The 60,672-nt window shown below is 35.7% G+C and overlaps 3 protein-coding genes and 1 long non-coding RNA gene across 5 annotated transcripts; 1 reads left to right on the plus strand and 3 right to left on the minus strand.

The window, feature by feature from the left end:
- Positions 1–18,811: 18,811 nt before the first annotated feature.
- Positions 18,812–19,231, plus strand: LOC139197906 (uncharacterized). Its single transcript, XR_011583288.1, has 3 exons — positions 18,812–18,936; positions 19,004–19,079; positions 19,163–19,231. It is a non-coding gene; the product is annotated as an uncharacterized lncRNA (long non-coding RNA).
- A 16,030-nt stretch (positions 19,232–35,261) lies between these two features.
- On the minus strand, positions 35,262–35,966 carry LOC139198118 (uncharacterized). Its single transcript, XM_070826382.1, has one exon. The coding sequence runs from the start codon at positions 35,964–35,966 to the stop codon at positions 35,262–35,264; it is 705 nt and encodes a 234-aa protein (XP_070682483.1).
- Positions 35,967–35,982: 16 nt separating this feature from the next.
- On the minus strand, positions 35,983–37,626 carry LOC139198119 (uncharacterized). Its single transcript, XM_070826383.1, has one exon. It carries the CDS (start codon positions 37,624–37,626, stop codon positions 35,983–35,985), a length of 1,644 nt encoding a protein of 547 aa, XP_070682484.1.
- Positions 37,627–41,436: 3,810 nt separating this feature from the next.
- On the minus strand, positions 41,437–44,769 carry LOC103441659 (uncharacterized). Of its 2 annotated transcripts, none has more exons than XM_008380351.4 (6): positions 44,296–44,769; positions 43,522–43,612; positions 43,291–43,454; positions 42,205–42,232; positions 41,935–42,043; positions 41,437–41,728 (listed from the first exon to the last, which is right to left on the minus strand). In XM_008380351.4, the coding sequence occupies exons 1-6, from the start codon at positions 44,590–44,592 to the stop codon at positions 41,647–41,649; spliced, it is 771 nt and encodes a 256-aa protein (XP_008378573.1). In that variant the 5' UTR covers positions 44,593–44,769; the 3' UTR covers positions 41,437–41,646. The 2 variants fall into 2 exon arrangements, with proteins under 2 accessions (XP_008378573.1, XP_008378574.1); XM_008380352.4 differs by having other exon boundaries at positions 43,291–43,451; positions 44,296–44,754.
- Between the last annotated feature and the right edge of the window lie 15,903 nt (positions 44,770–60,672).

A 60,672-nucleotide genomic window follows, 5' to 3' on the forward strand; every position in this document is an offset into this window, starting at 1 on the left:
ACAAACCATGAGTGACACCTAGCAGTATGTCATGGTTACCCAAGCTAAGTAGAATTGGTTGGAGAACCTATCCAGTTACAACTACAATGCAATACGGTCCTTTTCTAATACAATACTCTTAATCACATTGTTTGAATGATAGTTTGTTTCATGTCTACTATCCAATGTGATACTTTTCTATATGATTCCCTTGAATATGATTTGGAACAAACTTCCTAAGTCATATTCATTTGCTTTGGCCAAAGACTTTAGAATCATATCTTAGAGTATTCTCCTTCCACCATGGAAGGTTAGAGATCCCTTGTTGTGCATTCATATGCCTACATGACTAGATAGCTTGACCCCAACAATACCGTGGACACTCCGATGGAATGCCGTTGACATGATCAAAGATCAAGGACCTAACCATTAGACATCTATGATGCCTCAGGTCAAAGGACTACTTTGCATATTGCAACTTTAGAGTTCATACATGACATGTATGTTCGAACTCTCTTTTGATCGTTGTTCAGTGTACTCGATTACTCTTTCGAGCACCTATGTGTTTGTCTTAGTGTCCAACACCAAATGACTTGAGACTAGTCATACTCAAGCTTGAGTTGACATAACACATACTAACCTTAACGGATTGTCAATACCCAATTGGCAATCCTATGGCTAGGAACGTTTTAGGAATGAACATAAGAGAATGGTCTCGATAATCTAACTTACTTAGATCACTTGTCTTTTAGATCAAATACATCCCTTGGATTCCCTTATTGCTTAAACACATGATACAATAAATAGTGATTAACAATAAGCTTTGCCCTTCATTAAACATATAAAAGTTTAATACATAAAGTATTCCAAAAGCTATTACATCAAATGAGTGGCTTTGTGGGCATACTTCCAACAGCCACCGTGGTGGTTCCCATGGTAGAAACTCGTGGTGGTGGTGCTGCTCCACTTATTGTCGCATTTAGCCTCACGGATCTTCGCAATCCCATTTCTTGAACATTAGAATTTTCACTTGTGGAATTTTCTAAATTTCTAACCATTATATTTTGCTTATACATTTTATCAAATAACCTTTACAAGTAAAAAATTCTAATAATAAGAACGTATGAAAAATATTCAAATTGACTAGAAAATAAAGAAAAAACCTTTTTGTGTGAGAGTCTTCTACGAGTATGGATTTCAACTCTCAATGAAAGCACCAATTTGTGGATGCAAATTTCCGCCTTCTTTTTCTTGGACAAAATTGCACCTACAAAACAATTAACACCTTAGGTCAAGGCCAAGAGCCTCATGCGCCTACAATGAATGGGGGGGGCTTTGACCGAAGAACCTCCGATGCCAAAGTTAGAATTTAGAGAGAAAGAGTGTTTAGAGAATTTTGGGATTTTTGCCAAAGTGTTGGAATTGGCTTTTTTGGTGAGAATGAGAGTATATTTATAGGGATAGGAGGTGGCTAGGGTTTTTTGGGTTTAATTTAGGTTTAATTAGGAGTTACAAAATTGATTATTTGTATAAATGGGGTAATAAAATGGAGAAAAGTGAAAAAGGTTAGGAAAAGGGAGGTGGCCGCCCTCTTAGTAGTTTTAGGTGTGAATGGGTGTTTTAATTGATAATTAATGGATTGATTAGGTAATTAATCCCTTAATTAATCAATTTTTAGGGAATATGAAAGGAAAATATCATTTAGCTAATTGATTAGCTAAATAATGGAATACAAAATATATAGAATAAATTAGGTTTTAGGAATTACCTTATAGAAAGGATTTGATGAAATAGGCTTTAAATTGTTACCTATTTTGGGCACTTTTGACTTGGTTTAGGGATGATTGCCCGCTGCTCGCGCGTAGGAATCCCAATATGCCTCAAGGGTATTTTTGTCCTCTTTTACCCAAGAATCCACGTGTCGCCTTGTGATTATTTTTGGCTCCACAGTCCCAATATCACCAGCTTGTTTGTCATTGACTCATTGCACGACTTCCTCTGTGGAGATCATGACCAGTGCAAAATCCACTGGGACTAATGCTAACGCTTTTCAAGCTATGTTCAAAAAACCGAAAACCGAAAAAAACTGAAAACCAAACCGAACCGAAACCAAAAAAATCGAACCGAACGAAAAAACCAAACCGAATTGAAAAAACCAAACCGAACCGAACCGAATTCTTTTGGTTCAGTTTGGTTTTAGTGATCTAGAAACTGAACCAAACCGAACCGAACCGAATTAATTAAATTAATTTTTTTATTTAATTGTTTGTTTTGGGTTTTATTTTCTAAACCCAATTTGTAAGTTAAAATGTGCTAAACCCAATATGTTGCCAAACTTTAAGCTCAAAATATTACAAAAAAGGCCTATAAAAACTCTAAACCCTAACCTATTATTTATCCCCCATATAAGGTTCCGGAACCAAACCTCCTCCTGAAGTAGCTACATCTATCTCCATAACACTGTCTACTTCTGCCCCAGCTTTCTTTTCCAAATCTACTCTCATATAACATGTAACAGAATCCATAAACATTTATTTCGGGTAGATTACTTGGGTAATTTGTGATGGAAAAGAATCCAACACACACTAAATAAATCCACCCACGCATTACTTTTACTAATCAAGTTGTCAACATGCAATTACAAGCAAACAACCTTGATCTTTGAACAACATCATACAATTTAACTTTTCTAAGTCATTTGTACGATTTTTGTGTTGTGAGGTCGTTAGTTTGGACTTTGGAAGACTTGATTGATGATTTTAGTTCAACTTTAAATGTTTATTTTCATTGTCTTTGATTCTAGTTAGAATGCTTATGTTATGATTCTGTTGGATATGTTAAAATTTAAAATTTCAATGTTTTTCATTTTTTGAAAAAAAAAAAAAACAAAAACCAAAACCGAAACCGAACCGAAAAAAAAATGAATCGAACCGAAATTTCGGTTTGGTTTCGATTTTGGCAAAAAACCGAACTGATTTAAACCGAACCCACCCCTACCTTTGATGTTTTGGGGAATCCATCTTTGTCTAATCACAGGGGCAAGTCACCTAGCTACTCCTTTGCTATCATGCAACTCTTTGCACTGCAATAATGGCCCAGCAGTTGAGGTTTTGCCAACCTAGGACTGACGGGACACGTAAGGTGGTTACTCCACCAATCTCTATTGCCGTCGAAGGGGCAAAGGAGTGGGAAAATTGTCTAGTTGGCTATTTTCTAATCATATAATTAAGCTACGAACAAGGGCCGAGGACTGCAATAACACGTGCGTGCATGCATGCAAGCTCTCTTTTTTCTATATGTTGAAGGGATTGCAGGGTAATGCTAGGGAGACTCAATTTGTAAACTAAATTATGTGACATCAATACAAATGAGCATGTCTATCAATGCTTAAGTAATAAACCAATAATCAACTTCAATCTCCTTTAATTTTCAAAAATTAGTCTCCAAATTGAGTCTCCCTAGCATTACTCGTTGTTGAAACTTATGTCCATTTTTAAGTGTGTTCAATGTGCATGGTCAAATGGTTGGGAGAACAGCTGCAGGGGCCTTACTACTATTCATAAAAATTACGAGCATAATAGTAAATTAAAGAGCATAAATCTCCGATTAATCTAATAGAGTAAGGGATATATACTCCGGGTGTTTTCGTTTGATTTTTATTTAAAAGTTCAAAAATTAATATTTAACAATAAAAATCTCTGGTATATTCTATCCTTCGAAACATCGTAAACTTTTTAAATTCTATTTTGAAAGGAAAATGACACATTTGCTCATGCACATTTAGTTTTAGTTTTTACGGCAAACTGACAGAAATAAATTTACTATGAAAAGAAATAATGATCAGAATGCCCATTGCTACACATGCTTCAGAAACTTTTAATTAAATCACCTATAAACATTTGTTAATTTGTCTAATAATTAGGAACAAAGTTCATGGAGATAATTAAGTTTGCAAATCACATACCAACAGTTGGATTGATTTAATAGACTTTTTCCTTGGATGTAAGGATATTATTTGCATGGGGTCCAATATCTTAATGAATAAAGTGTTAGATTTATATTCATGTCTCTTGAGTTTGAGACTCCTTCCTCTCCTAAATTATTACAATAATTTCAAATCCTCTCACTCTCCTTTAAAATAATAAATTTAAAATAAAAAGTAAGGATATTTTTCTTTCGGCTAAGGGCACTTCCAGCGTTGGCTGGAGCTCGGGGGACAGGCCAGCAAATAAGGCCCGAGAGCTCGGCCTATTGACTCCAGCGTGTGGGAGCCCGAGGGACAGGGCAGGCCCGAGCACCAGGCCTGTCACGAATTGCCAGTCTGCGAGCCCGAAGGCTATCCGACGCAAGGCTGACGTTAGCCCTTTTTTTTATGTTTTTCTGTCAGGCACGTGCACTGCACCCGTTCGTGGGGCCGCGTCACCCGACATGTTTTCAGCGAATGGGGCCTGTGGTGCAGTTTCAAATTGTTACCGTTGGGAAGCCACATGACTTCCCACGGTCCGTTGGATCTCAACGACAAGAAAATGTGGACCGTCAGATTTGCAACGGTAAAAAAAATAAAAAAATAAAATTTAATATCAATGGTTGATATTATTCTCCTTTATAAATAAAAAAAAATAGTTTTAAAATTCGGAAATGTTATTTGGAGTGTTGGAATCCAAATTTTCTTAAATCCAACGGCATATATTAATCAGTTGAATAAACAATTTTTAAAAATTGTAAAAAATGAATAAAAATCCGAAAAAAAATTTGAAATTTTTTAAAAAAAATTGTTTTTACTTTTCTATAAATACATTCTCATTACCATCTACCTTACACCACAATTTCATATTTTCTCAACTACTTTCAATCACAATCCTATTTTTCTCTCGAAGTTTCAATTTAATTTTTTTTCAACAAAATGACTACTGATGTAGGTACGAATTGGATGCTTCTTGAAGTTGTTGCGTTGTGTACTAGCTAGGTTAAAGTTACTCATAGTTCGCTTACGGGTAATGAGATGCCGTTGCGAGAAATGTGGAGTCTTATTCATACCAATTATCTTGAGAAAATGGGTGGTAAAAGAACCAAAGAATCAATGTCCAGTCGTTGGAAATTACTTAGCCAATTGTTTAGTACGTGGAGAGGCGCCTTGGCACAAGCTAGTACTAATCTTCGAAGTGGGGAAAATTACGCGGATCAGGTAACAATATATTATTTATTTGTTTGTACTATACCCAAATTTACATTATAATTATTTGTTTGTATCATTTATTTGTTACCTACTTTCATTATAATTATTTGTTTGTATTATTTATTTGTTACCTACTTTCATTATAATTATTTGTTTGTATTATTTATTTGTTACCTACTTTCATTATAATTATTTCTTATCCCGCATTGTGTAGCAACTTCAAGCACAAGCTTGGTATGGTGACAAAACCAAAAGCAAAAATAAATCATTCAACCAGTGGGAATGTTGGAATATTGTCAAAGATTGTCCTAAATTCAAAGTTGTGCCTGTTGGTCCAGAAGTTTTCATGAACATCACCCCTCTACACTCTACATCCGATCATGCCTCGCATGTTCATAAAGATGAAGCAAAAGAAGTGCCCGAAACACTCGCGCCCTTATACGTCAGACCGACATAACCGCTGCCACTTTCTCCGGACTTGAGTTTGGAGGCTGAAAGCACGTGGGTTTTCCAGGAAGTTTCGGGGGGAGGAAGACATGGACAGGGCGGAGAAGGCGGCGGAGTGAGACCCAGGTGGGAGTGTGCATAGTTAGGTTTAGGTGGAGTTGGGGGTGGAGAAAGAGGGTCTGGGCGAAGTGGGTAAGCAGCGAGAGAGCTGAGTGTTTGGTTTCAAAGAGGAGACCATGGTAACTGAGTGAGAGTGACTAGCTGGGTTTATGCCGAAAGCGACGGAGATCACAAAGAGAGAGTGGCAGGAATAAAACGCGAGCTGAAGCAATGGCTAGGGTTGTTGGTTCGTAAATTTACCTCTCATCCAAAAAACAAAAAAGGCTTTTTTGATATGGCTTTAATTATCTTTTTGCCCTTGCAACTATTTTGGAATTGGATTTTGTCCAATACATAAGCCATATTTTTAATAAACTTAACAAGGGAAAAGAAATGCCACTAAGTACTACGGTCTGACAGTATTCCTCTTTATTTATAAGTGAGAGATTTTAGGTTCAAATTAGTTTACCTATTGCGTGGTTTAGCCAAACTTCCTCTTTTTTTAATGTAAAATATATTATTGTACTAAAAAAAAAAGGAAAGGGATTCACCCAAAGTACAAGATTCCCACGATACCTAGTGACTTGGACGACCTTGATTACATTCGGGATTATGGCTTTGCCTCCATTCACCAACATAGGACCATCCACTTCTACAAAATCATGGTACAAAAGTATATTACAATAAGGCCTCATTTGGTGGACCGTATAAGAGACCGGATAAGACTAATAATGCGAATCTGGTCATTTGGTGTTCTCTTGTATTAAATAGTCGTCGGATTATTTTAGGGGTGTATTCAATTGGGATTTTGAGGGAATTTAATTCTTTTAATGAATCTAGGGGTATTTAATTAGGATTTTAAGTGATTATCTGAAATTCAATGTGTATCCAATCAAGATTTTAAGATAGTTTATTAGAATATTTAGAAATCTGGATGTATCCAATTAGGATTTTAAAGATGTTTATAACATTCAGGTGTATTCAATTAGAATTTAATTTTAAAGAATTTCAAAAATTGAGGAATTAGAGGAAATTTGAGAGATTTTGTAGTGTATTTTAAGCATCTACAAATCTCACTTCTCCCCAAGAGATTTCGAGGGAATTGAATCAAAATTTTACATAGAATCTCTCCAAATCAATTAAACTCCATAAAACTCCATAAAAATCTTTCAAATTCCGAATTGGATACGCCATCGTTAGTCAGTCTGCTTATTTAGTAGGGTATACACCTGCATAATAAACCCTTCCAAAAGGAGTGGATTATTAGTCCGGTTCCCTTCCCTCTCTCGCACTTCTTCTCCACGACACCTCCTCTCGTAGTCGTCGTTCTCGCCATCATCGTTCTCGCCGACGTCGCTCTCCCTGTTGTCGTTCTTGACGGTACTGTCAACGCCTATGGCCAGTCTTCCTCTGCTACAAGAGCCCCGAGGTAAAAAGTGTTGAACCTTCTATCCCAACACCGATCTCTGCCTTGCCCTCATCACCTTACATCCATCATTCCAATCTAAATTAAACGAATGACTGAAATCAATCCAATTTGGTACAAAAGGTATTGGAGATTTGAAGGTTAATGCATAGTCTGAGTCGAGAAAATCATATTCGACCTATGTAGTCATTGTTATAATACAGGAGATTTATGCTGCTTTGTCTACGACCTGGGAGGGAGAGAGCTAGCTGGAGGCACGAGCTCCTAGAACTGTAAGGAGATGGGGAGTGAAGGTGTTGGGGGGTGCGGCGAAGAGATCTAGGGAAGAGAAGACTGAAGAGATGATTTCAATTTTTAATTTTGTTCTTTTTTAATTTAACCCATTTGGTGGTTGTGAATTCATGTGTAATTTTTTTTTTTTCCAATTTTTCCATTAATCATCAATTTTTATCTTAAAAGTAATAATACTTTGAATTCTTCCTATCCGATATAGTATCAAACATAGTATAAATAATACGGTTGTTAGTTAGAATATTGTACTAAATGTTAGACAAATTTAGTCATTACTATCCGATAACTATTTATCTTACCCAACTGAAATAGTCAGTACAATCTGAGCTGCCAAACGAGGCCTAAGAGAGAAAGATCAATCAAAACAGATTACATTATCACGTCAGTCATTAAATTAAAATTTAACATTTATCTTTTAATATTTTTCTTAGAGATGCTCTAAGGATAATTTGAGATACATAATGGAAGTCTAGGGAGAAAGTGAAACGGCTGACATATAGGCCCTGGCAAAAGTTAAACATTAAACCTTGCAATCTCCATGTAGTTTTTGTTTTGGTTTGTTTTCTTAGAGCAGTTCCACCGGAACACTATTAGGCCGGCACCCAGTAAAAAAAAGGGGCCGGGACTCAGTCAATCCACTCCAGGCCATTCAATTGCCTGGCACCCAGCCCAAGCTGGTCTCCAGGCCAGCCCATAATTGACAGAGCTAGGGACCGGCCTATTAGCGTGCGTTTTGTGGGAATGGCGCCAAGGAAATGCAAGACGACTGAGCAAGAAGAAAAGTAGCTGGTGGCGCCGGCAAAATCATACTGGTGACCCGTGGCGCCGGCGAGGAAGAAGGTCAAGGCAACTCAAAATAAGAAAGAGCAAGCGAATAAGGAAGAGGTGGAGGCGAAATAAGCGGAAGGGGAAGCTATGAAGGAAGAGAAGGACAACTCCGGCGAGAGCAAGGCGGAGGCCGAGTTTCCCTTGTTTCAGAAGCACCCATTCAGATTCCAAGATTACCTCACCATGGGCGTCCAATACCCAAACCTCTCGACATGATGGTTGACGCCGTCATCAGAGCCATGGTTGTTGCACAATTCGAGAACACTTTGGTGGTCGTGACTGAGATTGGTTGGCCCAGCTTCAGCACCGACCCAAGCAGAGAACAAGAACAAGAAGAAAAGGGGAAGGAGAAAGTGGAGGCCGAGGCAGAGAACAAGAAGGAAAAAGGGAAAAAGAAAGTGGAGGACGACAGAGAAGGTATAGAGGCTGACGATGATGAGTCAGACAAGATGACCATTGTAATAAAAAATAATAATATTTTAATAAAATTGACTAGGCTATTTTATGTTGGGGGTGGAGATGCTTTGGCATATTACTGTTCATTGAGGTATATTAATGTTCACATGAGTGGATAATGCGCTGGGTGCCTACGCAAAGTCTTTAGGGGTGGAATTGCTCTTCGAGCAGTTCCACCGTGGGAACCCCCCCAGGCAATACACTATGCTATCCATCCAGTGAATAGTAAATACTCTTAATGAACAGTAACCGTCTTTTGCATCTCTACCGTTGCACTTCAATAGCCCTGGCAATAGGTAATAAAATATTAGTATTTATTTATTTATAAAATAATACAAAATAATTTTATTTTTAATTTCGGATAAGATTTTTAATCATTCTCGTTACGCCACGTATCATTATTCGAAAAGTTATAAAATAATACAAAATAATTTTATTTGTAATTTCGGATAAGATTTTTAATCGTTCTCGTTCTGTCACGTGTCATAAAATCCGAAAAGACAATTATTAGTGATGGATTTCCAATAAGATTTTTAATCGTACTCGTTCAGCCACGTGTCATTATCCGAAAATACAATTATTGGTGATGGATTTCCGATAAGCTTATTAACCAATCACGTAGCACCACGTGTCATAATCTGTTTACAATCTTTGAGGATATATTTCCATCAGATTTTTAACGAATGACGGCATGCCACGTGGCATTATCTACAACCAAATCCTTTATGAATCCTCCATATAATCCACCATCCATCCTCACAAATCTCACACCAATTTTATCAAGATCTTTATCATTATTCATAGTTTCTGCTTCCTTCCTCACCAAAATCTCTATCATTATTCATAGTTTCTGCTTCCTTTTTACAATGTCTTCTCCTGTATTATAACAATGACTGCATATGTCGAATCCGATTTTCTCGACTCAGACTATGCATGCACCTTAATTTTAATTGATTTGGAGAGATTCTATGTAAAATTTTGATTCAATTCCCTTGAAATCTCATGGGGAGAAGTGAGATTTGTAGATGCTTAAAATACACTACAAAATCTCTCCAATTTCCTCTAATTCCTCAATTTTTTGAAATTCTTTAAAATTAAATTCTAATTGAATACACCTGGAATGTTATAAATATCTTTAAAAATCCAGATTTCAAAGGATTCTAATAAACTATCTTAAAATCCTGATTGGATACACATTGAATTTCAGATAATCACTTAAAATCCTAATTGAATACCCCTAGATTCATTAAAAGAATTAAATTCCCTCAAAATCCCTATTGAATACACCCCTAAATTAATCCGACGATTATTTAATACGAGAGAACACCAAACGACCAGATTCGTATTATTAGTCTTATCCGGTCTCTTATACGATCCACCAAACGAGGCCTTATTGTAATATGCTTTTGTAGCATGATTTTGTAGAAGTGGATGGTCCTATGTTGGTGAATGGAGGCAAAGCCATAGTCCTGAATGTAATGAAGGCCGTCCAAGTCACTAGGTATCGTGGGATTCTTGTACTTTGGGTGAATCCCTTTCCTTTCTTTTGTTTTTTTAGTACAACAATATATTTTACATTAAAAAAAGAGGAAGTTTGGCTAAACCGCGCAATGGGTAAACTAATTTGAACCTAAAATCTCTCACTTATAAATAAAGAGGTATATTGTCAGACCGTAGTACTTAGTGGCATTTTCTTTCCCTTGTTAAGTTTATTAAAAATATGGCTTATGCATTGGACAAAATCCAATTCCAAAATAGTTGCAAGGGCAAAAAGATAATTAAAGCCATATCAAAAGCGCCTTTTTTGTTTTTTGGATGAGAGGTAAATTTACGAACCAACAACCCTAGTCATTGCTTCAGCTCGCGTTTTATTCCCGCCACTCTCTCTTTTGGCAGCAAATTAGCATCATGTAAATTAGCATAAGCTGAATAACATCATGTAAAATAATGTATTTCCAGACAGAAATGTCAACATTAATGTGGACCGCTTTTAATGGCATAAGAGTAAATAAAGAAAAGAGTTTGATCCATTATGGACTTTTCATACACAAAATGTCATTTTGATTAAGAATAAATAGTGACAGGCTCTTTTCGTTAAAACTCCCTTGTTTTTGTCTATTTGTATAGATCGTTGTTTTCTAATGTGTATAAAGCACTGCAAAGTCAACATAATCCTCTCTGGATCTTTTGGTGAGGATCTTAGAGATTTGTAAATTGTATTAATTTACTGTAAATCGTGAGGTTAGTTTTTGTTAAATACAGTTCGGATTTAATTTTAAATAAAAATATTTAAAATAATTTCTCTAAGAATGAATATTAACTCTGATAAAAGCTAAAGCCTTATAAAGATCAATGAGCAAAATCACTAGCCTCAAGGAAATAAACTAAGATATTTTTGTATCATTTTTGGAAAAAAAAATGATAAGTCGTAGTTTTATTGTTTAAAGCTAGGGTCTTTGATGTCCAAAGCACCTAGAAACTAAGAAAAATTAGGAAAAAGTAAAACCAAAACTACAAGCTTCACTGCTCTGATAAAAGCTAACGCCTTTAAACATTTTTTAGCAAAATAACTACCCTCAGGGAAATAAACAATTATACTTTTGTATTATTCTGGAAGAAAAAAAATCATAAATCCTAGTTTTATTGTTTAAAGCTAGGATCTTTGTTGTCCAAAAACACTCAATTTTTTGTTTTTGTTTTAGCATATAGCAAGTGTCACGAGTTTGAGTGGCTCATTCCATTCTTCAATTTGTGACATACTATACATACATAACATCATCGTAACATCCTAGCTACTTGTAGTATAAAGAGAGAAAGAAAGAGATCTGGAGAGTAATAAACAGCTGGACTGGATCAATTTTATTTTGTCTTTCAAAAATTTTCACTCAATTTTATTTTGTTTTAGTATATAGCAAGAAGTTTGAGTGGCTCATTCCATTCTTCAGTTTGCGACATACCACATACATCACCTCATCGTAACATCCTAGCTACTTGTAGTATATCTATGTGTTACTCCCTCTACGTTTGGTTTACATATTATATCTAATTATGCGCTTATCAAATCAATATGCATAATGAGCAGGAATATATAATGGGAGGGAAACTTATCACCATTAGGATATTATTATCATATGTATTAGAATTTAGAATGCAAGTGACCGTTTCAAAATAGCACTAGGACGGGACGCGGGAAAGGTCGAGAGTTTTTTAAACTACACAAGCCCATACAAATGTCACATGGTCATGTAGTGAGCATGGAAGAAAATATCGATAATATCAGCGATATATCGCCGATATTATCGGTTTTTCCCCAATCCGATATTTTAAGTGGTATCCAAGGGGTTTTCGTCCAAATTTCGCGATAATATCGATAATATCGATAATATCGCGATATTATCACGAAATTTCGGAACTGTGCAAGTCGGAGACGAACGCCGGAGCTTCTACAGCTCTGGCCGACTGTAAAATAACCCCCTAGACTCCGATCTAGGTATGAACATGAAATAGAAGACGAGAGGAACGTTTTTATAACGTCCGTTTGCCGTGAAACGGCTGGAGGTGTTTGAAAAGTTCTTCGACACCCACGGCCTCACCGGAGATGGGTGTGCCTATTCCCGAGTCGATTTCATCCCAAAAACCTTGCAAAAAGACAAGATAGAACTTCAATTTCACATCTAAGCTTCGATCTAGAACATAAAAAGAAAAACCCGAAGCTTACCTAACCGGAGAAATTGAAGGAACTCGTGGGAGCAGGTGCGATGGTGTGCGTGTGGGTCTCGGTGCAGAGAGAAAGGAGAGGTGTATGTGGGTATCGGTGCAGAGAGAAAGGAGAGGGAGGAACAGAAGGCTGTGGTGTGTGTGTGGGTCTCGGTGCAGAGAGAAAGGAGAAGGAGGAGCAGAAGGCCGTGGTGTGTGTGTGGGAGAAGGGAGAAGAGAGATCGAGAAATCTTTGTGTGTGTGTGTGTGTGTGTGTGGGAGAAGGGAGAAGAGAGATCGGAGAAGGGAGAAGAGAGATCGAGAGATCTCTATGTGTGTGTGGGGGGGGAGAAGGGAGAAGAGAGATCGGAGAAGGGAGAAGAGAGATCGAGAAGGATCGAGAGAGAGAGAGACAGAGGTCGTGTCTGCGTGTGTGATGTTTGTGTGCGTGCGTTGTGTGCGTGTGTGGTTGCGTGCATTGTGTGTGTGTGGGTTCCTCCTGTCAGGAGGACACATGACTCACTCAGGATTCCCGAGAACTTTTACAATTATTTTGACAATTTCGGACCACTTTTACAATTATAACTTGTATTCTTTTCAGACCATGGATGGTGGTTTCATTCAAAACCGTGTGCCGATATTCTTTCAAAAGGTGGAGTATCAGAGCCATTCAGAGCATTTTTGTTTCTTCTTCTTCCCTTACCCTTTTCAAAGCTGCCATTGTGATATTCTTTCAAGAGGTGGAGTATTAGAGCCATTCAGAGCATTTTCGTTTCTTCTTCTTCCCTTACCCCTTTCAAAGTCATTCCAGATCCATTCCAGAGCTTGAACACAAAGGGTTCCATATTTAAAGTAAGTTTACAAACTTATATTTATATTATTGTAATTTATACAACAACAAAAAAAATTGTGTGGACTCGTATGTTAATTTTTTTAAGTAATTAATACTTGCATGTTAGTTTTTGTAAGTAATTAAGTAATGTTAACAATTACATGTTAATTTTTTTAAGTAATTAATACTTGCATGTTAGTTTTTGTAAGTAATTAAGTAATGTTAACAATTACATGTTAATTTTTTAAGTAATTAATACTTGTATGTTAGTTTTTGTAAATAATTAAGTAATGTTAACAATTACATGTTAATTTTTTTAAGTAATTAAGTAATGTTGTATAATTATTCCCTAGGATAATTTTAATATGTTTAATGTTATTTATTATTTTATTTCCCTTACCATTTTCAAAGTCATTCCAGATCCATTCCAAAGCTTGAACACAAAGGGTTCCATATTTAAGGTAAGTTTACAAACTTATATTTATATTATTGTAATTTATACAACAACAAAAAAATTTGTATGGACTCGTATGTTAATTTTTTTAAGTAATTAATACTTGCATGTTAATTTTTGTAAGTAATTAAGTAATGTTAACAATTACATGTTAATTTTTTTAAGTAATTAAGTAATGTTGTATAATTATTCCCTAGGATAATTTTAATATGTTTAATGTTATTTATTATTTTATTAATATTAGGTTTTATTATCAAATTGGATTATTATTCATTAATATTAGGTTTTTTTTATTATCAAATTGGATTATTATTCATTACATTAGATTATTATCAAATTGGATTATTATTCATTAAATTGGATTATTCATTAAATTGGCTTATTATCAAATTGGACTATTCATTAAATTGGATTATTATTAAATTGGATTATTATTGACACACCTCGACCCGGATGAGGGCATGCTGGCCGTTACGTGAGAGTGACGTAACCATTTACACAGTTCGGAAGCTTTTAAAATACATTTGCTAGAAAGAAACTCTCGAAGGTGAGTCCTACTTTTAATACTCCTGTCAGAACATCGCTGAAATCCTCGTGGCCACCAAAACTCTGCTATCTTGAACCTGGAGGGGCGCAAAACAAAGATTGAGTAGGTCAGTAAAACCAAAGATTTTCCAAAACATTTCATTTAAAACATTTCTAACCCTTCTCCGTAAAACCTGTATACTTTCCCAGAAAATAGTATATAAACATATATATACATATATCATCAAAACTCAGCTCACCGTCTATCAACATAACATCTCAGAAAGAATATGCCATGCCATGCCAAATTATAATATGAATGCATCGATATAAATCAGGTGAAATAATAAATCAACCGGAGACCCTATAGTGGTCCTGTACGATTGATTCTATAGCTCAATATCCCATCCAGCCGGAGTCACCAATTATGACCTGTACGGCCCTGCCGGAGTCACCAACTGTGACCTGTACGGCTGATTCTATAGCTCGATATCCCATCCAGCCGGAGTCACCAACTGTGACCTGTACGGCCCTGCCGGAGTCACCAACTGTGACCTGTACGGCACTACACTGCACATAAGTTGGAACTACCTATAGTAGTCTGTACGACTAAGATGGTGAAATAATACGCTTTAGTGCTTCTCTCATCAATCATCTGCGCGCATAATCTAAGGTCACCCACCAGTCGAAACCCCTCTAATGGTCTGTACGACTGGCATGTCAGAACCACCTCTAGTGGTCTGTACGACATCCACCTACTTGGATCCAAGGCGAGCGTGCGGTGTGGTGAATAATATAAGCACTATCACCTAGGGTGCAGGTTATGAGCTTTCAATGCAATTCACATAAATAAATCGTCTGAATAATATAAAAACTCACATGTGCATCCACCGCGTCAATTCACATATATATGCATCAATTATCAAACAAAATATCTCAACAATTGCATGCATGGCAATTTAAATCATATTTTCATATAAACGCATTTTCTGGGAAAACAGTAGTATATAAGTAATACGAAAACAAAACTGCCCACTCACAGATATGTCGAAGGTTCGTAGCCCCCGAGCCTCCCTTAATTGTGCTCATCGTCCGCATAAGCCTCGCCTATACAAGAAGTAACCGAAATAACGTTATTTAACCACATAACCAACTCTAGCTAATAACTTCTCGTATATTGCTCAAATTGGGTATATGAATATACCACTGTGATCTACACAACCTCAGGATCATCCCCAAATTTTTAAAATAATTTTTGGACTGTTCACGCGCCCCCACGCGCCGACACACGCACGGCCAGACGCGCCCCTACGCGCGGCCACATGCACTGCACACTGACGACATCAGTTAACGCCGTCAGGTATATTCTGAGAATATTCCGTTTGTCCTTTAATAAAACTTAACGGCGTAACTTAACGCTGTTAGAATATTCCGTTTAACTTAAACGGAATATTCCTCTTTCTTCTTCCTTCAGCTCCGGCGACCGTCGCCGTCGCCGAAAACTGGGTAAATTTTCTAAGTTCGATTTCTCACTCGTTTTTCATCCAATTTCTACGAAATTTGCACCAAAAGAAAGCTAGAGAGGAGAAGAATAACATTATACCTCTTCCAAGCTTCAAAACCCATGGGATTTCGTCGGGAAAAATCCAAGAAAACCGGCCAACTTTGAATTTCACGATCCTGACGTCCAATTTCTTCCAACGAACCACTCCGAGCCTCCTTGTGACCTCCTTAAGCTCCCTATGAGCTTAGATTTCCTTAAAACACAACATTTTACGTTTGCATGAATAGTGATCAAAATCGGAGTTGTGATTTCGACGCGATATCGAATGATTCCTCACCTGAAATGGCTACCAGTGTGATCGTGTGGTCTCAAGGAGTATGATGGTGGTCTCAAACACGACGATCTGCGACGTTTTGATGCTCTTTGGATCTTGTCCGTGCGAGTTCGAATGAGAGAGAGAGAGAAAAAGTGAAACTGGGAAGAAGAGAGAGAGAGAGCACGAGAAATGAGAGGGAGAGTACAGGTGGTGTGTGGTCCAAATAACCCTAACCACACAAATTTGATATAATTTAATCCATTCCAATTTTTCCAAAACTTAGGGAAATATGCATTACAAATATCATGTCACACCCACACCTTATTAATCGTCAAGGGTACTTTCGTCATTTCACAACCTCGATAAATAGAATCTCGGGACGGGCTGTGACAATTATCAAATTGGATTATTATTCATTAAATTGGCTTATTATCAAATTAGACTATTCATTAAATTGGATTATTATTAAATTGGATTATTATCAAATTGGATTATTATTCATCACTATGTTTTATATTAGGATTATTTTTTTATCAAGTTGGATTATTATTCATTAATATTAGGTTTTTTTTATTATCAAATTGGATTATTCATTAAATTGGATTATTATTAAATTGGATTATTATTAAATTGGATTATTATCAAATTGGATTATTATTCATCACTATGTTTTATATTAGGATTATTTTTTTATCAAATAGGATAATTATTCATTAATATTAGGTTTTTTTTATTATCAAATTGGATTATTCATTAAATTGGATTATTATTAAATTGGATTATTATCAAATTGGATTATTATTCATCACTATGTTTTATATTAGGATTATTTTTTTATCAAATTGGATTATTATTCATTAATATTAGGTTTTATTATTCCATATTATTTTTTTAATTACTTAAATTTTTACAATCATTTTCTTTACTTCGTATTTAATTCTTCTGTAGAATAACTTTATTATTTAGTTTCTCTTATATAACCGTCATCACTACTATATTTTTTGGCCAAAAAATATTTGTCTAATTTTCATGAAAAATAAATGTAGGTACGTTTACGATGTCCAGTGAAGGTACTAAACGTGATCCAGCTTAGGAACATGGATACCCAATAGATGGAAACAAACATGGCACAATTTGCAAATATTGTGGTCTGGTAATGAAGAGTGGCGGAGTGACACGACTTAAGTACCATCTTAGTGGATTAGATCCAGCAAAAAATGTCCAACGATGCGATAATGTCCCCCCCAGAAGTGAAGGCATTCATCAGCACATTATTAAAAAATAAAAAACAACAGAAGGAAAAGATAACACAGGGAATGGAAAATATTCGAGCTGGGCTACGGGGAGAAGTCTATGGCCAAGCGATTGACAGTGATGATGATGACGATGAGGACGAATGTGATGATGACATGGGACCTGAAGAACGACGCAGTTTGAAACAAGCATTACGTGCCTCCAAACAGTCAACATGGGAAAGAGAATATCTTCATAAAATTCCTAATAGAGCACAAGGTTCCGGGACAAGTGGTGGTGCACAAATGAGACGGGGAGGCAGTCTTAGAGAATCACAACCAACACCACCAATAGCCCCAAGTTTATATAAGTCATCCAAAGCACGTCAAAAGAGTGTTTGGAGTTATTTCACTGGAGGTAATGTGAAGGAGGGAATGGGGCGTCTAATTAGCAAGTTCTTTATCTATGAAAATGTCCCTGCTGCGAAGGCATCATCACATCATTTCAAAAATATGGTAGTGGGATGTCAACAGGCTGGTGTTGGAGTACAACCTCCCACTCCCTATGAGATAAGAAACAAATATTTGGATATGGAGTATAAAGACATTGGCAAGTATGTTAACAAGTTGAGGTCAAAGTGGGAAACTAATGGTTGCACAATCATGTGTGACGGATGGACCGGCTCGACCAGATTGTCTATCATAAACTTCATGGTATACTCCAAGGGAAAGACAATTTTTTTGAAGTCTGTTGATGCTTCAGACCATATAAAGAACTACAAGTATATTTACAAATTATTGAGGGATGTAATCATGGAGGTGGGAGAGCATAATGTTGTCCAAGTCGTGACCGACAACGGTTCTGCATTTGTCAAAGCTAGAAAAAAGTTAATGAAGCATCATAATGTGTTTTGGACATCATGTGCAGCACATTGTATTGATCTCATGTTTGAGGCAATGGGGAAGAGAGAGAATGTTGCTACTGTGGTCAAAAGAGCTAGAACGATCACAAATTATATTTACAATCACAGTTGGTTATTGGCAAAGATGCGTGAATTTTGTAAAGGAGAAATTATTCGTCCAGCTACCACTCGATTCGCCACCAACTATATTGCATTAGACAGCCTACTCAAGAAGAAAGCAGGGTTGAAACAACTATTCACTATGACGATTGGGCCAACCACAATTTGAGCCGCTCAAATACAGGTCGTATGGTGGAAAGTGTAGTGCTTGATCATGCTTTTTGGACTCAATCAGAACATGTGTGCCAAGTGTTTGAACCTCTTTACAAAGTTTTACGGATCGTTGACACAGAAGTGTATCCTACTATAGGGGCAGTATATGAGTTGATGCGTGTAGTGAAGGATGAATTGGAAAGAAAACATGGTGTAAGGTGGGTCATAAAGATAATTGAAAACCGATGGTATAAAACATTATACCACGATTTGCATGCAGCAGGTATAAATTATGTCATAATTTGAAATTCATTTCTTTAGTTGCATAAGTATTATTTCTCTTATTAGAGTATGTGTTTCTTTGAACAGCATATTATTTGAATCCCCGATACCAATACAGACCCGGTGTTGGAGATGATGGTAACCTTATACGTGCTGTACATAATGTATACTCTAAATTAGACCCTGCATCACCAGCAGTTGGCCAATTTGGAAATGAGGTACACAATTACTTAAATTATAATAATTACTTTGTTGGATTAAACTAACACGATTTATTGAATTCAGCTAACATGGTTTAAAGATGCAAGAAGAACTTTTGGAGAACCAACATCAGTTGCTGCTCGAACAAATATGTCTCCTAGTGAGTATAAACATATTTCACTATAAGTTTATAATAGAATTTGTTGGAGTTATTAGGCTTATCAACATTGTTTTTCATTGTAGCTGAATGGTGGATCATGTATGGGACCGATGCACCAACTGTGAGAAAGTTAGCAATCAAAGTATTATCACAAACAGCTTCCTCATCTACTTGTGAAAGAAATTGGAGCACATTTGCACTCATACACACAAAGCAAAGAAATAAGTTGGCTCATAGTAGCTTGGAAAAATTAGTTTATTGCTACTACAACATGAAGCTTCAAATTCGAGATAAGGAAGCAGAAATAGATCATGTCGACCGTGGTGATCCACTAGATGTGTTTGATATTGTTGGTGAAGATGATGATACAGAGGGTAACTAACTTTTTCAATGGATTAGACCTCTTCATTTAGATGATGATGAAGGCAACCCAGCTCCCAGAGTTGCTGAAGAAGCACGTAATGAAGGGATAAATGTAGAAAGAGTATTAGAGGAGGAGGTGGGATCTAGCAGCGCTGACTCTTTGGAAGAACTTTTGCGCCTAAGACCAAGAAACACTGGAATTCCACCTTCTTCCAATCCTACACAACCACAACATCGTGCTGATACTAATGATAGCTCTAGTACAAGATCAGGAGACTCACCTACCACCGGATGTGGGAATGATGAAGGATATAGTGGAGCTGGAGGTAGTGGTGGTGGATATGGAAACTATTATGGACCACTTCCCGGATTTATGAGCCCCTTCACTGGTGAGGCAAACTTCACGCATGCAACACAGGATGATGACCATGGCAGTAGGCGGGCAGGACCAGGAATTGGTGCCATAGGGAAGGACTATACTCGCAGAGAAAGAGGCAAGGGGATTTTGTCAAGTCAAGAAGATGACTCGTTATCTATAACTTCGGACTCTGTTAGAGTGGGAAGTAGTAACTATGGTAATACTCATAACCAACCATTTCCCTACCCTTCATATCTCATTCCTGTTGGGATGGAATCGAGCGACTCATGGAAACAATCCGAGACTCAATCTTCAAATGATTTTGCTTATGGACAAGGTCAACCAATCTCATATCCATATGGGTGGCATGTTAACAATTACATGCAAAATAATTTTGGGGATTTATCATTTGATAACTACTCTTCACAATACACTCACTCTACACATAGAGATGATGAAGATAGTCAAAATTTTGAACCTCATAGGAACTCTATGTGGTACTAAGTCACTCATGTATCTTACCATGCAATGTATAAAGTGTAAAATATTGTACTAATTCATTATATATAAATGATTATGGTGTGTTTAGACTTCTTTCATTAATTACTACATATTTTCTACACTCACAATGTTTGTCAGCTCGCTATATAATCAACTTGATAATGTTAAATCCATCATGCAATGTATTTCCTTCCAATTTTTTGTGATAAACTAATAGATAATTGACTAAATAAACATCCTGCAAAGTTTCAATAAAAATTTCCAAGTTTTTCTTACAATTTTCATGGTTTCTATGTAATTTTTATCGATATCGATATTATCCCGATATTTCCATCGATATTTCCGTGTTTTCGGACAACCGATATTTCCGATATTACCGATATTTTCTTCCTTGGTAGTGAGTGAACAAGAAATGGATGGTAACGAACCCTTAAATTTGATATATGGAAAATAAATGGATGTGTTTTCATAGTGTTTTAATCTTTATTTTTTATATCAAATTTATAGGTGAGTAGTACTTATTGTTCGTCACTGAGTAACAAATAAATCAAAGACTGTATAAGACCAACTACACAATTCATATTTTCTTTTTTGAATCATAGCATTAATTGAATCAAGATTTTTCAGTGTGTCCGGTAAACAGTTCAGGTTAGAGTTTAGCAGTGGTCTCTGTCATGATACATGACGACCTGCGACTAACATCTCAACTAACGTTGTTTCTTCAAAATTTCTGCCACCCGCGCCGTTGACACCTGCACGTGTTCCCAAGTGATTCTACAAGCCATTCAACAAAACCAGCTCAAGAAAAGCTTGTAACCAAATACACCATCAGAATCCTTGAAAATGTCCAATTAATTAATCCTTTCAGTCTCAGGTCTAACTATATATTTCTGGTTCACCGTTCACCTGCTGATCAATTTTTTAGGCTAATAGTTTAATTAGCTGCTGCCTTGTAATTTATTAATGTGATCATTAGAGAACAACATTGCATTTCATAATCCATACACATTCAAAACACTAAACCCTTTTTATGATAATTAATGATCAATTCTGACGAAATTGTTGATAAAATACCTCATGCTTGTTGGTCCTACAATTCTGACAAAAATGCCAAGCCCCCCATGACCAAAACTGCCTTTTGGCGCTGCGTTCTGCTGGAGCAGTCAACAATCCAATCGAATATGGAATTCGGAATGTGAATGGAGCGAGTGTTTCACGTATTGTTCTTAATCCCCTTAACTCACTTTTTCCTTTGGATATTCCTGTGCATAGTCCAAATATCACCAGCTTGTTTGTCATTGACTCATTGCACGACTTCCTCTGTTGAGATCATGACCAGTGCAAAATCCACTGGGACTAATGCTAACGCTTTTCAAGCTGTACCCACCATCGGGACCTCTGACGTTTTGGGGAATCCATCCTTGTCTAATCACAGGGATGCAATCTGTGATATATTTCGCAACATAAATTTCCAGCCAAAGCGTTGCCATTCCACGACCAAACTTGCTGATCTGGCTTTGCTCTATGCACTCCAACGCATAACCCGCCATACCTACTGGCACTTGAATATTTGTCTTGGACTTATAGTAATACTATCTTAAAACTAAACTAGGACAGATGGTCCTAACACGACAAGAGAAGATCATCCTAGCACCACAAATTGGTTAAGTGTGATGAATAGAGTACTTTTTGTAATCGGAGCCCATAATTTTCCAATCACTTTGGGTTGTAATTTCTTATTTATTGAATAGAGTATTTTATGGTGTTTCCAATTTATTGATTTTAGTACTTTATTTAAACTAAGAGTATATTTATTTAATTTGGTAATTTATTTATACTAATAGAATCTTTATTGAAAAGACATTTAAACACACCAAATAAAATTACATAAACATACCAAATAATAAAAAACTCACTAAATGAACTAAAAAAACACACCAAATAAAATTAAATAAACACACCAAATAAAATTAAATAAACACACCTAAAAAAAACAAACACACTAAATGAACTTAAGTATCTTTAGCTTGTTTCAATTCCCACTAGTGCTCTATCAAATCAATTTGCCAGGCATTGTGCATATATGGCCTTTAAAGTGCAGTATATCGTTGAATGATCAATTCATTGTAACGTCTATCCCTTTCTAATGGCTCATGTTGCACGGGTTATTCGGTGGCATCATGAGCACAATATATACGTGTTCTTGAATTGTTCATCGTGTCTGGCTCATATTTATCAACAGCATCATAATCGTACTCATCTTCCACAATCATGTTGTGAAGAATGATACACATCATCATGATAGATCGAAGCGACTCTACATCAAACAATCTGGCAGCACCCCTGACGATCGCCCAGCGAGCTTGGAGGATACCAAAACAACGCTTCACATCCTTCTTGCACCCCTCTTAACAGCTTGCAAAGTGTTTTTCCTTTGCACTTTGCGGACGTGGCACTGTTTTGACAAATGTTGACCACCTTGGGTAAATGTCGTCTGCTAGGTAGTATGGCCCATCGTACATACGTCCGTTGACGCAGTACGTGACTTTTGGTGCCTTTTCTTGCAGGACATCGTTGAAGACTAGGGATTGGGTAAGGACGTTGAGGTCATGTTGAGCTCCTTGAATCCCGAAAAAGGCGTGCCAAATCCATGTATCAAAAGATGCCACCGCCTCTAAAATGATACTTTTTGCTCATTTTTTGTCCCCATAAGCGCCTTGCCATGCACTTGGACAGTTTTTCCACATCCAGTGCATATAATCGATGCTTCCAATCATCCCAGGAAAACCTCGCATCTAGTCCTTCTTCAGAAGCCTTTGCAAGTCCATGTCAGTAGGTTTCCGGAGGTACTCTACGGTGTAGATAGATTCGATTGCTTCGTAAAACCTCATCAGAGACAAAAGAATGGTTGATTTCCCCATGCTTATTATCTCATCCAATTGGTCTATAGATGCTCCATATGCAAGCATCCGTAAGGCAGTAGTAATTTTTTGCTGAGGAAGGAGACCCATAGCACCAAAAGCATCATTTTTTTTGCACAAAATAAGAATCATGGTTTCAAACAGCAATCATGATTTTTTTTGAACAAATGTCGTTCCATTCTAAAACAACGTCTAAAGTATGTATCAGGGAATGCACTATTACAGACAAAATAATCGTCCAAGAGTTTCGTACCTCATCGTTGCCTGCTTCTATCAAGGTTTCCAGAACGGATGGCCTTGCAGATCTGACCCACAGCTTGGATGACTCGACAGGAATGTGATGTTCTGCCCATTCTTGCTTCGTCATCTCTCCTTCTACGCTCCTCATCATCTTCCCTCTCATTTTGGGCCACCGCGAGATTGAACATTCCTTCTGCTACTTTTGTAAGCTTTTTAGGAAATGATTCTAGTTGAGATATATGGTTAATACAAATTTTATCAAGATAGCCAAACTCCACTAGTAAAGCTGGGGTAACTTCTACCACATTATGTTTTTTCTCATGCTCATAACTGAAATGCCATGGTCTAAAATCTCTCATGTTAATCCTGACCACAGCTACACTAATCTCTGGTTTACAAATACAATTCTCTGTACTATCACAGAGACATGGTGGATACATCTTTGTAACAATATCCATCCTTGATTTTGGATCAAAGATGGACTGATACAAAGCACTTTGTAATTGTAATTGTAACTTTTTCATGGACTGTGATGCTCTGCTCATGATCTCATTTTGCATATCTGATGGCATTATTCTTAATTTTGCTTTTGAAATTTCTTCTAATATGATATTATTTATTATTACGTCTAAAGATATGTTTATAAGAAAACTTTCATATTTTTCTTGTTTTTTCTTTGTCACTGAGATGCTGATGCTGCTCCATTTCAATGTCTTCTTCTAAAAGCTCAATCTTAATCTCTTTTATAAGCTCATTAGCCTCCTGTTCTATGGGTTCAATAACCTCTTTTTCTTTATTATTATGCTGATTAGTTTACAAACCTATTTTCAACTCTCTTTTCAGGATGTCACTTGCATTCTACTGCATTATAAGAGATTGGAGTTCTTGGTTCATTTTGGTAAACTTACCAAATAATGACTCATGGTCTCTAGAAATGGTTTGAAGTTTGTGCTCAAGAAAATGAATATGTTGCTGGCTTTGATGGAAATTAAAATTAAAGTTATCAAACTCTTGCTTTAAGGCTCTAATTAATTTTTCATGACCTAACCTCATGCTTGGCTGTTTGATTTGGATATTCCAAAAAATTATCTAAGAGAACTTGTTGCCTATCAGAGAGTCATGGTACTCTTGGCCTATATTTCAGAGTTGGATTTCTGATTCCTTCAACAATATTGCCATTAAAGTTGAAAGTGGATACTGGTGGTGATGCTGGTCTGCTTATGCTATTTTGGAATCCACTGAATGGTGGAGGTTGATGGTGCATCAGTATGCTACTGAAGGGTGTCTTCTGCCTTGTGGGCTTGTGCTATTTGATGGTGATGGTCCACGATATTCCATTCCTGTTCAACAAATTAATCTTGATAGGATATCAGCTAATGTATTGTCATTACCTTTTATATGTTCAAAAATTGGTTTAAAACCACTTCCTGTAATTGAATCAACAAAATTAACCCATCTTTGGGCTGCTTTTTTATTAGCATGTATCTTATTATAATGAGAAACTATATTTTGACAATCCGTTCTAATCGTAAATATTTCATTATGTAAAAATAAAGAAAATGTTTTAAGTGAGTTAATTATTCCTAAAATTTCTAAATCTGTTGATGGTAATCTTGATTGTACATCACTAAATTTTCCTGATGAATATCTACAAACTTATTCGTCAGACTTTGGTGACTCCTTATGCTTTTTCTGGTGTAGTATACTTGCACATCTTAATGATGAAGCATCTGTTTCAACTATTTTGTAACTATCATCTAATGGTAATGTCAATGACTTAAATTGAGTAATTTCTTCCCTTATATTTTGAACTAATTTAACATCTTCACTATTAAAATATTTTTGTCCTGTTTTGCTAGTTTTACTATGTAATACTGCTATTTTTCTTCCTAAATCAGAAATAAAATTTCTTGCATTATTTAACAGTCCTAAAAATGCTTGTAACTGTTTTTTATCTTCTAACTTATCTGAAATTTCTAAGACCTTTTTAGCTATATGATCTTGTAATTGTATTGTACCTGACTTAATATACATTCCTAAAAATTCTATATCTTGCTTTTCTAATGCTATTTTATTTTTGCTAATCACTATTCTATTATTGATAAATTCTTGTAAAACTATCTCCAAGTGTTTTCTATATTCATTTCTATTTTTACTGACACACCCTGACCTAAATCAGGGCATACTCAGGGCATACTGACCGTCACGTGGAAGTGACGTAACCATATGCACTGTGCGGAAGCAATATTAATAAGGAGAATACGAATGAATAAAAACCAAATCACTAACATACTAGCTAAGATAGAGTGCTGGTGCGAGAATAAGTGTGAAACACACAATCAGAGCATAAGTAGCCTAAGTGCAGTCGACCAGAACAAATACTAATTATACAACACCCAAGGGTGAATCCTACACTTATGGTGAACTATCACAACCTTCGCCGATATCCTCGTGAACCACCAACAACAGCTTCTAACTAAAACCTGGAGGGGCGAAAACAGAAAGCGTGAGTAGGCAAAAACAAAGGTTTTCAAAACCATTTCGTTTCTCAAAAGTTCTAACCCCTCGCCGTAAAACCTGTATATTTTCCCAGAAAATAAAATATATATATAGATATACATATCTCAAAATCATGATCAGATAACGATATGTAAAAATATCTATGCCACTAACTCATAACCATGCTCATAGCATATATTCATAAGTATGCCACTAAGTATGTCATGCCAATATCTCATAATCATCAAATGAGTACTCAGGTGAAATAATCTCAAGATAAACAACATATAAGCCGGATCCACCTCAAGTGGCATGTACGGCTGAATCTATAACTCATAACCAATCTTAATCGTATCAAATCATATGATATCGTGCACACGAGTCGGAACCACCTATAGTGGTTTGTACGACAAGACTGGGTGTAAAATAAATATGCTTAAGTGCTACGATCACGTGAAGACTGTGCGCTAATCGCAGGTTACCTACGAGTCGGAACCACCTATAGTGGTCTGGTGACAAGCCTGTGCACCTAACTTGGATCCAAGGTGAGCATATGGTGCGGGAGGTGAACATCACGTGAAGGACTATGCCCTATCTCTGGGCAGGAGCATTAACACCGGGGTACAGGTTTATGAGCTCTCAACACATCTCACATAATCATAAATTCACAACAATCATCTATAACTCACCTGGTACTTACCTGTGCGTCCGCAACACCAATTCACATTTATGCATGCATACCAATTCAATATATAAATATAAATCACTAGGCATGGCATTTCAAATCATACTTTCATTTAAACTGATTTTCTAGGAAAAATCTCAAATATATAGGTATATACGGAAAACAAAAGCCCACTCACTGGTATGTCGAAGGGTCGTAGCCCCCGTGCCTCGATTGATGTCGCTCGTCCTCAGGATAGGTGTCACATATATGTGAAACAACTATATAAACGTCAATTAAGCCACATAGACAAAACTAGCTAATAACTTCTCATACCATGCTCAAATGGGGTGTTTGAATATATCAACATGATCTACACAACCTCATTAACATCCCCATATTTTTAAAATAATTTTCTGACCACGCACGCGCTGGCCAAGGCACTGCCAGACGCGTCCCCACGTGCGGCCAACCCTAACGGAACAGTTAACGGCGTTAGGAATATTCCATTAAAACCTTAACAGAGTTTAACGGCATTACCTGATGCCGTCAGGAATATTCCGTCAACTCTGACGGAATATTCTCCTTTTTTCTCCCGTCGTCCTTACCGGTCGCCGCCGTCCGTCGCCGTTTATGTCGCCGGAAACTGGAAAAATCTTTAAAACTTCATATCTTCTTCATTTTTTAACCAAATTCCATGAAATTTGTACCAAAATGAAGCTTACAATGAGTAGAACAAAACCTTACCCTTTTCAGGCCTTGAAATCCATGGGATCTCGCTGAAGGAAGCTCAATAATTCCGGCCAAATTTCAAACTCGTCGATCTCAACTTCCCGATGTCCAAATCACTTGGTTTTTCTTCTCTGAGCTTCGTGAAGATGTTCTAAAGCTCCCTATAAGCTTGAAATCTTCTGAAACCTTCACATTTACTTGTGCATGAACAGTACCTCAAAACTGAGTAACTCGGTTTCGAAGGTTTCACGACCAGAAAATGGTATAGATGAACTCAGAAGTTAAAGAGGAACTCGAATATTACCTTGTTGACATCGATCCGTGCGTGAATGGTTGAGTTTGGTGTTCGTCTGTATGACTTGTACGGAAATAGATTAAGGTTCGAGAGAGATGAGAGAGAGAGCATGGAAGTGATGTTTGGGTATGTGTGGTCTTCACTTGATCACCATCCAACCCCACTTTAGGTCCTTTAGTTACCAAAACTTAGGGAAATATTTTGAATTGATCCAAAATAATAGGATTTGTACACTTAGTCCACAACCAAAACCAGTAGTCACCACACACCACAAAACTCTCAAGGGTAATTTAGACAATTCGCACCGTCGAAAATAATAATCCGAGATGGGCTGTGACATTTACTATGTACTAAAATATCATCTACATAAACACTACAAAAATTATCATATTTCTTGAAAATTTGATCCATCTTTCTTTGAAAGATTGATGGAGCATTTTTAAGTCCAAATAACAAACCACTCAAAATGTCCTTCTGGACAAGTAAAAGTCATCCACCCAATTGATTCTTCTGCTAATCGTATTTGCCAAAATCCTGATTTACAATCAAATTTACTAAAATATTTACTCTCTTGAATTTTATTTATAAGCTCATCCTTATTTGGTAACTTATAGCTATCTTCATATGTATTATCATTTAATCTCTTGTAATTATAAACTATTATAGTCTTGCCTCTCTTTAGCTCTGAATGTTTTCTTACTATGAATGATGTTGATCTATATCTAGACTTAGAGGGTCTAATTACTTTTAAATTTAACAACTCTTTTGTTTGTTGCTCAAACTCATGTTTATCTATTAAACTACAAGGCATATCAGATGTCGTAATGGTTAAATCTGGATTAATTATATCTAATTTTGCTAATATTTTATTTTTATTCCAATGTAATTGTGGGTCTTCTCCTATAATCCTAGTTTGTTATGCTAATTGTAATAATTCTTCCAAACTCTTTGGTATATCTAACTGTAATATTTATATACGGTTTCTTTCTTCTAATATCGGATATTCATGTTCAAATATTTTTTCATCAAACTCTTCTATACTATTATGCTCATCATTTTCTTTCGAGTTTTCTAGATAATAACTATTTTGGCCACTAGACTTTTCTATACTTATGTTTTTATATGCTTCTACCATATTACTTTGATCAGTTATTGTAATACCTCTTTTGAAAAATGCTATGCTAGGATTCATAAATGAAAAACCTTGCACAATTTTCAAAAAGTTTAATCATAAAATAAATGGGTATGATCTTACTGGTGAAACAAATGTTAGTGGTAAATTAAATTGTTGTTTTTCTACTTTAATAGACTCATTATTAATGCAATGTGTTAAAAAAACTGGTCTTTCATCCAATTGTGTTATTCTCACTGGTTTTATTAATTTCTGCCTATATTTTTCTGGTACTAACTCTTCTCTTATGACACTCTTTGTACTCCCTGTATCTATCATAGCTGTCGTTTGTATTTTATGTTCTTTTGCTAACTCTATTTCACAATTTATGGTAATTAAAGAACTAATTTTTGGCTTTTCTATACTATAAACAATATTTCATAATATTTCAGTATTTTATTGTGATTCTGCTGAATTAATTTCTAATAACTTATTATTATAACACTTTTCGCACAATATTGAATATGTATTATAATATTTATTTGCAACTAATTTACTACACTTATGACATTTTTATGGTCAACCTAAATTAATGTATTTATACTCTTCTTCATGTTGTTCTTCTATAAATACACATATATACTCTTCTAAATCACTATTTGAGCTGCTTGAATCTTCCGAGTCTAAATCTATCATATTTATACTTTCAATACTATAAATACTCTCATTATCACTTAAACACTTAAATTATCTAAACTATATATTGACTGTATATCTTCATCTTCTTCTAATTTAAACAACTCTATTAAATGTACTTTTTCTCTCAGCCGTTTTCCTAATTTAGGACATTTTGGTCTAATATGTCCAACTTCTCCACATGAATAACATTTACAAGTACTCTTATCTTTTGCTACTTTATATTTTCTAATCCAAGGTCTACCACTTCTTTTCCTAAATTGTTTTGGAATATATTTTCTCTTCTTATATGTTTTTGAATGTCTTATGCTGAAATTCTTATGCTGTTTGTATGGTTTATATGATTTATATTTCTTTTTATATATTTTCTTATGCTTATTCTTCTTATGACAACTATATTGTTGTGTTAAATATATATTTTTACAGCTCATGTAAAATTGCTTCCTAATTTGTCTTTTAGCTTTTATTTGACTACATTCTTATCTAAGTATGTCATATACATGTTGAATTCTAGGTCCTATTGCGATATCATTTTTCTTTGGATGCTTTTGCCATTTATTCCAAATCTCTTCTCCTATTGGTCCTTATATTTTTGTCATATAAGTATCTAATAAATTATTATCACTAATTCTACATGTTCTTCCTAAATATTTAAAGAAATCTGTTGTATACTCAGCTATATACTGTAAATCACAAATTTGTAACTGTTCTAAATTTCTAATTGTTCTTATTTGTTCTTGTTCGCTTCTACCATCTAACATATTATGATCTAGTAATTCTTGCTTAACTAAAGTAACAAAACCATCAATATTAAAATATGTTTTAGCTGCCTGATGCTGTTCTGGATTTTGAACTTTCCATGACTGAAACAATAAAAAACTAGACTATCTAAAGTATGCTCAAGGTAATCTAACATATTTTGTGAATTACTAAAATCTAACATTAATGCTGCATGTACGCAACATTTTTCCCATCTCTCAATCGTTCTTTCCTAATCTTGTGGATCTACATTGTCTAGGTTTAATATATTACCAGCTATATTAATTTGTTCTAACCCTCTCAAATATGGAATCCTATTTTTTCTAGGTTTTATCATGCTTTCTTCTATGTGGTCTACTCGTGCTCCTTCATTATGGTGTTCATTTGTTGGTCTCAAAAATTGTTAATCAGTTCTACTTGAGTGTCTTGGATTTTCTACTCCTGATATATTGGATTACATTCTTCTTTCAATTCTAATAAATTATTATATTCTTTTGGTCCTAAAATATGTTCTACTCCTATTTCTAAAATTAATTTTTTCATTTCTTCGTCTGAAATTCTATGTAGTCCTAAATCATATGTCTTATATTTTTCTAAGTATTGTTCTTCATCTAAATGATCAATATCTTCTATAAGCTTATCTACAATGTGATCAAAATTTTGCTCAACTAAGTTAATATCTAAATTATCAGAAGCCATATGAATAATCTCATTTTCGATCTCACTCTCATCCTCTTCTATTTTTTTCTAATTGCTTATAATTACTAAACCTAATTGTTGCGTTACCTGTACTAGTTTCGTATATTTGTACTTTATCTAGTTGTTTATTTCTTGTTACTTGTAAATTAGGTAATATCCACTGAGTTCCTTCTAAAAAGCTATTATCTACGGCTTTTGCTTCTATCATATTTACATGTTTACTACCAAATGTTTAGACTAAATTTTGAAATTCTAAATTAAACTTACGATTATATTTATCAGACACTTTACCAATATACATTAGGCTAATACACAAATTTTTATACTCTCCTTTCATATTATAATTTTTTGTTCTTATGCTCACTTTAATATATTTACTAAATTCATTTATTGTCATAATATAATTAGGAATACAACCTATGACTGCTAAATTTGAACTTAAGTCTACTTCAGCTGTTGCTATTGCTGCTTGTTGGTGATTATCCTATCTATCGTTACATATATATATATATACATACATACTAAAGCTTTTGTGCCTACTTGTGCTCTGGTTAATCCTGCTATTCCGATTAATATTGTTCCTATGTGAATCTGACTAAAATGTGATTTTCTCAAATGAGTAACTGCTTCTTTACTGATTAAATTAAGTGTAACTTCATTATCAATACAACTAACTTCAAGTTGACTAATGCTACTTACAATTCTGCTTCTATTTTCAAATAAACCTAATTGATATAAATTATATTTATTTTTCTATGTTCTTTCAAAACCTCTTCGAATGAATTCTTGTGCTTCTTCTTCATTTGGATAAATATCTTCAGCTCTAACTACTTCTTTTCCTTTTCTCCTAATGAGTTCCATTTTCTGTTATCAAAAGGATTTATCTTAGGTCTTCTTATATGATTATTTGTGCTTAAAGTTAAATTTTCTAATTTTTCTAACAAAGATGATGGAAGTGATGAAGATGCGTTATGTAAAACTTGGTTTATTTCTGCTATTTGTTCTTCAACTTGATCTAATTTCTCAGCCAAACTTAAAACTAATTGAATAATTAAATTATTTTGCCTAATGAGAATATTACTACTAGCTACTTGTATTGAAAAATTTGTTAAACCTACTAGTTCTTTATCTAGCTTACTAATTTCTTTCAAAGCTTGGATATATTTTCTGCTAGTTCTAGAATTGGTCATTAAACTAATAACTTATCTATTTTATTATGCAACTTATCTACTTGTTCACTTAACCCCCTTGGCACTAATTGAATTTTTTGAACTTCTAATTTTAACTGCTCGACTGTCTCTAATGATCTAAGTTCTACTTGCTTAGGCTTACTATCTATGAGGTCAACAAGTTCTTTTATTTCTCTTTTGCTAGGAAACCTTTGAATATTTTTATTATTATCTTCTAACTGGGATGTAATATAATCTAAATTTTGTCTAATTATTTTTATGGAATTTTTCTGAAAATGCTGTAACAACTGGTTTAACAAATGATTATGCTTATTATTTTCTAATTTTATATTTTCTGCTTGACTAATAATAAGATCTACAATACTATTGGCTTGTGGGTTTTCTTCACTATGCAAAATATGATTATGCTTTCTTAATGAAAAATAACAAACTAAACTATTTTGGTCTAAGGTTATTTTTCTTTTTTGAGGTTCGCTAATTTCTAAATTAAGGTAATCTATCATATACTACAGTCTACCTTTCTCTAAAGTTACTGCTAACTGGTTTCTTAGAAACTCTATTTCTTCTCTCAAGTTCTCTAAAGTTTGATTTGTTGCTCTTTTTGCTTCTAAAACTTTATGCTGTACTTCTGTGTTATTATATTTACTAATAAATGAAGGATGTTCAAGATAATCAAGATAAAACTGCTACTTCTTCAAAGTCTTGCTACTTCTTTTGGATATATATGCTAATCTTCTCTTTATGCTAGTTATAGTTGGGTGTCTGGGACAATAAATATTTGGTGGTTGTGGTTGACAAGGTCTACAGGGACAATAATATATGTTGTTCATACAAAATAAACAAATGTGATATCAGTTGTATTAATGACTTCCGTCCTCAAGGTACTTTACTATTATAATTATACTATTAAAATGCTAAATTTGGCTCTGATACCAGATTCGTACAACAATCCCGGTTAAATAGTCGGATGACCATTATAATAACTAGACATAAAACCTTGCACATGGAACTCGACATGTTTCAGCATGATGACCATTCACAGTACAAGTATAACGCCTTAACGACTAAACTCAGAGGTACGAAGAACTGAGAGGTACCCTGGTTAATGTTCAGTTATTTGTATGGCAAACATTCAACTATAACAGAGTGCTCGAACAAAGTATGATTGTCAGTTTAGCATGTTAATAATATAACCACAATAGTGTTTCCTTATTTTGGACTAGAAGTCTATTTAAACAAACACACTAAAGAAAGAAAAGAAAATTTACTTAAGACCTGGAGATTGCTTGAAACTGTACACTTGAACTTTTATTGATATTGTTTGGACCCAAAATCACACCATCGGCCCGAGTCATCGAGGCCGTTGAGTAAGCATACTTCCACACCGTCGATGAAAAGTGAAGATAATTTTATTAATATTAAAAGATAACATTATGATTTTTATCATAATTATCTTTTAATAATCTCATTATCTTGACATTTTCTTATGAAAATAGTATATCTCCAAGCTAGGAAACAGGCGGCATAATTCAGGTTGATGTGGATGTTTGGCGTATGGATGTGTGGTTTGGATCAGGATATGCCCGGCATCAGATAATGAAGCATGCAGAAAAGGATGATATTATGACGTCACTTGGAAACTACTAATGATATTGGGTTCTGAAAAGATTATTATCCATTTAAAATATGGTGATAATTAAAAATGAATTTAATATTCATGTGGTCAGGATGCATGCAACAATACAAGGAAGAAAATGGTGACTTTGCATGATGATGATAAGACAAGCCTAGAGAAGCTAGGTTTTTGGTGGCAGTGTTATGATGACATATGAAACCTAGGTAGGCTAGGGCTTTTTGCATGGTGATGCCACGTATCAAATGGGTTTAAAGGTTTCTGATGGAGGTATTATTATGAGATCAGAAGTCTAAGTGGTCTAGGCTTCTGATGTGATAATCAGATTTTATTTAGTGAGTTAGAGTTGCAGTCAGACTCTACACAATTATCTAGATGTGCCAAGCAAGTACATCAGTTCTATAAATACAGATGCAATGGCAACGGAAAAGGTCCCCCCTCCAATTCAACACACAAACTGCCTTGCGTAAACCCTCGCTCTACGCGAAACCTCTCAACAACCTTGAGATTTTTATTTTCCTTTTCCGTCGACACATCTTCAGTTTGGATAAACAGCACTGTAAAGGCAACTGGCAACATCTTCACTTTGGATAAACAACACTGGAGCGGTAGAATCAGCCGATCGCAGAGCACCTTCAGTTTGGATAAACAGCACTACGTTGAGGCCTACTGGTTATCTATCCAAGTCTCAATCGAGAAGGATTTTCGAATCCTTATTGGCAGAGGTCATCTCATTAGCCTTCTCGGCGAAGTGAGGTGTTACAGGTTACTACATTCGGCACATTGAAAGCTGAATTTGATATTGAACTTCGCAGAACTAACAGCCTTATCTTCAGGCTCTAGAACGCGAAGGCCGAGACGTGTTCCTTCCTCGGCCGCAATCACAAGATCAAGAAGTCAACAGCGTGTCCAACGTGACATTAACACAATTTACTCCCTGGCCAAGCTCGATCGTCGAGTTGGCACGCCCCGCACACAACCGAATGACGTAGTTAGCTCATAGATTACTCGGCATGCGTGCCACGTAGGCTTGGTAGTTTTTAGGGTCAACAGATATATAAAATGTTTACAAAGATAATTGTTTACAAGAAAGTGTTTACAAGGATGCTATGAAGGCTACGGATGTTTGGAGATGGTGTGAGTATATGGTGAGAGTAGAGTGTGCAGGTGTTGAGATGCTGAGGTGTGTTTATACAATGAAGGAAACTTTTCTTATATAGATTGAGTGAGAATATTCTCCTCTTTAAAAAATTAAAATCTTTACAGATGTATGGTATGGACATCTCCTTAGTACTTATCATCTTCTACTATTGCTGAAATTGTCAGCACTGTTTCTGAAACGTGATATGACTTATTTGTCTTGTTTTTGCTTTGCATGTGAACTTGCTTGTCTTCTTTTGCTTTGTCTTGATAAATGCATGTGAGCTTGTTGCATGACTATCCCTTGGAGTCAGTGGCGGAGCCAGGAATTTAAGATAATGGGGTCAAAAAATAACTTTCAAAAATCGATCATACTTTCATTCATAATTGTCCACGACGTGTTCTCATATTTTGGAAACGTCGTATTACAACATCATTACTAATAGAATCATATACATCTTTCTCAATGTACACAACCAAACTATCATTCAACCATTGATCACCCATCCTATTACGATGTGGATTCTTCACAATTTTCATCACCGAAAAAGCTCTTTCAACTGAAGCAGTCGCAATAGGTAAAATCAATGCTAATTTCACTAGCAAGTACACCGGGGGATACTGTCTATCCCTCTTTGTCTCCACCAACTTTTGTGCAAGGTTATTAATTCCTTTCAAAGTAGAAAATTCATTATGCAAACGCATATCAAATATATAATTCTTCAGTTCATCTTCAAGAAGTGTGAGCTCCATATCAGAAAAATCATTTGGATAAAATTTAGCAAGTCGAACTAACTTTTCAATATCAAAAGCTGAGAATGAGTCATCTGGGGTTAAGCATGCAACACAAAGAAGCAACTCTGTACTTGTCTCATTAAAACGATTCTTCAACTCTTGAAGTTGCTTATCAATAACATCAATAAAAAGATCAACACGGTAGTGATGAAGGTTTGTCAATTTTTCAACTCTACGTCGTGACCTCCCTCGAGCTACAAAGATGTCATTCATATCAGGAATATCAATATCATGCTTGCCACAAAAAGAAGAAACTTTATCAAGCCAAGCATCCCATCCATTATCCCTCATCGCTTGTAGTTGTTGCTTACATGCTTTTGACTAAAGCCATAGCACTCACTATATCGAGATCTTTCTTTTGCAATGCATGTGACAACACATTTGTGATTCCCAATATTTCTTTCATCAAAAAGAGACTAGAGACAAAATCAAAAGATTGCAAAAGATTCAACAAAATATCCGCTTCACCTTTTTGATCAAGACTTACACCATCATCTACAATCATCTCAAGCACCTCAATTACAGAAGAAAACATATTAACCAAGCTTACCAAGGTACCATAGTGTGAGCCCCAACGTGTATCACTTGCACGTTTAAGACTAGTTTCTTGGTTCAAGCCTTGCCCACTTGGAAGCTCATAATCTTGAATAGCTTCCATAACTTTGGTTTGTTGTCTTTCTCTAACCATGTCTCGACGTTTACATGATGCTCCGACAATAGTAACGACATTATTAACCAAGCAAAAAAAAGAGCCAATTTGAATATGATTTTTCGCCACAGCTACAAGAGCAAGTTGAAGTTGATGTGCAAAGCAATGAATATAAAATGCACTTTCATTTTCTTTCAAAATAAGTGTCTTAAGGCCATTAAACTCACCTCGCATATTGCTAGCCCCATCATAACCTTGTCCATGCAATCTAGATATGCTTAATCCGTTTATAGAGAAGAATTGATCAATTGCCTCTTTAAGTGAAATAGCAGTGGTATTAGGAACATGCTTTATGCCCACAAATCTTTCAACTACTTGTCTGTTGGTATTCACATAGCGAAGTACAACTACCATTTGCTCCTTGACTGATATATCACGCGATTCATCAACCAAAACAGAAAAGAAAGCATCATCACCAATATCAAACATGATAGCATTAGTGGTTTCACATGCTGCTGCATGCACAAGATCTTTTTGAATATCAGGTGATGTTAACTTGAGATTTTCAGGAGCATTTTTAAACACCACATCTTTAATACTCTCATTATGATCTGCGATAAACTTCAAAAGCTCAAGAAAATTACCCTTATTGCTTGAATCTTCACTTTCATCATGACCGCAAAAAGCAAGACCTTGTCGCAATAAAAAGCGAATGCAATCAAGTGATGCATTCAAACGAGTGCGATAATCAATACGTGCTTGATCCGACTGCTTGTGAACAATTGTTTGAATATGTTGATTCTGATTCATTAAAGCTTCACAATGAAGTAAAGCTTGGTTGTGAGCACTATTAGGGCCTCCAACATGAACTCGAAGTCGACATTTTTTCTTCCAATTATGAAAACCTTTACTAGTAAAATTGTCATTACCTGCTTGGTCTGGAATCTCTAGCTTGAAGAGATAACAACTTCGACAAAAAACAACATTTTTGGATATGCTATACTCCAACCAAGTAGGAAAGTCATCGAACCATTTCGGATTGAAACGGCGTTGTACTCCTGCAAATGAAGTATATGGAAATTGATGGGTTCGAGGTTGAACCAATTCCCTTTGTAAATAAGCTCTTCGAACCTGATCTCTAATATTTGGATCATATTCTGATATCCGGAGTCGAAGCCCAGGATCTCCTGGAAGATTTGCCAGTATACTTTCTATGTTATTTTCATTTGAACTTTCAGGAATATCCGTTGTAGAGGGTGAGATGTTATCTTCGGTTGATTTTCTCTTAAAATACCTCTCCATAACTGTTTTAAATAAAACCAAAAAGACTTTCAACAACATAATATAACTAAGTTCGGGATTCCCGAAATATTTTGTGTATTTCGGGATTTCCCGAAACCGAACCTGCATTAAAAATTTAAAATCAAAGACTGGTGAATCGATCAAAATTGAAACCCTAACCTTGATTTATCGGAGTCTGATTGTGAAAGGATGGGTGGGTCTTTGAATTCGAGAGGAGAGACAGAAAGAGTCTGATGGGAGAGAGTGAGATGGGAGAGAGTCTCTTCTTCTCGGAACCTCGATCATTTCCATCCGAGAGACACTTTGTCCAAGGAGTGAGTCTTTAGACACATTTCTGCAACTTTCCTTATTTTAATGTTATATAATAATCAAAGTTTGCAATTTGCTTGATTGTAATTTAGACAACACACAACAGTCATGTGCTTTTCTGCACACTTATTTTAGTAATATATAATTGATATTGCAGTTTGCATTTTGATTATTTTAGTAATATATAATTGATATTGCAGTTTGCTTTTCTGCACATTCGCTGGAGCTGCTGCAAAGCTGCTGTTGCAGTGCTATTAAAGGGGTCAAATTTTTATTTAAAGGGACAAATTACAGATCCATTGGGGTCAAGGGAGCCCAATGCCCCTGCATTGGCTCCGCTACTGCTTGGAGTCCCTTTTTGCTTTTATTTTGAACATGCATGTGATTTTTCTGAAATGGTTTTCTTCCACTTCCTTGTCTTCTTTCCCATACCCAATTTGGGTATTATTAAAAAATTTGTCATGATGGTTAAAATGAAACATTTGAGGGTGTTTTGGTTAGTTTTCCACAAAAACAATACTATTAAAAATCATTTCTTTTTCCTTTTTTTTTTCACCTTACCTTGGGTGTGTGTGTGTACATATATATATATTTTAACAAACGATATTATCTACATTAAAAAGGTGGGATATCAATAATGTGATTCTAATTCACATTTAGCGATAATCAAACTTAAGACCTCTCACTTACAAGTAAAAAGGAATACCAATAAACCGTAATACTGACATCTCTTACCTTATGTTTTTATGTCTAAATACCAAGGTTCTAAAAATCACTACGCGCTAGTCGGGCGGCGGGTAGGGGCCTAGTGCCTAGCGGCTAGGCATAGGCGGATTTATGTAAATTTATTATATATCTTGTAAATAAGTGCCTATTTACACCTAAAAAAACTATACTTGTATGGATAATAAAAGAATGATAAAATGCAAAAATAGAACTAGAAGAATCACAAATTATATACATCCAAAAAGTTCAATATTTAAAAAACAGTAAGCATATAATCATAATGAGGAGGATTTGGATGACAGACTAAATTCTTCTTGTTCATGAATCATGATCCTTGTATTGGATTAGACATAGACTAAATTATTCAACCTTGGATTAGACATAGACTAAATTTGTTTTACTATTGGATGAACTTGTAGTAAATCCATCATTTGCAAATTAGGTACACAATTTCTATAAGTATACCACCATGAAACCAAAAAAGAAAAAAGCACACAATTAATAAAAAAATATAAAAAATCCACCTAGGACCGCCTCGGCCCCGCCTAACTCTCCGTCTAGGGCCGCCTAGCTTCTAGTCGATTTTTCCAAACGCCTTGCCCAAAATCGGGGCGGGGCACCACCGCCCAACGCCTAGTGCTAAATACTTCTGTGATTAGGGATGAGCGCGGATTGATTTGGTTTGATTTAGCCTAAGGAGGTGTAGTTAAATTAGAATTTGATAGGATTGGATAGTATTTTAATAGACTTTAAAATCCGGGTTTAGTCACTTAGAATTTTCAAAGACTTTGAAATCATGGTGTAGTCAAATTAGGATTTAAGAGGATTTTAAATAATACATCCAAATCCAAATTTGCTAGGATTTTAATAGGAGATGGATTTTGATGGATTTGAGGTAGAGGTATAAATAACAAGGGAAATTTTAAGAAGACTCTCTCAAAAGTAGGACTCTCCATGGACTATTTGCCACCTCATGTTTTTGACACAATATTTTATAATATTTCCACAAAAATTAATGTTAAATTGTGAGGTGTCAGAAAGTCCATAGAGATTCTCACTTTGAGAAAGTCAATAGAGAGTCTTACTTTGAGAGAGTCTTCTTAACATTTTCCAAATAACAAATAAACAATCCAACCTTCATCCCTAGGATTTCATGACTAATTAGTTTTCTTTCCCTTAAACTTACGTAAACATACACACACAAAAAGGAATAATACTTGCATTCCCTCTCTAGGAATGAACTCGTTCTTCCATTTGCACATAACGTATTTTAGCCATAGAAGTTTCATAATCATAATTGTTCAGTTTTTAATCTTTATTTGAAGATTGTCCTTACAAAAAATTATTCAAATTAGAGATCGTTAAGTCACCCAATTATATCAAATATATCAACGGTGTAGCTACCAAGTAACATATTTATTCTCCCGTTTGCAAATAACATATCTTTGCCATAGAAGTTTCATAACCAGAACCATTCAATTTTTTAATCTTCATTTGAAGATCATCCCTACTAAAAAAAAAAAATCATTCAAATCAGAGATCGTTAGGTCACCCAAATGTATCATCAAATATATCAATGGTGAGCTACTAAGAAACATAATTATGATGAACCGTTCAATTTTTTAAACTTCATGAAGATTTTCCTTACAAAAAATAATTTAAATCAAAGTTCGTTCGGTCACCCAAATGTATCAAATATATTAACGGTGTACCTACCAACATATTCATAATGAACTATTGATTGAACTCATATATTCGATATTATCTGCACTAAGGGGTAGAGAGTGGACTAAACCTCACAATAGGCTAGCCATAACAATTTGATTCAAATTCGGTGGGAATCGAACCTAAGACCTCTACTTATGTGAAGAGCAATATCACTAGATCCAAGAGCATCTACAAAGGAGTTAGCAAAATTTTTCTTTAAAAGTGTACCATGCTATTTTAAAATTTTGTCACTTAAACCCACTCTTCAACAACTCTTAAAATTTTATCTCACTTTAAAATATTAATATTTTAACTTTATTTTATCTTCCGGGGCTCATATTTCATTTTAATTATATTGCAAGACACAATTTGCTAACATGAAAAAGTATTTACAAGGTCAATTGCTAATTCTTTAATTTACTAATTGAGTTGCTACCTCTATTATGGATGCGTTTTTCCTACATGACATAACAGATCTAATTTTGCCACACAACTGCTACCTCCCCGAGCGAGCAATGTTTATGTTAAGTAGTTAGCTACATAACAAGAAATTTTTAATTGTGGCGAGAACACAAATGATACACCACATGTTTTAATAAAAGTTGTGAGAAATTTTATTTGTGAAGTTATTAACTTTTTAGCACACATATCCTACAATTTGTATAATGACACGTGATGTACCATCCCGGGTACCGGTCACATTGAAAAATGTCTCCTACATAACAATGAGACTGAAAATAAGATTGCCTCTTTTGGTTCTATCATTCTTTTGCGCACGTAAGATTGGTGGACAAAGATTTGTCCAAATTTCTTGAACAAGAGAAATCCCTAACCAAACGCCAACAAGTTTGGAGAAACGTAGATTCACGACATTAGATGCTTTATGATATGAGGCTTCACTTAAAAGCCATCCTTTTGCTTTATTTCTTCAACGTCCGACATAGAAAGCAATACATCTTGAAATTTTCCTACATAAAACGCCTACCTAACGAGATCGAAGACATCTTTCGTGACTTCGTGCAGCAGTAAACAAATATCTAAAATGTCCGACACGCGTTCAGTGCTATGTTACATAAATTTGAACCGCACTCTTCAATCAGAAACAAATATTTACAAGATTAAATTTCATCAAGGAATCAACACATCCGTATCATGAAACGAATGCCAGTAACGTTACAGACTTGTAGAACACGACGCTGCGTTGGAAGTACACAAAGTACTGAATAAAACATGCAAATCTTGAACACTAATTCCCTTTCCCCCAGCAGTAGAGACAAATTAGAGAAACTTTGATAGAACTTGGCAAGATGTCCAGAAGGCTTTTGTGGCAACCCTTATGATTACAGGGTTTTGGTATATCCTGTAAATAACAAAAAAAGGGAGGTCAAAGAAGAGATTTAAATTAAGACCGAGACACCGATTGCTGTATAAAGTTGCACTAGTAAAAGTTCAGTAAGTAAAAATCGTTAAATTATGAGAGTAATCCACAACATGCTGCATGATGACGGTGAGAAATTCTAAAACCATCAGATTAGGTAAGATTGGGTTGAAGTAAGAGTAACCTACCCAATTGCAGTTGCCCCCCACGATGCTACGTTATAAATAACTTTACTTCCGTCCCACGCTTTACGAAGCTTTCCCTTCTTCTTTTTCACTGAGAATGTTTTGCTAAGGGCTACACAAGAATAGTACATGTAAGATTCCATTTGTAAAATGTGGACACCAAATCTAATCAAATAAAGCACAACATGTATATAGCACTACAAGATTTGAAGCTAGATTTTTCTATATCCATTTAAACTTAAGAAATAATTTAAAAACAGATATTAGACTAACCTTCCTGAAGTTGATTAGGGGTCAATTCCTGCAAATCAGACAACAACCAATTAAAAAGAGTGGATACCTCCATCCAATCCAATTTGGTGTATGAAACATGCTCAAATGACCAAAAAAGGCTACATATGCACAATTAAAAAAAATCTGCTGAAGGTATTGACATGTCAACAAGTTAAAAATTCTGACACTAGTGCTAATGCGTAATAGCTCATTACTTATGAATTCAAGGGTTCAAACCTCTTAATCTACGTACATTATGGTACTCCTAAAAGAGTAAAAAACCATGCTTTTACATAACGATGATGGGCTTTAAAGCAAAAGCAAGAGTTAAATATCCACCTAACAGAGATGAGATGTCAAGATGAAATGATAGGAATAATCAGAAAGGATCAATTTAGAAATCTAATTGGCATAGACAGATTGAGAGTGGAACCAATTAAGTGCAAATAACAAGAAGCTACGACTATGTATTAGCATCTTATCCATGTCAAGATGGTATAACGCTAAGGTGTCTGACATGAGTGAGGAAAATAAAAATTTTAAAACTATGTAGGGAAACATTAAGAGTGGCATCTATGAGTAATAACTGATAAGATACAAGGAAAGTAGGCTACCGTATAGATGACCCCTAACAAAAAGGAAGAATAGTAGTAAATGTAAAAGATCAAAAGGCCAACCAAGACTATCATGGATCAAGTAGTACAAAAACTTTAGGATATATGCATGCCCATATATTCGCCATATAGGTCAAAGCCAAATACTAGATTAGGATGAAACTAGGACCAAAAGTGGGGCCAAAAATTTCAATTAGCATTATGCTTGTTTATCCCTAGCATGTTCAGAAAGCAGGATAAATAATCAATCTCCGTTTTTCTTTTCTTCATTCTCTTTGTAAAACGAAGATGGATATGGCTTGCACACACTAATCTGATAGACAGTCATATAGGTGGAACTTTCTCAGTATGCGTTAAACATGGTGTTTTGTTTTTTTTTTTTTTTTTTTTTTTGGCATCTGTGTCAATTATAGTTGTGGTAGTCAAACTAAAAAAATCAAATGAAGTTATGCTCATCAGAGTTTCAAGATACCTTAGTCTGTTTAAGGGACAACAGGTATGCAGCCATAAAGCATGCAATACCCTCTACTATATCTTCTTGCCTAACAAGAACGTAGTCTTCTTCACCAAATTTGCTATCCTCATCTTCCCATAGATCATTCTCACTAACCAGATCCCACGAATTACCTTCTTCTGCTGCCATACAAGAACAGTTCAGCAAGTACACATATAGAGAACATGGTACCTATGTTAGGATGCATACCAGGTATATTTTGCGGAACTGATGCTTGTGCACTTTGAAGCTTTTGAAGAAAGTCAGGGCATTCAACTCTAGATTTAAGAAGGTTGCATAACTGCATCAAGATGAACATGGTACCTATGTCAGAATATGGAAAGCTTTCATAATGAAGAGTACACCGTCCCTTATTAGGAAAAAAAATTAATAGCAAAAGCAATACTAGTGATACGAGGTTTCAGTTTGGACTAGACAAGTTTTGAAGATAACACCAATTTTTTCAGTGAAGATATCATAACACACAAAAAGATAATATGAGGTTAGCATAGAGGACTCAGACGTCCACTGCGTAGTGCCAGATTACATATTGGTTGGCAGATATATTGTTTTACAGAGCCAATCAAAGCAACATAGTTATCAAATTCGAGAAAGTCGATCATGGAAAGCTACATCCTCTAACCTTATAAGAAATAAGGGTCCACACTCGACATAGTTATCAAACTCGACAATCGCCATTAACCATAGTAATCAAGTATGAAGCTCACAATTAACTACCATTCACCATAGATTGTACCGGGAGCAGCTCGATTCTTATTTAATTCAATATTTATGCCAAATAGTCTTAAAATTTAAAGAACCACCCGAATCCCAATTTCAAACTCCAAACCAAAATTATCAAATTGCAAGCTATGTGCATATAATTCACCTCCAAAAGGCCAAAAATTCAACCCAAATCAAGCCCAAAACCTCCCAATTCCCACACAGAACCCTAAATTCATCAAAATCATCAACAATCCATACCTCGTCGGCTTCGCAGTCAGCCAGCGAACTCGTCGATCCCCTTCCCTGTCGGCGGTCGTCGTCAACGGCGGCACCACGAGAACTGTTATCGTCTTCATCTTCGTCATCATCCCCATCGTCCTCCTCGTCAGCACCCCCAGTTGTACCGAGCGACTCGAGCGCTCTCTGGCACTGCTCGAGCACCGCCTGCAGAGTCTTCCTCTTCACGCGGAGCTGATCCTTGTGCTGCGAATCCACTCTCCTCAATTTCGCGTCGGCCGACGGCTTCGTGCCGGAGACCTCGACCTCGACCTCCATGGCTCTGAGCTTCGTAATAATTTAGATTCAGTTGCAGTTGTTGGATCGGTGAGGAGGTTGGAAGGAAGAAGATTTGGGGGGTTTCGGTTCGAAGAGAATTGTCGGGCGCGGCAGTTGGTGTTCCAATGCAACAACATGATTGATTAAAATTTTATTAATGGTGCTTTTATTTTGTTTAAAAAATAGTTTTATTATTGTACTTGCTTTTGTGGGATTTGGTTTTCGAAGCCGAAGAGGAGAATATACCAATACCTGATCTTTGTACCTCAATATACCAATTGTCACATTTACAAATTTATTTTTTTATTATTAATAATACGACTACTTAATTATACAAAAAAAAAATTAAACTTTAACGAAAAGCATCAAGGTACTGTTCATTTTAACAAAAAATTATATTTTTACACTAAAAAGTCAATCATAGTACTATTCACTTTACCCTTTATTTTGTCCTTATCATTAAAACTCAAAGTTTTTAAACCCTTTTCATTAATTTTCCTAAAAAATAAATCATCAAAATTTCAAATCAAGATACACAGACAAGTAAATTCTTTGCGGGGGATTCAGTCAGTTCTCTTAGCCATCAGTCAAATGCACTAGGCTCATCTCATGGAGGGAAAAGCCAAAATACAATTGTGTTGTTGCTCGCCGCCTCGAAGATGTAATTTTTTTTTTTTAATAATACATACTACTTAGTTATAGAAAAAATCATCAAAATTAAATTTAAAGAAAAACCAGCTAGTAACTTTGGCATGACAATTCACATTTCCGAGATCAGTAAGACTCGCAAGAGGTTTAAGTTTAAAAAGGGACCATATGTGGCTTCGCCATGTCAATTCACCGTTCCGGGAGTCGGGAAGACTCATATAGACTTAAATTTAAAAAGGGACATGGCTGCATTACAACAGTCCACTTTTCTAAGGGTTAGAAAGACTCAAAAAGACATTTCAACATTTCCCTGTTTGCTATTGTGTGATTCACTAGTATCAATAATCAAACACAAGGATGTTGTGTGGCTTCGTGCCTGAAATATGTTCCTAACCACTAAGCTACTAGGGGTGATTAAATATATTTTCTTGTTAATTTAGTTTATATAAATTTGGACTACATAGGATAGGATGACAAATGCTAAAGGCTGTGTTTGGTTCCGTGGAAGGGAATACATCCCACTCACACGGAACGACGGAATGGTTCATTTGTTTTGTAAAATAATATTTCTCTCTTTTTGATGAGCTGAGCTGGCATGTTTTTGGTGATTGAATTATAATACAGTTTGATCTGGACACCTAAACAAATGTTTGGCAAATCCTTTTGCCTAACCACAACATTAACTAATCATAATCAACACTTCTAATAGACACCGTTCTTCTTAATGTAAATATATCATTGTTAAAAGAAAATATAATTTTATAATTTAATATGAAGTACACTACAGTATATTAGGAATTTCATAGGTGGGACAACTTAAATCGGGGTCAATTGTGCAAACGAAACTGAAAAAATGTATAAAGCATCCATTCTTTAGATCGGTGTCGATCACAATACGAGAGCGGGAGCAACCAAATTCGCCTGAAACCGGTCGATGCGGCTCGGAAACGGCTAAAGAATGGCTTGAAATCATCGGTGCAGCTTGGAAGGCAAAGATTGCAGATGAGAGTGGAAGAAGAAGGGAAAAAGAAATTAAAAGCCCTAAATCATAAACCACGTCATTTTGGTTGTTTTGGTTTGGTCCAACCACTGAAATGAAACAATTTGTTTTGGTCCAACGATAGCTTCTTTTAAAAGACCAAGTGAACCTTTGTTTATAGGATTAGAAAACCAGACCCAAAAATTAGTATAACTTTTGGGCCTATAAACATTACAAAACACCCGTAAGTGCTATAAAAGAGGCTTACCATATGGGTAGACCTGGCATTCGTGTCATACCCAATATCTTAACGAGTCGTGTCGTGTAACATCCGTTAAAGTAAACGGGTAACATGACCTGATCCGAAATCGACTCATTAATATTATCAGGTAATATGACTCGATCCGTTATCTGTTAAAAAAAAAATTAAAATCAATAAATAATGAAAATGAAAAACATAATTTGACAAAATAAATAGAAAACATAATACTAAATTAGTATATGCACACCACATTGTCACCTAAATATTACTCCGAAACATAAAATTAAAAAATTAAAAATAAAAAAACATTTGTCTTTCAAGTATTATATACTCCAAAATAAGAGCCTAAAGAAAAAACATTAGTACATTACTATAAAGTATCAAATGTTCAAGGATATGCAAAATGAAAGGAGTTGGGTTTTGCATGTTTATATATGCTTTCACATTTTTTAGACTTGTACATTAATGATTATGAATTTTATTTATTTTGAACTCCCTTAAAAATACTATTCATGAGGGTTTGTATGGTTTTAAAATTCAAACGACGTTGTACCCATACTCATAGCATAGAGGATGTGATCAAGAGCCTTTGCATATTTTTTTCACATTTTTTGCACTTGTAAATTAATTATTATACTTTTTTAATGTGTTTGGTATTTTTAAATTACTTGATACTTTTATTTTAATGTGTTTTATAATTTTTTTTTAATCTCACTCTTTGCCTATAATATACTATAAAAATAAATAAATAAATAAAATTTAGATTTTTTAAATTTATATATAATAAGAATGCAATATACATATTTAATATTTAATATACAATATATACATATACACTATAACTATTGTATTTATAATAAGTTTTTTTAGTAGTTTAAAAAATTAAAAAAATTAAAATTATCAAAATAACTTTTTTCTTAACGTGTCGAAACAAGTTACTCACGTGTCACTTTCGTGTAAACATGTTAAGGATAAGTTATTAACAGGTTCTTATCGTATGACCCGATAACGATTCGATTAGTTATCATATTGACCTGAAACCTGTTATTTTCGTGTCGTGTACGTGTCGTGTTAACAGGTTGTGTAAGAAATTGTCAAGTCTACATATGGGAGGCTTTGTGTTCTATTTAGAGTAAATTATAGCAATGATCTCTTAACTTTAACTCAATTGAAGCAATGGTCTCTCAACTAAAAATTCATTAATAATGGTCCCTCAATTAATCAAAACGTGTAGCTATAGTCATTTTCATCAACTCTGATAGAACTTCTGTCAGAATGAGTCATGTGTCATACACATGAGTTTGAATCAAGGGGCTAATATTAAAAATCAAATAAGATGAACTGTATCAGTGGTCCATTAACTTTAATCCAACTGGAGAAGTGGTCCCTCAATTTTAATTTAGGGTAAAAGACTGTTTACTACCCTCATGTTTTGTGATTTTCAACATTTAGTACATCAAGTTTTTTTAGTCTCAGATTCATACCTAAAGTGTAAATTTTGGGACAGTCTCATACATCCGTTAGTCAAACTGTTAAATTTGCCATTAATTGTGACGTGGCACCATGATTGGGCGCCACGTGTCATCCACGTTTTTTTTCTTTTCTTCTTTCTTCTTCTTCCTTCTTCTGCAACTTTCTTTTTTCTTCCTCCTTCTTCCTTCTTCCTCCGAATCTGGGGAATTTTTTTTTCTTTTTTTTTCTTTCTTCTTCTTCCTCCTTCTTCCTCTATCTTCTTATTCTTCTTCCTCCGACTGCAACTTTTTTTTTTTTTTCTTCCTCCTTCTCCTTCTTCCTTCCCCTTCTTCCTCCTTCTTCCTTCTTATTCTTCCTCCGAATCTAGGGAAGATGAAGGTTTTTTTTTTTCTTCCTCCTTCTTCTCCTTCTTCTCCTTCTTCCTTCCTCCTTCTTCCTTCCCATTCTTCTTCTTCTTCCTTCTTCTTCCTCCGAATCTGGGGAAGATGAAGGTTTTTTTTCTTTTTCTTCTTTCTTCTTTCTTCTTCTTCCTCCTCCTTCCTCCTTCTTCTTCCTTCTTCTTCTTCTTCTTCCTCCGACTGCAACTTCTTCTTTTTTTCGTTCTTCCTTCTTCTTCTTCCTCCTTCTTCCTCCTTCTTCTTCTCCTTCTTCCTTCCTCATTCCTTCCCCTTCTTCTCCTTCTTCCTTCTTCCTTCTTCTTCATCTTCCTCAAAAAACAAAAACAAAAAAAAAAAACCTTCATCTTCCCCAAATTTGAGGAAGAAGAAGAAGAAGGAAGAAGAAGAAGGAAGAAGAAGGAAGAAGGAGAAGAAGGGGAAGGAAGAAGGAGGAAGAAAAAAAAAAGTTGCAGTCGTCGGAAGAAGAAGAAGAAGAAGAAGAAGAAGAAAGAAGAAGAAGGAGGGAAAATGAGGAAGAAGAAGAAAGAAGAAAAAAAAAACTTCCCCAGATTCGGAGGAAGAAGAAGGAGAAGGAGAAGGAAGAAGAAGGAAGAAGGAAAAGAAGGGGAAAGAAGAAGGAGGAATGAGTGAAAGTCCTAGGATGGGTACTAATTTAATCTAGACTATAAATAAATTTCAACTTAATACCAATTTAAATTATGGCTTAAAATAATCAGTTATGCAAACTTAATCCTACACAAATATTCAGCACGAATATAAAGAGCACACACAAGATGTAGGATTTTACGAGGCAAAACCCACCACTGGGAAAATCCTCGGGTTACCAAGCCAGAAAGCACTAAGAAAGAAAGAATACATAAAGACTCACAAAACTCATCAACTAGACACTCATACCAGTTGGCAGCTTTGTCTCCGCGCTTTGCTACTCGATCTTTCTTCAGTCTTCGAGTTGAAGTGGCACGACACTAACGCAGCCGTCAATCACCTTTCCCTCGAACTTTGCAGGATGCTAACTCGATCATGCAGAATGTTTGTATGATGAAGTGTTTGTTTGAAAAACAATCAATTACGAAAATCACAAGGCACGTTTCCATAATTGATATTCAACTTAAAACCCAAATGAAATCAGCATGAAAACAATATTTTCTCTTTTAAAAACCCATGTTGTTGGAACCACAAGCTAACAGTAGTAATCAAATTGTTTTTCCACGCACACAAAAACCCAAGCTAGTGCTTCTGAAAATGCTTTTGAATAAAAAACAATTTTTATGCATATATATCTCACTTTTGCACGTCCCTGACTTTCCATATATATGCAAAAGCATTGTTCCCTTTGTTTTTCTTGATAAGTACTACAATGCAATCCATGTGGTTTAATAATTCTACCAACATGCAATCAAATAACTCCTCATGCAAACAGATAAGTCCTACCGACATGCAAACAGATAAGTTTTGAAAACATGTTTTGAAAAACCAGTTTTATCACACGGTTTAAAACACACAAGAATAAAAGTCCTAATCCAAATACAATAGTATATGGATATAGATGAATGTAGTGGGATGCATGCATGCATGCAAACGTACCTGAATGAGTATCGCGTTTTGGTAACATCTTCGCATTGAAAGTGTGAGAAACCTCCCTAGACTAAAACTATTACAATTGTAAATATGTAACAAGTCTAAGTTATTACAGACTCAGACATTTTGTCAGGGATTGCCAATTTTACCCTAACAAGGAGGAAGGAAGAAGAAGAAGGAGGAAGAAAAAAAATTGTAGAAGAAAGAAGAAAAGAAAATAAAAGAAAAAACGTGGATGACACGTGGCGCCCAGTCATGGCGCCACGTTGCAATTAACGGCAAATTTAACAGTTTAACTAACGGATGTATGAGACTGTCCCAAAATTTACACTTTAGGTATAAACCTGAGACGAAAAAAACTTGATGTACTAAATGTTGAAAACCACAAAACATGAGGGTAGTAAACAGTCTTTTACCCTAATTGGAGCAATGATTCTTCAACTTTAACCCAATTATAGCAATGGTTCTTCTAACATAACTTATTTTAACATAAATTTGACGGAGTTGACGAAAAAGACTATAGCTACACGTTTTGACAAGTTAAAGGACCAATGCTAATGAATTTTTAGTTAAATGACTATTTCTCTTATTTGATTAAAGTTGAATGACTATTACTACAATTTACTCTTCTATTTAAGTATTTACACAGAAAAGGAATGAACTTGAAAAGAAGAAAGCTGAAATATTTACTCAAGCTTTCTCCATTTCCCCCACAAAAACACAACGATCTTATCTTCAAAAGATGAAAAACGCAGGCCACTGCATCTGCATGCATGATCTACGTTGCTGTTTCTGGAGAAACTTTACATGAGGCAATGAAAGAGGCTACATGTTTACACCTAATCCCGACAATTTCAATCCTCCATTTCTTACTCCCCCTATAAATACAGAACCCATATGCTACTGTTCTACCATCAATCTCTCTGAGTTTTCTCTTCCGTTGCAAAATTTGTTGATTTTTTAATCTTCATGAAAGTGTTCCTCCTCTCCAGAATCTTTATTTTTCTTACTGTAAGTGAGCTCTGAAATTTTAATTTTCGATATGATTTTACTTTGATATATCTTGTATTTAATTACTAATTACACTTTTTTAATATATCTCTTAGACCCTTACTAATGATAGCTCAGATGTTGCATGCAACTCACACTGGCGGGAAGCCATGCTACTACCTTACCTGTACCACCACATCAACTTTACTGGAACTCTGTCCTGCCAAACACAGCGATGCCGAAATTTCTCAGCCAACTCGTCAAGCCCGGTTAGTACGACTCATATGTACTCATAGAGAGAGATCCTCTTCCACCATTTTACATAATGATCTTCATTGTTGTGATTTACATGAATTTTCATTTGCACCCTTGCTTTGAACTTTCGTACGTAGTTCAATTTTGTTCGACATTAGTATGTCAAGCAAGTTGCTAAAATATCTTAGTTGTTTTCGAAACCCGTTAAGAATATTTCTGTAGATTTCATTAATGTTGGCAAAGGGGGAGTTATCCTTCACAACCAAGTTCAAAAGGAAGAGAATTGGGTTTATCCAAAAGATGCAGATGAGAAGTTCGCTGTTGATTACTAAGGTACATATGAGAATGCTTCATTTCTTTTTCTTTTATTTTTATTTTTAAATTTTTAGTAGCAAATGAAATGATCTACCCTAGAGGGGTGAGCTAAGCCTCACAATGAGCTAGTAATAATGTGGTTTAAATTTGTCTTTGGCGAGAACGCTGCATTTAAATACTTAAAGAATTGATTCATCTGAAAATGGTGATGCAAATGAATGCTCAGATGATGCCTCTGAAAATATAGTCGACCCAACCCGAACAATTTTCTTCTTGGAGAATGACCTTCATCTTGGCGCAACAATGAATTACCGCTTAACATGAAATTTTGCAAGTACCATACCTTTCCTTTCCCGCAAAACTGTTGAACATATCCCTTTTGGATCAAGCAAACTGCCAGAAATTCTCAACAATTTCTTAGTGAAACTGTGTTAAGCAAGATTGATCTTATGCAGCAGAGAATGAACACAGCAAACTTAAAGAGAGAGAGAGAGAGAGAGAGAGAGAGAGAGAGAATTCTTAGAGAAAAAGCAATCTGTTTTGTATTGATTTTTCCCTTAACTGTTTACATCAACATTTTAGTATTTATACAACTAAGGTAGCTTATAATATAGGCTAACTGTTTAACAAACTTATAACTAGTTGTCTAATCTTATGACACTTGTCGAGAGTATAACCCTTAGATTGATTACTCCTTACATCCCTCCTTAATCTCAGTTTGAGATTGTTGGAATGAGTCCGGAACAAAGGTACAGAAAACCCTTTAGTTAGGATATCAGCAAATTGCTCGAGTAAATAGACAAACTGAACTAGCAACATTCGTTTAGCAACCCGTTCAACATCTTCAACGAGTGACAAGTCAAACTAATACCTTTGTCATCAACATCTTTAGACTTAGTGCAGTTCAGGAAGAACAAATTTTGTTACGTCATGAAAGACCGATTAAATTCTTCCAACCGACTGCACAAGTAATCTATTATAGCAACAAGAAATTCCAACTCAAACTGTAAAAGCCAGCTCAGCAACCCAGCAATTAAGAAAGAAAATATCATTCTCAAAATACATCCAAAATAAATGCTTCTAAACAAAAACTTGGAGCCTCCACCTTTGTCAGTAATTAGTATATGGTATGCTAGCTTAAGATCAACAATACTTGCACCATCACATAACCTACTCAAGGTATGCATTTCACCAAGTTTTTCAATGTTGTCATAGTCTTCTTGCCAGTGGTAAGAGCATGTATCTGATAAGGTATTACTTGTCTCTAGAAGAATGACACCAGTCTCTGAATTTCCCAAAGAGAATCGTGTTGATTTTTCATCAGGTGATTTGATGGTAAGATCAAATTCGAGTGATGGAAGGTAACTTGTTGAATGGCACAAGGAAGTTGATACATTGATTTCATGATATGAGCACTGAAATGATGGTGTCAATGAAGTGTGGTGAGTGTGGTTTTGTAAATCATACAACTCAATAGACAAACTAGCTTTCTTTGTTGCCACCATTTCCAGCTTCTCACCAAACATGCTTTCTATTCTTTCCTTATCAGCTCCTTCACTAGTCATGTCATTAGTCACATCATGTTCTATTAGAATATAATCTCCATTCCTTTCATAAACATGATTACATCCACTGAAGCATCCATAATTGGGCCAACAACATTCATAATATTTTGTCAGTGGAGGATGAGAGCCAAGAATATTTTCAATGTACTTTGACATGATTCAAGGGCTAAAACTGAAGAGTGAGTATTAAGTATGTGATAACAATGAGCAGCAAAATGACCTTTCTACGAATTAGGATATGAAGATGGAGGTGAGTCCAGAACTCCAGGGGAAAATTGAGGAAAAGACTTGTATGTATTAAACCTTGGACCATTATTGTTATGGAATCGACCTTTACCACAATTCATGGACTGAAAATTCCTATAAACACCATTATAACCACCAACATTTTTACCATTGCTCGACTGACCACAAATATAACCATTGTAAGCCCTATTATCATAGCTAGATTGACCTGAACTACTGTGAAATCCCTTCCTCGAAATTTCACTATTCATTATGTATCTCGTAATTTAAGTTCGTATTTCACGTTTACGTTATTTTTATTACTTAATTTTAATTTTGTAAATTTTGGGAATTAAATCGAATAGTTATCGGGTTTGAGTTTTCGAAATCAATCTTTATCTTTCGTTGACTTTTCGAAGTTTTAACTAGTGTTTTTAAATAAATCTCGAACCCGTGCACCCACAAAAAAAAGGGTTTCGACCTGGCCAATTTCAGGCCAAAATACTTTCATTTTTCAGGTCTTTTGCACCCATTCACCACCTACAACTTATTCCACAACCTCTCATCTACCTTATTTGCTCAAATTGAAGGGTTTTTAAGGCCAAATTCGGGTAGAACTCCCTGGAATTCTCGATTGCGATTCGTCGTTCTGGTGAGTATCACCATTCACCATCACCCTTGATCAACTTCTCTTGGACCCAAGAACAAGACCCAATCAGTTGTAAGGGCGTTGGAACACCAAGGAAGCCGAATTGAAGAACACCCACCTTAGGGTTTTCGACGGGTGCGAGCCAATCTAAGGGCCTTCCCGGCCAAATTGGACTTAGCCACAGGTATAAAGTTTACTCTACTTGTTGAGATCTTTATTCCTGTAAAATTTGAGAATTTTTGGAAAAAGTCGAATTTCCCGGTGTGTGACATCCGATTTATGAAATGCTGATGGTTAACATTATGTATGTATAATCTTATTTGAAAATTACCCTTTTATCATGTTGCATTTGTTGCTTTAAAGTTAGTGAATGCATTAATGTAATGTTGATGATGGGGAATCGACAATTATATTATCTCATAATGTGAAATTGTTTCTCTTCATATTTGGTACAATTTTGCTAGAGTTGTTAGTATACATTTAGTCAGACGTGGTCTAGATCTTGTGATGACAGTGAATAGCCATTGTTGATGAGCATATTGATCCCGTCTCATTGGTTTAGCATTATCAGACCTTTCTGCTTATGACTAAAGTTGAACGAATCCTTATATGTATGTATAAATTAATAAAGGGTTGAAATTGTTTCCTTATTTACCGTATACATATACCTATGTATGCTTATTCAAAGGAACTTACTTATATCCTTGGATATATATATATGCACCAACTGTCAAGGCTTTTATATACAGGTACATCTATATTTGTAAGTAGCATCTTCACTTATTTTCTCTAAGTGTTTTCATTCAAATGTAACATTTATTTTGATCATGTTAATTCAAGTTAACCAAAATAGTACTTGGATCTCATAGTGTTAATTAGTAGTTCCAAGTAATCTAATTAAGACTAGAATCGGAAGTGATGCATTTAGTAATTGCATATACTTGAGAATAGGAGTTGATCGAGGTGATGGATGCTTGTAGTAATAATTCGAAACAATGCATTACTAGACGGTCACTCAACAGAATCCAATCAGAACTCAGTTCTGAACTTAATTGGAAATTGTTATGCTTCCTGGACTTCCATTTAGTTCTGTTAAGTAGTCCGGAACTGAGTTCTGATTGGATTCTATTGAGTGATGGTCCAGAATCCCTTCTACTTCACGATTCTGTTGAGTGATGGTCCGAAAACGTATTCTGATTGGATTCCACCCGGAATCGTATTCTGATTGGATTTTATTGAGTGATGGTCCGAAATCGTATCTTAATTGGATTCCGTTGAGTGATGGTCCGGAATCGTATTCTGATTGGATTCCATTGAGTGATGGTCTGGAATCGTAACCTGATTGGATTCTGTTGAGTGATGGTCCGTTGAGTGATGGTCCGCAATCGTATCATGATTGGATTCTGTTAAGTGATGGTCCGGAATCGTATCCTGATTGGATTCCGTTGAGTGATGGTAATCGTATCTTGATTGGATTCCGTTGAGTGATGGTCCGGAATTCCCTTTGGTGCCTTGGTTCTATTGGGTGGTCCAAAATTCTCTTTTTCAAAGATGTAGTCTTCGGCCGAGTTGTGGCGCTCTAGCCCTCATTTTGACGTGTTGTATGTGTTATTGATGATGTGATGGTTGGCATTATTGATGGATGTGATTATGGAATGATGTTGGTTATGGTAATTATGATTAGACTCGTTGAACTTTATGACTAATGAATATGATTGTGCTCCATCGTTTATCCCTTGTAATGTTGCATGTTATGCATTGTGATTTATTGTTGAGACATAGCAATTTAATTGATGAATATTCGAGTGTAGTGAAATGACGAACTACGAATGGCTTGATCCCTAATGAGGGTACGTAGGCAGTCTAACGAGGAGGTTAGATGCAGCCATAAAGTATACAAAAAACTACTATGCAATTCGATTCTCGAGTTGTGCTTTGTACATATCCTGGAGGCTGGGTATGTTAGATATACGGGTATTGGTGTCATCACGTGTCGATCCTGGACGTATGTTGGGATCGGGACGTGACAACTACAATTGGATTAAACATGATTGTAACCACCATTGTAACCAGCAACATTATTACCAGTTATATTACTTGATTGACTAGCATGGACATGAGAGCTAGAGAGATGAAAGAAAGAACCTGTTGTCTCAGATTTAGATACCATAGCAGACAAGAAAGGTGGCGCAGGAACACAATCCACAATGGCTTCCTTAGTGAGCAATTGTGCACGAAAATCCTCAAGTGAAATGACATTCTCACGCCCTCTAATTACACATTTAAATGTGTTGTATTCTACAGGGAGTCCATTCAAGGCAATGATCACAATGTCTTCATTAGGAAATGTAACACCAAGAATAGAAAGTGCATCCCTTGCTTCTTTAATTCTTCGAAGATACTGGGAAATTGAACCAGATCATTTCTTAATGTTGTATAGATTAGTCTTTAACTTGATGATACTAGTTTTTGTGATTGGTAAGAAAAATTTGTCTTGAAGACGAACCCACATCTCTTCAAAACTCTTGCTACCAATCGCACAAGAAATTGCAGATAAAGAAAGTGTTGCAGTAAGTAACAACATCAAAGCATGATCATGCATTTTCCACACTTTAAATTCATCTAATTCTGGTCTGGCAGATGACTCATATGTGATTACAGAATGTGTATAGGTTGCTGCATACTAAGGAGGACAAGGATTCGATCCATTAATGAATCTCATAATGCCATGACCTTGTAGCATCATCTTCATCAGAAAATGCCACTACAAGTAGTTGGTGTCATCTAATTTTACACAAGTAGAGGAAGAAACAAACAGAATCAACGATACAATTGGGGATTGCAAAAGTTGCAATTGTGCAATTGTAACCATAGCTTTTGTTATATAAATGAACAGCCTAGACAGAGATTTAGAAGAGAACCCCCAAATTTGTTGCAGACAAACCAAACTGAGGAACCGAGCAGAAAAAAAATCAAGAAGTTATTGCAGAAAAAAATGAATCTTGATCTAGAATCAAGAAGTCAAACAAGAAATCGAATAAAGTATAGAAGAAACGAGCGGAACCATGTCGTTGGTAGTTGGTCTCATCCAACTTGACTGAAATCGATGTTGAAACGGATGAAAAATATACACCTGGTTGATCAGTTTTCTTTAAGAACAAAAAACAAACACCTGGTGTGCAAGAACTTGTAGAATACAGAACACAGGAATCGATAAGAAACACAACCCAAAAAATTAGAAAGAGATCACAAAGAGATCGTAGAAGAACAGAGAGCTCCGATGGAACCCAAAAAATTAGATTGCTCTCGCGTGCTACTCGCTTAACTTCGGAGTTCCGATGGAACCCGAAGCCAGTGAGCTCCCGAAAGGCCTCGTGTTAGGTAGGAATGAGAATATACATATAAGGATCCACTTCCCTGGACGATGTGGAATGTTACAATCCACCCCCCTTAGGGGTCCGTCGACCTCGTCGGCACACCACAGCCAGGGTTAGGCTCTGATACTAAGGTACTCAGGGGGAGGGGGTGGGTTTATCCTCACAATAGGCTAGCAATAATATGGTTCAAATTCGTCCTTGACGAGAATTGAACCTAAGACCTCTCACTTACAAGTGAAGAGCAATACCACTAAATCGTAGTACTAACTACTAAGTGACTATTATATCGCCATTTTTTAATTAATATGTTATCAATATTTGTAGTAAATCATATATATATATATATATATTAACAATATTAGAAGAGATGTTAAATTTGAATCTAAATAAGTTGATTAAAAAAAAAACTAATGAAAATGACTTGAAAACTTTGAGTTTTAACGATAAGGACAAAATAAAGGATAAAGTGAATAGTATCATGATTAACTTTATAGTGTAAAAATATGATTTTTCGTTAAAATGAACAGTTCTGAAGTTTTTTGTTAAAATTCTGTATTAAAAAAAGGCACACGGTAGATTTTGCTTCATATCATGGTGATGTGGTTTTACTTTTACGCTCACATGGGCCCTTGTATTCGGGGTGGCATCAGCATCATGGGCAATCGCCAAAATCAGCGCAAACAATTATTTGTCTTCCAAAAGTTGAGCGGATTGGCGCCTTTAATTCGGAGTCATACTTGCTCCCAGAAAAGCTGTGGCTCAAATGCTCTCTTAACTAGACAAATACACTCATATAAACGTGGACTCTGTGGATTAGTACTTTGGTATAAATACATCGTTTACTTAAAAAAGAATGTGTAATTTTTGATAAACGATAGAATCTAAATTTTATTATAAAGAGAAAAATTTAAACACGAAACATTGAGTGTAGAAACAAATGTTCTTGATCATTAAACTACAAACCACTTAAAAAATTGTTTTCTTAAATGTTTGTTGTGTAAAAATACTTGCTTTCTTAAACGTATATTTTTTATAGTTAAAAAGAGATTTTTTTTTCTTATCTAAATATAATCTTATAAAGAAAATAACGCTTTATTGCAGTAGAACTATGGGAAAAAATAATTATGTATATTCACTCTTGTAAGGGTTTGATTCTCACTAATTTTCATTCCCTTAATCACTAACTATTTAACCTACGAACATTACTGGTTTACTACAATTAAATATATAAATATAGTGTTATATGATGATATATGTCAACCAAATAAAGTGATTAGCCTAAATAATGTGGAGTCACTGTATCAAATTTTAATCAAATTTATCAATTAACTCAATTGCCCCTATCTTTCAAAAGAAAACTAATGAAAATGGCTTGAAAACTTTGAGTTTTAACCAAAATGACAAAAATGTGTTTGTTTGGACCCAAATTTACATTATCGGCCCGTGCAATCAAGGCCGTTGAGTAAGCATACCTCCCAACCGTCGGATAGAAAGGTGAAGATAATTTTATTATTGTTAAGAGATAATATTATAATTTTTATTATAATAATTGTCTTTTAACGTGAATTATCTTGGTTATGGGTGTTTGGGCCCAAAATAATAGTTTGGGCCGAGGGTAGGATCACTCTCGGCCCAGGAGGCCGGGCGGCAAAAGGACCATGGATCGGTCAACCCGTGGGAGTCCAAACCTAGGGCGGTTAAGACGAATCCTAGTGCAATGGGGAGTCTCGACGGGATCGGATATCCAGGAAATTAATCCAGCTTAGCTAAGGACTAGGTTCATAGTCCTAATAGGTGTAGGACTGGTCGAGGTGATCCGGAGAGGGAAACCTAGTCCGAGTAGGATGTAAACTCGGACTCAAGGTTCAGTACTATAAATAGGGGACGCTGTGCATCAGGAAAACCCCCTACAAAATCAATACAAAATTGCCCTGCGCAAACTCTCACAACTTGTGATTTTTCTTTTTCCTTTCTTCGCTGACACATCTTCCGTTGGCATCAACAGCACTGTGAAAGCAACCGGTGATATCTTAAGTCGGCATAGATAGCTCTGTCACCGTAGAGTCAGTCGGTCTCGCAGTATCTTCCGTTGGCATCAACAGCACTGCGGCGAGGACGACTGGTTACCTATCCAAGTCTCGGTCGAGAAGGATTTCCGAATCCCTATTGGTCGAGGTCATCTCATCAGCCTTCTCGGCGAAGTGAGGTGTTACAGTTATTATATTCGGCACACTGAAAGCCGAATTCGGTTCGTGAACTTCGTAAGAATAGCAGCCTTGTCTTCAGGCTCGAGAACCCAAGAGGCCGAGACGTGTTCCTTTCTCGGCCGCAATCGCAAGACGCAGAAGTCAGTAGCGCGACCCAACGTAACATCATCAAATTTACTCGTCGGCCGAGCTCGGCCGACGAGTTGGCACGCCCCGCAATCACCGAAGGACGTAGTTAGCTTAGAAAATACTCGGCCTGCGCGCCACGTAGGCTTTGTAGTTTCTAGGGTCAACATTTTGGCACGCCCAGTGGGACCCAGTGCTGAAACTACGAAGTTCATATGATCTATCAAGATTCCAATCTGGCTCAACGTAGCCGATTGTACGAGCTCCTGGAGGAATTGAAAAAACATAATGAGGAATGTAAAAAATCTTTGGAAGCAGAAAAAGTTCTTCGTGGCCATAGAGAGATGCAAAAGTCATTCGCTTGCATGTTGGAAATAAAAGCTCCTGTTACCCTGCAAAGGCAATGGGTAAATGAAGACAGGGCTCGATTTAATGCCTGGCTAGATGAAGAAAATTTTCCTTACGTTTCTGATTACAGATCAATTCCATTTGAAAAATGGTTAGGCCCAAAGGCCGGGGGGCAATTTTTCGCTCCGGCCGTAATCAGACATCGGCCTAAGAAAATTGTTAATTTGGCTGAAGAACAAAGGCCACCTATTTTTTCGGTCGAGGCTGAAGATATGGTCGGCCAAGAAGAAAAACCTAGGCCACCTATTTTTTCGGTCGAGACTGGAAGTGTGGTAGGCCTAGAAGAAAAAGTTAAAGTTTCTGAGCCACAAATCGACTCAGAAAATGATTCGTCAGAGGAGTGCTCCAATGACGAACAAGACCAATCGATTGATATGGTAATTGAAGACATAGGCCTAGTCGAAAAAATCACGCCAATTGATATGATTATTGGTGATAAAGCCGATATGGAGAAATCTCGTTCGGCTAAGTTGTTCGAGTTAAAAGCTGAAATTTGCGAAATTATTGTGCCTGGGGGGCATAATAATTGTTCAACATATTCGGCGGCCGATAAAAAATATTTTTCCAAGTTAAATATATTCGAAGATCATTTTTTATTCGGCTCAATGCAAAATTGGATTGGCTG

This window comes from Malus domestica, chromosome 08 (genome assembly GCF_042453785.1).
Source record: "Malus domestica chromosome 08, GDT2T_hap1".
Lineage (NCBI taxonomy): Eukaryota > Viridiplantae > Streptophyta > Magnoliopsida > Rosales > Rosaceae > Malus > Malus domestica.

Coding starts and splice junctions, on each gene's coding strand:
- LOC139198119 (XM_070826383.1), bottom strand. CDS start 37,626: ATGGAGAGGTATTTTAAGAGAAAATCAACCGAAGATAACATCTCACCC.
- LOC139198118 (XM_070826382.1), bottom strand. CDS start 35,966: ATGAGGGATAATGGATGGGATGCTTGGCTTGATAAAGTTTCTTCTTTT.
- LOC103441659 (XM_008380351.4), bottom strand. CDS start 44,592: ATGGAGGTCGAGGTCGAGGTCTCCGGCACGAAGCCGTCGGCCGACGCG. Junction 43,455..43,521: donor AGTTCCGCAAAATATACCTG/GTATGCATCCTA, acceptor CTTGTATGGCAG/CAGAAGAAGGTAATTCGTGG. Junction 42,233..43,290: donor TGTCCCTTAAACAGACTAAG/GTATCTTGAAAC, acceptor TCTGATTTGCAG/GAATTGACCCCTAATCAACT.